Source organism: Ipomoea triloba, chromosome 5 (genome assembly GCF_003576645.1).
Source record: "Ipomoea triloba cultivar NCNSP0323 chromosome 5, ASM357664v1".
Taxonomy (NCBI): Eukaryota; Viridiplantae; Streptophyta; class Magnoliopsida; order Solanales; family Convolvulaceae; genus Ipomoea; species Ipomoea triloba.
In genome coordinates this window covers 18,393,911-18,465,999 of record NC_044920.1, presented here as the reverse complement: position 1 = coordinate 18,465,999, position 72,089 = coordinate 18,393,911, and the positions used below count along the sequence as shown (strand labels likewise).

Sequence of the window (72,089 nt, the reverse complement as noted above, 5' to 3'; positions counted from 1 at the left end):
TTGAATTTAGAAAGTGACAATGTACTTTAAAAAAAAATCTTTTTAAATTACATTAAAGCATGAATTATCCAACCAAAGAAATCAGACAAAAACTTGTGTGATCCTTATTTATAAGACGAGTCAGGTTGTAGACAACGGGTTGTGTAAGTATCACAATTCCAGTTATATGTATTACAACATTTATCATTAGTTATGATCAATTTAACCTAAATAGTATCACAATTTCACATATAAGTATTACAATTTCACTCATAAGTAACATTTCACATATAAGTAAACATCACAATTCCAGTTATATGTATTACAATATTTATATAGAATTGCACTTTGTATGTATCACAATTTTTGTTTTAAGTATTACGGAGTACAATATTTATTATAAGTAACAATCATTTTACCCTAAATAGTATCACAATTTCACATATAAATTTTACAATATCTATTATAAGTAACAATTTATTTATTTCAAATTGGTATTAAATTTTTTGTAATAAGTATTACGATTTCTATTATAATTAACAAACAACTATCCTAGATCTAAACTTTCACCGTACGGTGCTCTCCAAAGAGTAACTCTTCTCAAAATCTCACTCAAAAGGTGCTGAGTTGAAATCCCACTCTAACTAAGGATTCTTGTGGTTCCGAACAAGAGAACCAAGGACGGAGAGCTTTCCCCCTTCCACCCAACTCTTTGGTCTTAAGAACACTGGTTTTAAGAATGAGTGATTGCCCTTCTCCGACTCTTACTGCCCAACTTGAGAGCGGACAGCTAATGCGTTCCACTTATTGAACAGGGTTCTACAGTCAGTCCATGACCCCTGAATGCCAAAGACATCCTTGGGATGATCTCGTAGTTCCTACAGGGTGGAGATGATGGGGTCAGTCCATGGATTTTCCTTCTTTTTCTTTTGTCGCATTTCGCTCAAAGGGTTAAAGGGAGATAAATAGTGCGTCAAGCTGTTCGCAAGGGCCAACTTGATCCTCTTCTCCTGAGATCTCGGATGGTGGAATCTTAGGAGAGCCGCCAACCTACTACCGTCCATGTACGATCCATACTGGATTTGACCAACTGCCCAATGATTTATGAAAGTTCGATTGTCTTCATCTTACATTGTCCCAATATATAGCCTTCGAATGTAGCACCTTGTAAGTTCGCACATTCAAGCATGGCCGGCAGACAATTGCGGAAGACTGATTTGTGTCCAAAACTTATGAAAATAATCATGCAAATAAACAATTTAAACAGTCAGCATAAAAGATTAACAAATAACCAACCTATATACTTGAAAGAAACATTATAAAAATTGCCCTCAGATTTCATAGCTTCTAAAAATCACAGACAGATGGTGTAGTTCATCAAAAGCCTTTTTCAACACCGTAAAGAACAGCCAGAAAGTGTGTGTGTGTGAGAGAGAGAATATTAGATTTTCCATCATCATTCATCAGGCAGTGAAAAAAAAATCAAAAAGAAAACTACTAGAAAAAATATATAAATTGATGAAAAAAATTATGGCATTTGCACAGAGTCAAAAAATACACAAATTTCAGGCCGGGATGGGGAATTCACAACCTCTGTCATCACCTGATTACATCTGAGAACTATTAGCAATTGAGTAACAAATTAGAGTGGAGAAGTGTACCTGGATTCATGATGAAGATTTAGAAGATGCTTAGTTTGATGGGTTTAGTGATTTTTGAAAACCATATAGTTTCTGTGGATAAAATTTCAAAATTTAGCAATTAAATACACAGGATAAAACTTATACTTAAGCCTTAACTAAGCCTCCTTTGAGTAATCTGATTAGATGGAAAACTGTCCAAGTATGTGGGTCCAAAATGAACTAACATGGACTTAATGACTAATTAAGGACAGTAAATCAATATATATACATATGTGTATATCCGGCCATATATGCATACATATATATACACATTCAGCATCACTACCCATGTAATATTCAGGCATCAAATCATATATCAATTTGTTTAATAAAATTAATTCCCTTGTCAAGTACCTTGTGATTCGATGGCATCATATTGCTTTTCATACGGAAGGTTTCAGGTTCGAGTCCCATCCCAATAAGACCGACAACCCCATATAGTATCATGATTAGACTATCCATATTTGTAGTAATGAGTAATATGTATAGAAATCCTGTTGTCATAATAATACCATAACACCCAATTTTGCCCAACAAGCTTCATATATGTCTCAAAGGATTATTCAGAAAATCTTAACAGTCAAATCCAAGTATCTCTCCAGCTTTGTCCAGGAATTTTATGAACTCCCTTTTCTTTCATCAAATTCCAAACCAAAGCTGATCTTTCCCATTTCCCAGAAGTTGCATATATACTTGACAATTGTGCAAAAGCACTCGAATTCTCAGGATCAAGCTCTGTAATTCTCTTAGCCACTTGCTTTCCGAGGATTTCATTACCCTGAGCTACACATCCTCTCAAAATCGATGACCATATGCTTGCATCTGCTTCAAAAGGCATTGTCAGAGCGATATTCATCGCCTCCTCGAGGCACCCTGCTCGTACATAAAGATCTACCATGCATGAGTAGTGTTCAATGCCTGGATCTGTATGATAGTCATGTCTCATCGCATTAAACCACTTTTTTCCTTCTTCTAGTAGTCCACAGTGATTACAAGCGGACAAGACTCCTGTGAATGTGATATTTGTGGGCAACACACCAGCACATCTCATTTCACAGAATAAGTTCAATGCTTCTGTTCCATAGCCATTTGTAGCATAACCCATCAGCATAGAATTCCATGAAGCCTCATCAGGTTCAACTATTTGGTCAAATATCTTCCTAGCTTGTTTTATTAAGCCACTCTTGCAATAAAGATCGAGTATGGAGGTAGAAACAATTTGATCAAAATCAATCCCTATGATGATAGCTCTCGCAAAAACCTGTTCACCAAGATCGAGTGAGGAGATGCTGGCACATGCGCTAATCATGCTTGCACAACTAAACCTATCCATCCTTATATCCATCTTATTCATTCTGCAGAAAATATCCATGGCTTCTATTGGTAAGCCATTTTGACACAAACCAGCAATTATTGCATTCCAAGATATCAAGCTTTTATGTGGCATGGACTCAAAAATCCACTTGGCATCTTCTACTCTGCCACAGCTGCAATAAATGGTAATCATAGAATTCAATAAAATAGTATCATGCATTTTAAGCTCACCGAAAATTTTGCAAGCATCGCATGAATATCCACACTTTGCATATGTGTCAATTAAAGCACTAGCAACTATGAGATCGTCTACTAATCCGAGCTTGCAAGCAAAAGCATGTACTAGCTGACAATTCTCGACAATGTGTGCACTACTGCAGGCACTTAAAACACTAACCAAAGTTAAGGAGTCCCCTGTAATTCCTGCCTTATGCATCTCATCAAACATAAAAAATGCCTCTGAAGTATCACCATTTGACACATATCCTGTTATCATTGAATTCCACAATACAACACAAGGATCAGTTTTAACATCAAAAATTTGTCTCGCATCCTTCATTCTACCACAATTTGCATATGCTAAGATCATAGCTGACAAGGAAAAATCATCAGGAATCAGCATTCTACTCAGAATATGGTGAGCACTATCCAGATCGCCACATTTCCCATACATATTAACCAGTGAACTAGCCAATGTAGAATCAATTTCCACTTGATCAACTATAATGTGAGCATGAATCTGCTTCCCCAAACGGAGACTTCCTAAATTCGTACAAGCCTTAACAACCGTAGTCAAAACAAAGGGATCAACGCATGACTTCTCACCGAAACAAGAAAACTCCCTAAACAACCGCAAAGCAACACCAAGAAATCCAGTCCGTGCAAACCCATCGATCAAAGCATTCCAAGCGATAGCATTCTTCCTAGGCATCTCATATGAAAGGCGCCGAGCAGTGTCTAATTCCCCAGCATTTACGAGCCCCAAGATGGCCACATTCCAAGAAAAATCATTCTTTTGGGGCATACTAGAAAACAACCGCAGCGAGTCACTTATCATCCCGCATTTCATGTACCCTTCAAGTAGGGTGTTCCAAGTGAAGTAGTTTCTCTCGGGCATTTCATCGAACATCTTCCGGGCATCAGACATTTGCCCGCACCTTGCATACATCTGGATTAAGCGGTTAGCTATGGTGAGAGCAGAATTTAGAACGCCCCTTTTTAGGAAAAGAAGGTGGAACATCTTTCCATGTAAAAGGGAGTTGGGAGTGTTGATGCTTTTGACTGAACGAGCACAGGATTGCAAATCAATGTCCATTTTTGGTGAACTTTCATGCTCTTGGACGGTTTCTGCTAAGAAGCACTTGTTTAGAGTATTAACATGTAAATTACTCATTTTAGTTTTTTTTTTCTTTAAATACTAGTGATTTTTTGTAAGATAGTGTACTCTCTCAAACATTTTCAGTCCTAAAGTCCCAAAAATTGAAGTTACGCCTCATTTAGGTTGTAAATATATGCCAAGGACCTTGCAGTCCAGTGGAACAGATATGCATTGTAATAGAGATTCAAAAAAGGTTGTAAATATATGATAGATATTGAAAATTTAATAAAAACATGGAAAAAATGCAATTTTAGTCTAATTGTTCATTACTAGTGATTTTAATCCCCAACATTTTACCATGGTAATATATACCCTAACTCTTCAAAAAAATTAATCCCTAAAGCAACAAAACTATTAAACTCTATTAAAATTTTACTTAGTATATTTAAAATTTTATTATCTTTATTTTTATAACATTGTCAGTTTTGGTATTTCATCTGCAAAATAGAGATTTGGCATCTACCCAACTAAAAATCATATTAAAAGACTTATTTGCCATTTAACGGTTAGTGATTAGTGTTTAACGGATAGTAGATTATGTCATTAGTTTTGACCAGCAATTTGTAAAGAAATGTTTTATAAATTAATTGTTTACAATTGAAGATTAAAATGTAAAAAGACACATTTGTATAACAATAACAATAATAAAAATGACGACGACGACAACAATAATAATAATAATAATAATTGTTAGTTTATAATGCAAGGTAACGAGAAAAAACTGTTCGGAGTATCAACTCGGATAATTACTCCATGTACTACTTCAAATTAAACCAAGAAAATCATAATAATAAAAAATCATATATTGATATCGCAATTGGAGAACACTTTCTAATCTGCGGGCCACATCAATAAAATTTCACTTAAATGTTGATTTTGAAAGAAAATATCTTCTTAAGTTTCTACTCAAAAAATATTTTCCAAATCTCCTCTTGATACATACTCTCTTTGCGCTCTCTCTCTCTCCCTCTTTGACACTCAACGCTCTTGGACTCTTCTCAATTGCATTCCTCACTTTTCACCTGAGTTAATTAACCAAGTCCAAGTATGTAGTTATATTCTTTTTTCTTCTTTTCTTTTTTATTTCCAAATGTAGACTTTGTTGTATGTGATGTGTGTTTGGCAAGATAAGCCCAAAACTTCCAAGTTGCACTCAATGTTTTTATACAACATGATGGTTACACTGTCTTGAAAGGCAATAATCCATGAATTGTGAAATGCTTTTGTACAACATGATGGTTACACTGTCTTGAACCAAAAAATGACAATAACTTGAAGACCACATTAGGGCTAGAAAAAGTCGATCCCGCGTAAAATGTTGAGAAGTTTTATGCAAAATTGTTTGAGAAGAGTTGTGGATTGAAGCTAGTTGGGAAGTGGTTTGTGGCAACATACAGTCATGAAATAGGATTCATTGGGAAGATAATTTTATAAATAAAAAAATAAATAAATAAACACAAAAGCTAAGAATTTTCTCAGATTTCTCAAATTTAAAAATTAGAAGAAAAAAAATATGTGACAAAATATTATTGTTTAGTGAATGAATTTACAATGTTTAAATAGGAAATGGATGTATGAAACTTCTCTCCCCTCCCTAGTGAGTAATTGTGAAAATATGCGGCTAATTTTAACATACCAGAATTTATTTTTTTTTAATCTTTACTTGGGAGAAGTTTAAAGTTACAATGGTTTGGATGGAGGAAAATTAGACCTGATTCTAGTTTCTGATTCTTTATTATGCGTTTGGGAAGGCTAAAGCTCACTCTCTTGAAGCTTCATTGAGTGTTAATTTTCCCTTGATGTTATGGCCAACTCCTTCAGTTCAAGCCTAGGTTTGCAAGAGATTTAAATTCGAGAACCTATGGTTAAAAGAGAGTGATTGTAAGAAGATTGTGGAAAGCTACTGGGAAAACTCCAAAGTTTGAGCTCAACGACATGAGTAGATATTTGTGGTAGAGTGGTTTGGAACAACGAGGAGACTTTCTTAAGAACTTCTAGCCGATAATTGATTTTTGTAAACACCATATGGAGTGGTTAAAATTCATAATAGATCACCAAGGACTACTTGCATTTTTGAAGGCCCAGAGACATTGTCTTAATTTGTTGAACCAATAGGACGAGTATTGAAAGAAGCGTGTGAAAGTCTTTTGGTTAAAGGAACGAGATTCTAATATATTCTCAAAATTTTCACAATTTTTTGAAATGTAGAAGATGAAATAATATGATTCTCAGGTTAAAGAACTATAATGGTGTGTGGATGAATAGCTAGGGTTTAGGATTTGAAAAAGAATAAAGATGAGTGTTTTTTAGTCTAGCCCAAGGAATCTCAATCATATACTTGAGTGTGTGGATTAGAAAATTTATCCTAGTTCACAGAGTTTGTCATTAGGAAGTTAGGAATGTTATCTTTAGTATGTACCCTGAAAAGTCTCTTGGACCAGATAGTTTGAACCCATGGTTTTATCAATGTTATTCAAACATCTTGAGAGATTATTTGGTGAGGCTTTGCGATGACTTTATCACAAATGGACAACTTCCAAGGGAGTTAAATCGTACTTAGGTTGTTCTAGTTTTGAAGAAAACTAAACTGGTGGTTATAGGTGATCTCAAGCCCATTGCCTTATGCAATGTAGCCTATAAAATTGTGGCTAAGTGTAGGCGAATTGCTAAAAATCTCTGCTTGATGGGATTATCTCTGAAAATCGAAGTGTTTTTGTCCCTAGAAGATTAATTACCAGCAGTGTGATTATTGCCTTCGAAGTCCAACAATTTCTCAAGAGGAAATCACCGGAGAATTATGGTTTTGTTGCCTTAATGTTGGACATGAGCAAGACATGATAGTGTGGAGTGGACCTTGTTTTGGGCTATTATGTTGAAAGGGTTTCTATGACAGATAAGTGAGCTTTTATGTTAACTTGTGTTTCTATTGTTGAGTATAATATACTAAATGAAGGGGAGGAATTAGGTCATGTGTTACCTCAAAGAGGTCTCAAAAAGGGTAATCCATTATCTCCAAACTTATTTATCCTGGTGGTCAAAGGCTTAAGTGCAATGATTAAAGCCCATGAGATAAGAGGGAACATCCATGGCATTGCTATTTCGAAAGGAGCATCTAAGGTTTACATATGCTATTTGGTGATGATTGCATCTTATTCTTCATCTAGTGAATCTGATTAAGTTATCCATGATGAGTTATGTTGCGTCTAGACAAATTATAAAATTTAACAAATTAATTGCAGCTTGTAAATCGCATTTGTGGTTGTGGGTGTGTACAAGCTATGGAGAGCTCATATTCTTCCTTTAATTCGCCTTGCGAGAACTTCGTATTTAGTGAAAAACTTACAGTGGAACATTGTCATTGCGGAAGACAATTGAAGCTTCTCACTCCATGGATAAATGAAAACCCAGGTTGATGGTTTTGGCATTGCCTTGACAATACAGTAAGTGTTTTCCCAATTGTTCAAAAAAAAATTGGTTTGAAATTTATTTAAATTTTTTTGCTTATTTGGCATTCATCTTCACACTTCATGCAAAGGAGTGTTGTATGAAATTGCTATGTTGAAATCATGTGTTGAACTGTTAAATTGGATGTTAAGAATCAAGCACAAGCACATTGCTATAAGACCCAAGCAAACGGCTATTAAGAATAAAGGCCACTAATAAAAATAAAAAGTTGTGTTCCAAAAAGAGTTGTTCACATTAGTAATGTAACATTCACAATCACAACCATCAAAGTTTTACAAAAACATCAATCACAATCTAGTGGTCCTTCCAACCAATACTAACAAAAGTAAACATAATCATATATTCATATATCAATCAATATCAATTGGGTCGGGTGTTATGTTTCTTTGTCACTTGAAGTTACTTCTTCTTCTTGGGAGATATTGTAGATATAGGTTGACATGGTTATGGTTGGTAGTTTTATTTCATTGCATAAGTTTGCTTGGGGACAAGCAAAACCTTGAGTGTGGGGAAGTTTGATAAACTTAATTTCTAGACATTTTTAGAGTAATTTTAATAAGTGTTTTGCATAAATAAATTAAGTTTAGTGTTGGTCTTATTATAAATATTATATTTATTTATAAGTTACTAGTTTAGATTAGTTTTAATAAGTATTAGGCTAATGTTGCATTTTTATTAATATGTTTTAATAAGTATTAGGCTAATGTTGCATTTTTATTAATATAAATAAAGATGTATTAGGCTAATGTTGCATTTTTATTAATATAAATAAAGATTTAATTTTAACTTTAGGATTAAAGTTATTTGCTAGCTTTATACATTTAGTTTTTAATTAAGTGTTTTAATAATTAGGTTTAATTAAGTTGGGTCATTAGGTTATAATTATCTTTAATTTAATTTAATTTTATTTTATTTGTCTTCGATGGACTTGGCAGCACTCAACAAACAAAAGAGAAAAGAAGGAAAATTAATTTGGTTTCTGCGCAACAGACTAAGGAAAAAAGAAAGGGGAATTAATTAACTTTGAGGGCATCACTACAACAAACTAGAAAAAGAAAAGGGAATTAATTTGGGGGTTTGCATAAACAAAAAAATGACGAAGCAAAAAGCCCATCTTATTTGAGGTGTATACATTTTCGGCTCTGGCAGAAATAGAGAGGAGGAAGAGAAAGGACGGAAGGAGGAGCAGCAGCTTGGTATGGACGTAGGATCATCGGCGAGGAAATTCCAACGAAGAGGAGAAGAGATTCGAGACCTCACCGCAGGAGATTTCTGAGCTTAGGACGCGGCTCTCGTTCCTTTAGGCTTGAATTTCTTTCTTCTGTCTCTACTTTTACTCTTGCTTTTTGTTAGATTAAATTTTCAGATTAATATTTTCTTTTGATATGCTAAATTTCTTGAACAGTTTATGCATTTAATTATGATTAGTGGCTAAAGTTTTAATTAGGGATTTGGATTAACCTAGGATTCGATTAATTGACTATCCTTCATGTGTTGATTCTTCTAATTTCAATTAAATAGTTGAATTGTGATTATATTTATCTTATGTTTTTTAGTTGTGGGAATTGTGATTATATTTATCTTATGTTTTTTAGTTGTGGTTTGTGCGATTGGCCATTGCATATTTCCCTTTTTAGGGTTTATAAGAAGAACTGACAGGTGAATTATGAACCTGGACCTCGTAAGATAAACACACTTGACCTAAACTAGACATAGCTTTAGGTATTTGTGGTGAGTTTTGGTTGTTGTTTAATGGGTTCAATTAATGTTGGTGAGATATCGACGGATGATCACAATTAATTGAATACAACCTAGTAGCTCGACGGAGTATTAGGATATAAATGGAGCAATCATCACTATAATCACACGAATCAGTACTTAGGATGGTTAGTTAATTATATAATAGGTGAACCCAAATCCCTAGTCTTTTCTCAATTAGAAGTTTTCTTAATTTTTAAACTCATAAATATTCTTTTTATTACGTGAATTTCTGTTATTAGTGTCTTGCTCTTATAAACAAAATTGGTTATTCAAAACAACAGTTAATTGTGTTCTTCGTGGGATCGACCCTGGAATACTCCAGGAATTTATACTGTGATTGACTCTGTGCGCTTGCAGAAAATAGCAACCAATCCCTTTTGCTTATAACTAATGAAGGTGTATTCATGCTCTAAATCTTCAATAATCCCCCAAATCTAATTTCAATAATCTTAGGAACCAACACCATGACTCTTTTTTCTCTCATTCAACAATTGCATAAGTTAGTGGGAAGATACAATCATTTACATATATGCCAATAGCTATGAGTAACAATCCACCAAGTGTTGGCAACTCTGTTATACATTGGGGCGGCCTCTACCTCTGGTGGGGTAGAGTAAGCTCTCTTGGTTCCCCTACTAGTTCCTGCCATCCTAACGGGAGCACCTCCACATCTGAAGGGCAACAGAGCTTGCCTAGCTGCATTTCGTATATCCTAATTGACCTTGCGAGGTGAATTCACACTTTGCAACTCGACCATGTTAGCGTACTCAAGCTTACGAGAACACATAGAGACTAGGAACATATGCTTTTTACAACGTTCCCCACAGATATCGCCAATAATGGTTTTATCGTGACCGAATCCACCATAAACCGAGTATAACAATATAAAATGGAATAGGAAAGTAACGCTTTGCGTAAGGCCCAGTAGAAATACGTACAAGGCACAAGCCGAATGACCAACAAATAAATAAATCAATTAATCAATAAAGAGTTGAGGATTAGTAAGCAAATGGAATAGAATAACTTAACTAAGTTACCACATGGATTTAAACCCAAGCACACCAGCAGGGAGGAGAAAACCTAGACCACTGAGCTATCACGTGGCAGATCGTGTCTTGAGGGATGCCTTACATGGACCAGACCCCCTCCTTTTATACTACTGGCAGATCTCCCTGCATCCTCCACGTGTACGGCATCAGGATGCTGTCAACTCCGACCAGACACGCGTCCCACGTCGTCCTATCGTGCAACCGCCCTAACCTTCTATCCACCCACCAAGCGCCACGTACCCAGGACCCTCTAGCAACTCCCCGAAGTACACAGCGAAACAGACACGAACCCGAGCCATGCCATCCATACACCTAGTTGCCCCGGGTGGCAACGCGACAAGCCGCCACCCAAAGAGACCGGCCACGCCGCCGGGGCACGAGGGGGCATAACGGGGGGCTCGACCCTGGGCGGCCAACGCCTCGGGTGGACCCATTCTGCCTCCTAGCTTGCACCCCTCCTCCACTGGGTATGTCTTGTACTACCTTATTCTTGTCTTGTACTCTTCATTCTTTGGGCTTAGCCCCAACCAAAGAAATAAAATTAAACCCAACTCCAATAACCCCATCAAGTACATTTAATGTTTTAATGTAATTTCTATATATATAAATTTTATTTATGTACTAATACCAAATTTGATATTATGAAATTTTAAATTATTATAAATAATTTTAATTAAGTCTCGTTAACTTAACCAAACACGTAAAATGGATGGATGGATTAATATTTATAAAATTGACATGTACATATGGAGTAATATTTATAAAATTGATCATACATCTTTTCCACTTATTTCAAAAACACCCAAATATTGGTCTATTCAAATAGATAAATGAAATCAATCATCACTTTTTACTATGCTATAAAAATATTGGTCTATTCAAATATTTAATTGCAGAATTACAGCCAAAGGAGATGTTGAGGTTTGTCTTTTATGAGTAACTAGTCCACAACGTCATCAGCCAGATGGAAAAAATTGACTTAATTCTAAGGTTAAGATTTTATCTCTACAATTCTACTTATAATTCTATCATCAGAATGAAAAGAATCGACTTAATCTCTACAATTCTACTTATAATTCTATGCAATCTCTAATATCTACTTATAATTCTATGCAATCTCTAATACTTTAGAATTCTATTAATTCTAACTTTAGGAATTTATTAAAGCCATAAGATTTTGACCTGCATTTTCCCACCACTTAAAGTGAGGCCGTTTTGGCAAAAATAGTTTTAGTTTACACTTTGATTTTATTAGACTTTCATCAGCGTTTTGGTTTCCCCAAGTTATTCAGAGCTATTGTTAATGTATACAGCAAATACATGCAATACAAATACCTATTCAAATTCAAATACAAATTAAGGATTAAAGATTAAACATACAGTCAAATCATATTGGACGCAATTCTTTCTATCTTTTTTTTTTTTTCAATACCTCGAAAGACCTTTTGAATACTGAAATCCAAACTTGATTGGATATTAAAGTGAAATTTGATCAAAATTTCTTTATACTTGTTGTTGAAGTAGAAAACGATCCATTTGGTTTCCTCGGTAAATATCTTTGTAGAAGATATGATTTATTCGAACCGAGGTTTATTAGTTTTTAAGTCGCATCCCTAGCGACCTCTTTACTCCAATATACATATTAGGGAAAGATATCTCCCCACAATCATACAAAAAAACTATTCGGTTAAGATTAGTTCAAACCTACATTCTACCGGAAGGCAGAAACAAAAATTCGCATAACTCAAATTATGTACTGCCATATTAATGTTCTCTCTATTTTTTTATAAGGCACCTATGTCCATGCCAATATTCCCAAAAACTATGTCGATCAATTTACCAAACTGTTAAAGGAAGGTAAGGTATATGCTATAAATTTTTTTTTGGTGATTTCTAACTATTACCAATACAAAACCACATAGCATAGATACATGCTCAAGTTTAATCATGAAACTTACCTTGATAGACATAGGAGAAAAGGTTTTCCAAACCTTATGTTTCGTGTTAAGCCTTTTGAGGACTTCATCTTTAGAAAAGATCAAGATAAGGTGTTGATTGGCAACTATTCTTCTTTATATATTATATTTTTTTCCCTTATTTCTCACTCTCGTAATGTATCGATCGGTCATCCGTTAACTCTCGCATCCGTTTAGCTTAGCCCATCCCGCTTATCTGTCATCTCGGTTCATAGAAAACGTTCTTCATGGCCTATTTGCTAAATCGCGAGTTTACGGGGTCACAACTGGAATTCTATAAATAGAGCACGCAAAGAAGGACCTATATGAAAGGAAGATAAAGGCTAGCACATAGGGACATCGCTTTAAGCTCCCTCAATGGGTAGCTCATCTCATTGGCTAGCTAGCTCATATGGAATAGGTGTAATTAGTAAAGTAGTGAAGCTTTACTCTCCAAAGGATAAGATTATAGCAAATATAGTAAAAAAATATAGCATACTAAATTATTGTAAAAACTGTTTTAATCCCTAATTTATTCCTACTTAAAGAAAATCTTATAAAATGCACTCTATGGGATGAATATATACCTGCTGTTATGCCTTTTTTTTAATAACCATGTGGATGAGATCTTATAAAACTATCAAAATGTCATCCACATGGTTATTAGAAAAAGCATAACAAAAAATACATATTCATCCCATATTATACTATTTTCTCTAAGTAGAAATAAGTTGGGGATGAAAATAATTTTTACAATTCAATATGCCATGTTCTCTACTATATTTGGCTTATGGCCTCTTCTATCAAGAAATCCACCAAGGATAACCAACTATAATCTTATATTTTGGAGAGAAACTCCACTACTCTACCAATACAATGATATTTATTTTTATAAATATAATCTATAGGGAAATAGAGAAAAAAAATATAAAATATAAAGTAAGAAAGATTATCAATCAACTCTTTATCTTGAACTTTGAAATTAAGTCCTCAAAAGGCTTAACAGGTTTGGAAAACTTTTTCTCCTATGTTATGTGGTTTTATATTGGTAATAAGAGAACTAATAAAAACAAGAAAAACTGTGTATAGCAATTCTAATTAGTGTTATATGTGAACATTTGAGCCTGTTTGGTTCACTAAAAAATTTTTCCAAAAAACAAATTTTCTTAAAAATTATTTTAAAAATTAAAACTCTTGCAAAAATATTTTTTTCTTAAAATCCTTAATTCAACATTAGTGAAATTAGGAACACCTCTAATATGTATAAAAATTTTATTATATTATTATAATAAAATATACAATTATAATATTATAATTTATAAATTATAATATTTTAATTTATAAATCACTATTACTTATTATTATGGCTCCGTATTATTATTACTACTACTACTATTATTATTGTGTTGGGCATATTAATCACTATACTCATTATTCTATACAATTCTAAAACCAACCATAGAATAAATATCCTTGATAATTTCAATTTTTAATTCCATTCCTCAAATATTTTATTTTTCTAGAACCATGCATACCAGGGTAGTTCCACCGAGAGGGAGAGCCAAAAAGGTTAGAGCATTGACACTGGTAAAATTTTATCAAACTTGGCTTCAAAATTGTTGATATAGTCTGAAGATGCGAAACAAAAAGAAAGGTATGCCACCCAATATAATGTTTAAATGCACTTATTCAATTCCTTTGGTTGCACTTGTCTTTACGTATAATTTTCCTTTTCTAAAATCAATTATTCTTGAAAAAAAATATTTGCACCATGAGACGAGTCGGGTCGAGTCAAGATGCAAATGTAACACTTATATGCACAAATGTCATACTTATATGCTCAAATTAATCAGGAATAAAATTTTTGTTACTTATTAGGGTAAATGTAATACTTTTAAAGGAAAATACAATACTTTTACACTTCGATTTAAAAGTATTACATTTTTCCTCAAAAGTATTATATTTGCCCTTATAAGTGAGAGGCACTTGTTAACATTACTTATTATGAAAAATGTATTACTTTTTCTCTTATAAGTAACAAAAATTGTATTTTTGATTAGTGTTATATTTGAGCATATAAGTGTGAGATTTGCACATATAAGTATAACATTTGCATGGTGCTTTGACCCGACCCGACCCGTCTCACGAATAAGGATCCTTGAGACGAACTCACACAAGTGTGACCCAATAAACATTAAAAAGAAACCATTTTCCAGATATTCTAGGAAATGTATACTACTTAGCCCCTCAAACACTCAAGGACTTTCAGTGTAGTAGACACCCAATCAATTTGTGAAAGAAAGGAAAACATTGATACACACCAAGAGGTTTTGGTATAATATATTGTACTTTCGACAATTCAAACAATTCTAGCATTAACCTTGGAACACGGTGAGGTAAATTTCTTTGCAATGAACTCCATTTTAAAATTCATCAAAAAATTCTTTTTTAAGGCAATTAAGAATTTCCTAACTTAGTGGTTCGTGTGACTTAATAGATCATAAAGGCAAATGTGAGTGTATAGAAAAAAAGATCATAAAGGCAAATATGAGTGTATAGAAAAAAGGCCTAAAAGATGATGAAAAGTATGAATTTGATCCATTGTGCACACATGAAGATTAAGAAACCAGACACAACTCACAATTTACCTCAATGAAAGCAAATGATTAATCCGACAAATCTGTGCTGAACTAAGCTCTAAAAAAATATACCCAGGATGGATCTGATCCATTGTATAAAATGTCACCAAAGCATAAATCAAACGGTGCAGATAATGGTAAGTTGGAATTCTATCATAACCTAGACCAACTCACAAATGAAAAAGATCTTTTAACATAATACTTTTTTTAAAATTTTAAGTTCTTTTTCCTCTTCAACAAAGGAAACCCAACTGTGAATTAAAATAACATATCAAAGCATAATTAAAACCATTTAGATATGAAAATCACCTTTCAAAAATCAAAACATAATTGAAATCATATTTCAATACATTATATGCATACCACAGAAGGATCAATTCCAAACACACAAAAAAAAAATCAAAACATTCAAAAATAATTCCTCAAATAAAAACCTAACAGTCGGAACAAAAAATTTAAAAACAATCAACCCAAATACTAGAAAAAAACCAAAGATTAAAAAAAGCCCTCAGATCTCATAGCTTTTACAAATCACAGACGGCTGAAATACTGGTGCCGTTCATCAAAAGCCTTTTTCAACACTGTAAAAAGCAGCCAGGGTGAAGTGTGTGCAAATGTGCGTGGATAGATGAAAAGAGAGGGAGAAGAAAAGGAATGATGGTACTGGCAACCGCTTACAGTGATGCCGAAGGGCAAATGATGAACACAAAGACACCAGGCCGCTCAATTGATATAGATTTCCATCATCGGGCAATTCGATAATCGGGGAAGGAAATTACCAGAAATATACACAAATTAATGAAGAAAATAACACAGAATAATAAGCATTCTCATATACAGATAAATATACGCTAGGCAATAACTCACAGAGGCGAAGTTGCAAGAACAAGTTGCCTATCGTGCGGCTATATATATAGGATATGCGTAATTTGGCACCTGAGTTTGAGGCCTAGGGTTTGTTGATACTGAGATAATGTCATCCATATATATCGTAACTGAATCCGAACTTAGTTATTGATTGGGCTTGGGCTGTTAGGCTCCTCCACGCTCAGCCCAAAGTGATCCATTTATGATTAAATCACTCTCTCAAATGTGAGCAATGTCTTCCCGTAAACAGTGAACATTAATCACAGTGTTCGTTATGTTTCATTAATGATTGAAAATTTTAGTAAAAGTAAAATTACGTGGTTATTAATTTTATAAGAGTTAATATCACAAATGGTCCTCTGACTATTGACTAGTATTCCTTTTAGTCCTCAACTTTCAACTCGACCACAAATGGTCCTCTGACTTTCATTTTTTACCACAAATAATCCTCCGTTAAAAGTTCTGTTAAATAGGTGTTAAATCTAGAGATAATATCGTCAAATTGATTAATATTATTATGATTACTTCTTTTTGATAATTATATGACTAACATAATTAATATCAAACATTAATAAACATTAACTTAATAAATATAAAAACAAAATGGACGAGACAAATCACATAAATGAACAAATTACATAAAAACTCATGATTAATGTTCGTAATTTGTACTTGATTAATTATATTAATTCAACGGTGGCAGCCTTCAGTTATGTCCCAAACAAAATGTTTGATCGATTAATGAAAAGTGAAAACTATTAATCAAACATGTATGAACAACCATGAAAATGATGGAAACAAGATTTTCGAAAAAATGTTGTTCCATATTAATCTGTTTGTTAAATTAAAAACAGATAGCTCTAATATTAAATCTTCATTTTGTACGCATAATTACGAGAATAAGGTGTATTTTCTTTTTATTTAGGAGTATTTATATTTATTAATTGTTTCAATTATGTTTGTTGGTGAAAAATTCTAAACATTTTTATTTTATGATCATTATATATATCAATTTGACGATAATACATATAGATTTAACACCTATTTAACAAAATTTTTAATGGAGGACTATTTATAGTCAAAAATAAAAGTCAGGGGACCATTTGTGGTCGAATTGAAAACTAAGGACTAAAAGGAGTACTAGCCCAATAGTCAGAGGACCATTTGTGGTATTAACTCATTTTATAATTTTTTTATTAGTTTGGAAGGGGGGCACCCAGATTACAACGATACTAGTTCGAACTTATAATGTGCCATACAGAGAATTCTGCTTTGTCATCTTCTAGTGTTGTTACTACACCCTCCAGTAGGTGTATCAACTCATGCCAGCCGTAAGGGTAGGTTCTTGCCCTGCCTGCGAGATGGTCGGCCACTGTTTTTACCTCACGTGCCACTGCAGAGATTTTCCAAGCCTCCAGTTTGTGGAGTTCTTGTCTGCAGCAATGTTTAAGAGTGCGTCCAAATGCCTTTGAAGCGGCACCCTGACAATATTACAACCTTTCAAATTTACAATATTTATGAAATTGACTCTACTTATTTCTCCCTTATTTTTCAACAACATTCAACCATTGATCTACCCAAATCAATTAATATGTCCTTACTTTTTACATTCTCACATGAACCATCAACTATGTATGGCTTTTCCCGCCTATCATTGGAAAAAAAAAACTTTTTGTTTTGAAATTTCAAATTATTCCTTTTTTTTTATGATTAAATGATAATGCATGTCATATATGATAATTTAATTTATATCTATACTTCTATACTATTAATAAAAACAAAATCTTTCATTTTAACTTCCCGTTCAAAACAGACCTATACTATTGTAAAATATATTGTAAAATAGTGTAATAGAATCCCTAATATAATATATTGTTTCCTACTTTCCTATTCGTACTACAATTCTACATTAAAATTCCTATTCGTAATACAATACAACAATATTAAAATTCATATTCCTATTCAACAATATTATTCTATCACTACTCCAATTCGTATTAAAAACGCAAATCAAAACCTCCCTATATAATACTTGCGAATCTGCAAATTATAAATCACAATACTTAGGGGGTGTATTCAATCATGACTTTCATAGACTTTTAAAGACTTTTATTAACTTTAAAAGTTTTGTGATATTCAATTTAGACTTTTAGGGGTTGTTTACTAAAATGGAAAAATTGAGAATTTTCAGGAAAAATGGAGAATTGAAGAAGTGGAAGAATGAAAAATGGAAAAGTTGTTTACTAAAATAATCTCTCCAATGTGCTATCTCTTATCCATTTTCCATCTTCTAGTATAAATTTGGAGAATCCCATTTTAGATTTCTCCAAAATGGAAGAATGGAGAAAATGCAGTGAACAATACTCCTAGTGTTGGAGGTCAATTGTTCAAATCCTACTAGGCACACTGTTCTGCTGACTTTTTAATTATTATTATTATTCTTGCTATTAGTAAGTAAACATGTGTGTGTTGGAGGTCAATTGTTCAAATCCTACTAGGCACACTGTTCTGCTGACTTTTTAATTATTATTATTATTATTATTATTCTTGCTATTAGTAAGTAAACATGTGTGTGAGACAGGTCTCACGGTCTCAGAGACGAGTTGGATTTTTGGTTAATAATGAATTACCCTTTTCCCTTTTAATTACTATTATTTACTTATTATTATTTTTTGAAAACCTAATAATAATAATAATAATAATAATAATAATAATAATTATTATTATTATTATTATTATTATTATTATTATTATTATTAGGTAAACATGTGTGTGAAACGGTCTCACGAGTCTCAATCCATGGTTGGATCTTTGATTAATGAATCGAATATTTGATCATATTAATCAAAGATCCGATCCGTCTAACAAATTGAGACCTGTGAGATGGTCTCACACAAATTTTTGCCTTATTATTATTATTATTAATTATTAATTATTATTATTATTATTAATATGATTATTATTATATACCTTTATCGTTTTTTCCTTTAATTACTATTATTTCCTTATTATTATTATTATTATTATTATTATTATTATTATTATTATTATTATTATTATTATTTATGTACTCAAACTATGTACTAAAATGATTGAAATAGTTGTAATTTATTTTGTAATATGTTTTATCGAATTTTGTTACCTTTTGTGCATTTAGTATTAGTGTACTAAAATTTTTATTTAAAAATTAAATTGGTAAAATGAAATTAGAAAATTGGAGAAATGAAAAACTGGAGAAATGGAGAAGGAAAACTAGAGAAATGGAGAAATTGAAAACTGGAAAGAGAAAAACAGAGAAATTAAGTAAACGACTCCTTAAAGACTCTTTAAAAGTCTACCGGTATTGGATAAGACTTTTCAAAACTCTTTAAAAATATACTAGTATTCGATTCTGACTTTTATAGAGTCTGTAAAAGTCTACTAGCATTCAAAAAGTTATTAACTTTTGTAGACTCTGTCATAATAGAATTTGTGTAGATTTTTTCTTCATTAATATAAATAGATGAAATCCGACCCTCCAACCCCAAAATTTTCAACATTCTCTACAAAATTTTTTCTTTATCTAAACTATAAGAACTTTTCATCAATTTTACGGTACGTTTCAAAACTTTCATAAATACTCATATATTTTGCTACGAAAAATTATTATTGTTGATATTTAGAAAAAAAAATTGTTGCGATCGCAACAAAAAGAATTGCTGCAAATCGCAGCAAATTTTTGCTGCGGACAGCAGCAACAATATAAATATTTTAATTTTTTTTATGAAAATACATAAATATTCTATTTGGAAATATAATTTATATTTTATACTTTTTATTTAATTAATATAATTTTATATAATTGTATGTTAATTAATTATTAATATATGTATTTTTGTTGAAGTTGAATTTTTTTGAGAGATTAATATACTCTATTTTTGTGACAATGAATATTTATTTTTTATTTTTTTACAATTCATTAATTTATTTATGATTTATAAAATTATACTTTTGTAAGAAAATTATAAATAATATATTAATAGAAGTTATGGAATGTTTGTGAGGGTGTATTCAATTTAGAGTTTTAATGACTTTTTAATATGAAAAAGTTTTTAAAAGTCTATAAATGTTAGTCCTACGAATATTTATAAACTCTTATAAAGTTGATAAGAGTTTAAAAGATTATAGGAAAGTTTACAAAAACTCTAGAAAAACCTTGTGGTCTGGTGGCACCCGGTGTCCCGGTTAATACTCCCACATGGATGATGGGATTGACTCTTTGTGCTTCAGTAGGTTGAGAAAGTAGCTATGAACAGATACTACATTGTAATAGAGTCAGTAGTACTCGAAAAAAATAAACATTTATTAAGTGTATAAATAAATAAACATAAGATACAAGTTAATAAATTTAAAGGTGTTAGTAACTTAAAAGGAAAAAAAAATGAAGGGTATAATTATAAATATTTTGTAAGTGTACAATAAAAAATCACAATGTACGAATTACCACTACAACATGTTACACTAACACACTTCTTGTGTATAATAAGACCTACCGACATTAGTATTTAATTATTTATATATTTAAGTAGAAATATTAATTGTCTATTTTTGTATTAAAGTGTAAGGAGCAAATTGAGGCCATGAATAATATAACGAGTATCATAATGATTGTAAATTTGTAACTTATTGTTGGAAAATTTTCGGGTAAGAGGAGAAAACAGGAGAGGAAATGAGATCTTCAGGCGTGATATCACTTTCCTATAATCTTTTAATTTTTCCTCTATGAAAACAACGAAGTATCAAGATTAAATCTTATGGGATACAAGAAGATGAAAACAAAGTTTTTAGGTTACTTTGATAAGAACTTACTGGAGAGTTATTGTACTGTGATATATCAAGATATCATGCAAAATAATTGCGTGTTTGATCAGATGACACTCCTAGAATTTATAGAAATAAATTCTAACTGTTAGGAGCAGTTACTGGAAGTTTTTACCAGTTTAAAACTTTCAAAAATATATATAAAATATATTCTTTTGGATTTCACCATTCTGGTTCAGGCAGTTACGTACACACATGTGGAATATAATTTTAAATTATATTCACATGTTAATATCTCCAAAGATATTAATATAACTGACTTGGGATTTATTATTTACGTAGCATTCTGAGCCTTATGCATGGAATATAATTCAAACAATTATATCCACAACTTAAATATTTCAAATAAATGTGTACATGTAATTAGGAAATAATAAGTCCATAGCCACACGCATAATAACTGAACTGACCAACCTCATTCGAGAGGTAAAACTCTACCTAAACACTGCAACATTGCATGAAAAGTAATTCAATTACTTAACATCAAGTGTATGCTTACATGCAAAACATTTAGTATTTTAATATCTCAAATGCCAGCTAACATGCTGAACATGAAATATCAAATATGGACACTTGTGTGCAAAGCAATTAATTATTACCAACAAAGATTCATGCCTTCGAGAGATAAATGATGTCTTCGAGAGATAAATGCATATTTATATCCAAGTTCGATACATGCCAGTCGTTAAAACAACAGGCCCATATATGTGTACGAGACATTGCTGCCAATGCACATAATGGAAAATCCATGCTGTGTTTAAACACCAAGAGCTCCCGCGATACTTAACTCGCACAGCTCTTTGGACGGAACTCTCGTACCTCTCGCAGAACCTCTCGCGCATCTCTCGAGATCTCTCGAACATCCCATAACCATTTCTACCAAACTAAATAATATTTATTACTCCACAACTCCAAAATATTATTTAAGCTTTTCATGGTAGATATCTGAACCATTAATCTCATTACTATATAAATATCCAACACTTATTTGAGTTGTAAAAATAATAATATTATGCAAATGTCTAACGATAAAATTAGGGATGCCAATGTGCCCCGTCCCCGTTTGAAACGGGGGCGGGGACGGGGAAAATTTTCGGGAATCGGGGACAAGGATGGGGAATTTTTCAATTCCCCGCCGGGGACGGGGATACCCCTCCCGCCCTGCCCCGAATAATATATATAATTAAGAATTATATATATAATATAAAATATATATAATTAATATATATATATATATATATATATATATATATATATATATATAAACAGTGGCAGTGGCATTGTTTTTATATACAGTGATAGACTGTACTGCCACTGTTTATATATATATATATATATATATATAAACTTTTTAAAATTAAAATAATAATTTTTAAAATTGAAATTACACTAATTTAAGAGTTGACCAAGAATTTCCCGTCCCCGCCTAATTCTCAGCGGGGACGGGGATGGGGACTACTTTCTATTCCCCGCCGGGGACGGGGACGGGGACGGGGAGTATACTCCCTGCCCCCGCCCCGCCCCCGTTGCCATCCCTACATAAAACAAATTAATTAAAAATAAGAGTAGTTACAATATTTTAAAATGATATCTATAGTAATAACTATGCTCAAAATACCTGAAAATAGCTAAAATTATACTAATGAGTTGACTCAAAATAATGGTAATGATTAGTAAAACTTGTAGAATAACCTTTACATTTTATTATATACAACTGTTGATTTATTTGTTATTTTAAATTATTAATTTACTCCAATTAATGTGTTAATTTTTTATGTACTTGATTTTATTATTTCTAAAAAATGTTGCACTGGTTAGCAAATCAAATAATATATATGCAATTAATATATAAGATTTAATATTACAAATAGGAGATGCATTTGTAGTTGTGTATTTAAAGTACGAATCATTCTATGAGAATTGTCTAAATACTGTTCCTTTTTAAATTATTTTTTTAGAAAATGAGTCGGTATTGCAAAGGACTATTAGTTCTCTAGCATTTAATCCAATTCATCTAAGATTTAATGATGAGAAAAATTATTTTTCTAATAGCCTATGCGCCTATTTACTTTTGTATAAAATGCAATCATAATTTTTTTCCTCAATATAAATAATTGTAGTAGCTAGTAATGAACTATTATTTGGTACATTTACGGTTTGCTCTCCATCGACACCTATTAATATACCATGCAAAGGTACTACTATTCAAAAATATAATATAACATAATAGGTTAAATTATATGCAAATTTTGATTTATTTGTTCGGTTAACTTGTTGCAGTTAATGCTCGTCAAAGTCCATTCAAAGAGAATAATGTGAACACTAGAGTAACATCATTAAGTGCAATCACAAATGGTATATGTTATATTCAAATTATCATATTTCTCATCTCGACTAAACTCACTAAAGTAATATTTAATCTTATTTTATATATTCAGTAATTGTTTTATATGTACATATCAGTATTATTTTTTTCTTTATTTGATGCAATTATTTATTTTGCAAAAAATTGCAGTTGCTAGCAACCCAAGTTTATTATCGTCACAGATGGTAAGAATTTTCTCTATTTGTTTACTACCTATTTCTTCATTTGTTGTATATGATAAATGTGTTGTTATATATGCTTGAATAAAAACAAATTCTATAGATCAATGTGATGTTATATATGTTTGAATAAAACAAATTGCAATTGATATGCATAACATGTTTTCACTGTCCAACGAACGTTCATTGAATATGCCAAATATGTTAGTTTCAATGTCTTCATTACGTCAACCATTAGCTGATGTTACGAACGGTAATTTATACTTAACTATTCATGAATTTTAATTTGCATTTTGGTATTCCCAGTGTGTGTTTACAACTTTTTTCATTACTAAAATAACAATTTTAACAATTCATTGTATTTTATTAAAGTGGAAAAAATCGCATCGTCGAAGTAATCGTGTTTCGTGGTCAATTGTAAGAAATTTCAGTAGGTCATTGTTACGAACAAATGGGATGGATTTCAAATAGGTCGAGTCTCAACATAATGGATATGATCAGTTTTCTTTCCTTTAAATACAAAAGTTTGTTATGCTCATTTTTTTTCACAATATAAATAATGTGTGTTAATTGTAAGATGTTTGCGTTACCACATTGTTATTTTGACCTTGGAGATACCGCTCATTTGTGTAATTATTGTGGGACTTTGTGGCATGAGCGTTCAAATCAAAATGTGACACATTCATTGCCAAAATACACATAGTGTTGCTATGGGGCAAAGTCCAATTACCTCGCATGAAGGATCCTCCTCATGCGATCAAAAGTCTATACTTTGGTGATACTGAATGAAGCAGACACTTCCTCAGTAATATTCGAAGGTATAACAACATGTTCTGCTTCATGTCTCTGGGCGGTAGAGTCGATAGGTCACACAACACTGGAAACGCTCTTCCGATGTTTAAGATTAGTGGTAATGCGCATATCTTGCTATTTACGAAAAGAATGAATATAGCAAATTCAGCAAACGGAATTGACGCCCTGATCTTAGCTTAAATATCATACCTAGATGTTGATGCTGAATACCATGAAACAGTCAACGAATTCATGTTACACAGACCCTGCGGAGAACTCCGAAAGAATTCACCGTGCATGGTAGATGGTAAATATTCAAAGTATTTAAAAAAAAAACAAGTTACTCATACAATTTTGGATAAAGATGGTTACCCAATCTACAGAATGCATGACAATGGGCGCACAATCAGTAAGCTAAGAATGGAATCAAACTTGATAACAGTTACATCGTCGCGCATAATAAACATCTGCTCCTAAAATATCGCACACATATTATCTGCTATTAAATATTTATTCAAATATGTGAATAAAGGAAATGATAAGGTCACGACAGAATTTGTTAATAGTTCAGCGAATGCTCTCAATGGTGATGTGGTTGATGAGATTAACATGTATTACGATTGTTGCTATATATCAATATGTGAAGCCACGTGGAGACCATTTGGATGGATACTTGATACATTATCGAACCCCACCTGTAGAGACTAGAGAGGTTAAATTTCCACTTAGAGCACTAGAAGAATGTTGTATATGGTGAAAATCATCCCTTGGATAAGATTGTGGATAACCAAACGATTAAACAGAGTTAGTTCAAAGCTTAGTTTTAGGCAAACAAAAAATATGAAGAAGCCTGGTCACTCACTTATGCTGAGTTCCCTAGTAAGTTTGTTTGGAGATAAGATCTGTGTGAATGACTTTCGAGGAAAAAAGGTTACTCCACATGACGATTGTTCTATGTTCTGCTAGGGTGTGGAGAATTATACTATCTTAGATGTCTTTTAAATTTGGTACGTGGACCTTTTAGCCATGAGAATATTCGCACTGTTGCAGGGGTCATTCATAATTCGTTTAGGGATGCGTGTTATGAATATGGATTATTATATGATGACAAATAGTACATTGACGACATTACTAATTCGAGTTATTGGCATCCACATATGCTTTGCGAAGGTTATTTGCTATGTTTCTCACTTTAAGTTCACTAAGTAAGCCAAAAGTAGTTTGGAATGCCGTTTGAGAATTTCTTGCCGAGGATGCACAGGTTTAGTGTCGACATGTCATGCAGAATCTAGGTATATCGAGCTCCAATCTATTTATTCGACTTTGTTACTTGCTTTTCATTATTTATAAATAAACTAATTTGTTTTTTTTTCTTTTGGCCTTTTAAGAGTTGATGTTATCGGATTCAGATAAAAAACAGTTTTCTTTGGTGGAGTTGGAGAAGTTGTTATCTTTGTGGGGGAAGAGCCTGAATGACTTTCCTAAAATGCCAATTCTAGAAGAAATTAGCATGTGTTTGAGTGAAAACATGTTGATAGTCGAAAAGTTGGCGTATGACAAGGAACACAATTGACCGACAAGTAAAAGAATGTTTATGACTCTGTGATGAATGACATTGATTCCAATGGAGGTGAATTGGTTTTTGTGTATGGTTACGGAGGAACAGGCAAGACGCTCGTGTGGAGAACATTATCGTCAAAGATAAGGAGTCGCGGTGATATTGTTCTGAATGTTGCTTCCATTGGAATAGCATCTTTGCTATTGCTAGGAGGCAGGACAACGCATTCTTGATTTGTTATACCACTCTCTTTGAATAGATTCCACGTGCAATATATCTCAAGGCAGTGACCTTGTTGAGCTTATAATAAGGAGCGAATTGATAATATGGCATAAAGCGTCGATGACGCACAAACACTGTTTTGAGGCTTTAGACACAACTATGAGAGATCAATTGAGGTTCGCCATACCGGGTAGTGCTAAAAAGACTTTTGGTGGAAAAATAGTAGTTTTGGGCAGCAATTTTAGACAAATCCTACCTGTTATTCCGAAAGCAACAAGACCAGTAGTTGTCGGAGCAACTATTAATTCTTCATACATGTGGACAAATTGCAAGGTATTAATGCTCACTAAGAACTTGAGACTACGGACCTTAGCTTTAGAGGAAGATAGACATACAGTTGATTGGTTTTCAAAATGGATTGCAAACATCAGAGATAGGATTGTAGGGGTTGTAAACGACGGTTCATTTGAGATCGATATTCTGGCACGGTTTTTGTTGAAGTGTGGACACGATCCCATAGCAACTATAGTGGAAAGCACCTTCCCAAGCTTGAGATATGACATGCTTGATGAGTCGCAGCTAGAAGGCCGAGCGATCCTCTCGTCGACTTTAGATGTCGTTGATCAAATTAGTACATGTGCGACGATGAAAATCTATCAGAAGTACACACTCCTGAATTCTTAAATAGTTTGAGATTGTCAAGTATTCTTAATCATTTATTGACACCAAAGGTTGGTGTACCTGTTATGTTAATGCAGAACATTAATTGAGTGATACTTTTGGCACTAATTTTATAATCAAATAAATGTACATGTTCAATATTATAATTTTTTTTATTTATAACTAGTATTTTCACCCGTGCGATGCACGGAATGGATTTGTTATAATATATTAAGAATATTTGGATCGATATATAATTATATAAATTATAACATCAAATATTATATAGTGCAATTGAAGATATGTTTTGGATTGATTATGTTTTCTGATGTTATCCTTGTTTGAATTCCAGCAAATAATTGCTTAATTAATAGCTAATGTGTAGATGTACACATGCGATGCTGGAACTTTAGAGATTTTATATATTGTTTAGGATTTTTATAAATTGGACAAATATGCTCGTTTTCTAGTAACTCAGTTATAGGAATCAATTGTTATTCTAATTCATATGTATGGAAGATATAATTTTTTGTAGATATATAGCAATTTTTCCATCTTGGAAAAAAATATAATATCACCGGTTGTATTTACACATTATTAAAAAACTTCTTTGTAGACAACATTGGTAGTAGCAACACAATCTTGTCCATCCCATCTAGAACTAATTAACACTTAACTGTGATAAAATCATGTACAATTGACCGTGATTAAAAATTGGATTTTTCAGCAATAACCCAACGTGAGTTAATGTTCGGCCCTGCCTTTTGTTTATAGTCATGGCAAATGCAAGCATCAATGAGAATTATTTATGCTGGAACTTGAAGGGCAATCTTGTATCAGAAAGAGTGAGAGACATTCGAGGGATAAGAACTTTGGTTCCTTCATGTGTCCCATTAACTATTCTTGCTTCAACAATGTGATCTGCCAATCTTGTGATGATGAGTCGCGTACCGTTATAATGACCAAGAGAATGGTCTATCTTCCGCAATAACATAACAGGTGCACCGACCATTAATTAATGTCAATGAATGATTAAGAAAATCATATACAATCTCAAACTATTTAAGAATTTAGGAATATGTACTTCTAAAATATTTTCACCGTCTGGTTCTGCCTTACACAAAGAGTTACAACTTAAATATGTTCGTCCTTTTGCAATATTCATGTCGCACATGTACTGATTAATTTGATCAACGACATTTAAAGTCGGCAAACGGATCACTGACCTACCAGCTGCGACTCATCAAACGTGTCATATCTTGAGTTTAAAATTATAAAAAATCACTTTTAATGTAATCAAAGCATTGAGTCATAACAATATTGACACTAAAATTTTAATTTTATAATCTACATGTATATATTCTATTTTTTTTCCATAAAATTAGTTTTGATAGTCAAACTGTAAAACATATTAATTTTACCAATCACTAAATTTCAAAATGTTTCAGATTCCCAGGTATATATAAGTAAAACTCACATCTAAAGTCTAATTTTTTTGTCAATATTTCATACATATAAAGCAAGTCTCTGACTATTGTGAGAAGTTAGTAACCTTGAGTCTAACATACAACATAAAGCATTGTGTGATAGTGGGTAGTAACTTTGAGGTAAGACCATTCAAGCATATAAGCATGTTTCTAGCTTGTTTCTATGCTCTCAAAATTCAAATTATCATACTGGCATCAGACAATAAATAAAAATATATCAGAATGTATGAATCATATATCTAAACTGTTTATCCAAACTTCACTTCAGATTACCAAATGGAGTGTATGGCTTTTTGGAATGATGCTCATCCAAACTGTTGAAATGCGATGTACATAACCCCGTTAATTGGCAGACTACTCATGCTTCATATTTCATCAAAGTATCAATTTCTTATGATATTATGATTTATACCATATAAGAATAGACAAATAAACTATAGAATGAGTATTCCTTGCATGCAGCAAATATCACAAAAATTCAGTGTTCTAAAATAAGTGTATAAATGTAATATGTAGATAATTTGCAATGCATTATGTATCATTAATTTAATTACTTGTCGGTTAGTTATTGCAAGACCTTGAGGTACACTTATATTTTGATATTCAGTAAGTATAACTATATTAGAGAAAAAAATCACATGGGAGTAATGTGATAATCAGTTGAGTGATTGTTGGTTGACCGTAGAGCATTGATATTCTCTCGACAAATAACTATTGAAAAAAATAGCATAAAATGACATTTTAGTGGCTATATTGTGGTACAAATATATGTTGGGTCCACTTTCAATTTAAGTAGAGTCAAAGTTGATTCAGGTTCTTTGTAGTTAGATGAAAAGATTGATATATTGTACGCTGAAAGCGGATAATGGGTGAATAAGAAATTGGTTCTCAAAGTTGACCCATTTGAGTTACAAAAATGGAGAGAAAAAGCTTTCAAGTACCTTTTGTCCCACATTGGGTTGGGAAGTGGTTTGCACCACTACTTATACAAGAGTCCCAAAATGAACTTGAAAATACTTGACTCGTGTGCGCCGACACCTGCATGCACGAATGTCGTTCAAAAAATTGGCTAGCCTTGTGAGTTGAGTTATGCCAAATTTTCGTAACATCAACCATTTTTGTATTGTAGTAGGAATTGTATTATCATACTTTACAACATTACACAAACCTTAATAGTATAGGGGTGTTTTGGGCGGAAAGTTAAAATTGAGAATTTTGTTTTTATTAATAGTATAGATTGCATTGCAGTGAAATATATGTACTGTATTATTAGGATTAGTAATTTTAAATTTTAATTTAGAATTGTATTACGAATAGAAATTCTATTACCATATTTTACAATATTACGCAAACCTTAATAATATATGAGTGTTTTGGGCGGGAAGTTAAAATTGAGGATTTTTTTTATTAATAATATAGATATAGATAGTATAGATTGCATTGCAGTGGAATATATGTACTGTATTATTAGGATTAGTAATTTTAAATTTTAATCTAGAATTGTATTACGAATAGGAACGTAGGAAAGAAAATATACTTTATTAGGAATTGTATTACCATATTTTAATATACAATTGTATTACGAATAGGAACTCTATTACCATATTTTATAATATTAAGCAAACCTTAATAGTATAGGAGTGTTTTGGGCGGGAACTCCGGGAAGTTAAAATTGAGGATTTTGTTTTTACTAATAGTATAGATTTCATCTTTATTTTGATTATCTAAATAAGAAAATTACCAAAATGGTCCCTCGACTATGTCGATTTCACCAATTTGGTCTTACTCATTTTGACTTGGCTAATTCCATCCTTCGACTATCAAAATTTTAACTGTTTTAGTCCTCCGGTCACTTAGACGGCTTATTTTGAGGGATATTATTGGAACTTCACTCAGCACTAACTGGCTTTCCTCTGGTAATGCTTGGATTTCGGTTGTTTTCCAATTTTTATGCTTTATTTAATTAGTGAGTTTTTGTTGCTTTGAATCAATATGATTTACGAGACTACAAGTTTATCTCTTTTGGCCTTCTCAAATAATAAACAAAGATGGCTCTTTCCATGCTTCTAGACGGTGACGACACGGCGGATGGATGCAATTCTATGTCTCCGGTAAATATAATCTGCGTCCTATAGTAATAGCTTGGGACGCAGATAGTTATGGTTTTTCATACCCTCAAATTGCTTCGCAGCCAAAAATTGAGTCGAATCACAGTAGCCCCTTCTTTGTTCTCGCTCTCTACGTCTTTCATTCCCTCAAATTTCTTCCATTCTCCAGCAAATCTACCGCCATTATTCCTCTCCTCATCCACTTCAAGGTCGCCATTCACACTCCCCTCCGTCCTTCGCCATCTTCTCTCTTCGGTCGCCACCGTCGCATAGCCCCGCGCACAAGGTCACCGTCGCATAGCCTCGCGACAAGGTCTACAGTCGCCGTTCGCACAAGCCGGCCGCTCTTCACCGTCGTGTCTTCGGTCGTCGTCGCACACCTCCCTTGCCAATTGTCGTTCGCACATGTACTGTCGATGGTCTGTGTTGGTCCCGATAGGGTCGGGAAAAGTCTAGAGGGGGGGGGGTGAATAGACTTTTCTAACTTTTCAAAATATTATAACACTTTAACAGAGGGAATCCAAGTGAATAAATTCAACTTGAATTACACAGCAGAAATAATAATACGGTAAAGTGTTATAAACAAAGTTACGTAAAAATGAAGAGTTTCATGACATGCAACACGTTAGAAACAACTCAAATAATAAGCATGTAAAGTTTGGTTCGCATGCGGACGTGGGAACTATCAAACCCAGATCAAATAGTAAGAGCAGTGAATAGTTGGGTTCGTAGCATAACAACTAATAAGCTTGATGAGGATGAGGTTGAGTAGGAAATAAAACTTGTGCATGCAAATATGATGTCACGTGAACCAATAAAGCTCTAGGATAATTAATGTGACAAAATGTATTGCATGTGATGATTAGATATGTATGCACGCAGATATGTAAGCATAAAGTAAATGGACACAGGAATTTATAGTGGTTCAGAGGTGATGTAATACTCCTACTCCACTTTCTCCTTCCTCCAAGGAGAGATTCCACTATCTTCAATCACCCAGATACAATAGTGAATCAGTGCTCTTCTAACACTTCTGCTACTCTGAATGCTCTTTGCCTACAACCACACTCAAACTCGAACTTCTTGCACCCAGCTACGTTCACGAGCATCTTGCACCCAGCTACGTTCCTCAACCAAGTGTTTTGCACCCAGCTACACTTAGTCTCTACGAGTGTTCTGCACAAAGCTGCACTCCTCCAAGTAATTTGCATAAAGCTATTCAACCAAGTGTTTTGCACCCAGCTACACTTAGTTTCCCCGAGTGTTTTGCACAAAGCTACACTCCTACAATTTCTTTCAAGAAATAAAGTATTTCTTCTCAAGACTTGATTTTCTCTCGTGTTTTGCTTAATACGTAGCACTTGCTTAATTTGATCTCACTTGTTGTGTATTCAGTGCTAATGTTGTATCCTCATCCGTGTCTATTCACCTGCTCCATTGGTCTTCAAGTCTTCTTGGATTTATATAGCTAGATTAGCTATTTGCCCGTTATGATTGTTCAGAGCATTAAATGCCTTTAGATGGTCTTTGTCAACTTTGATGGCTCTGTCAGATGAATTTGAATATTTGCTTATGATAATCCTCCAACGTTCTTCTTCAATCACTGACATAATTTTCCTTGTAACTTGTAGCCATCCATCATTGACTTTGGTAGTGTGAACACTTGACTTTGTTCATAATCCATAAGTCAGGTTGCTCACAGATATATCTATTTGGTGACTCTTGCTTGAGCATAATTAATGCCACCGAAAAGTACACTGACTTTTCTCATAATGATCTTCAGCTCCATGTAGCAAGAATATTTGAAATCACCTTTTATAGTCATCCTCATGCCTTATTTAGGAAAAAATAATATTTCCCTTCTTAGAAGTGTTGTAGGCAGTGTTGGACTCCTTTTGAAATAAATAATAGGTCATCCTATTTTTATCCTTGATCACGCCATACTTAGCCTAAAAAAAGAATTTGTTTCTTCCCCCTATAATTTGGATGTCACGTGAGTCATCCTCTTACATGGAATAGTAGGTTGACCTTCATTTAGAATAAATGAGGTGTAGGTCATCCTCATCCTCATTTTTAACTCCCAAAAATAAGATTGCCTTTTTCTCCTTCAAAAATGCACACGGTCAGCCTCATCTCTATTTTCTTCAATAGCAAGTCATCCTCATCACCAATTAATTAAAGGGCAAAGTCATCCTCATATTAACTTGTGACCAAATCATCCTCATCCTTAATTTTAATTCTCAAAGGCTAAGTCATCCTCTTCTTTAAAAGATTGCTAATCATCCTCATCACCAAAAAGGTAAAATCTTCATTTCCTCTTTTTAATCTTTGCAAGTCGTCCTCAACACCAAATAAATCAAGGCAAGTCATCCTCCACTTGATTTTTCAACACGGTCAACTTGTTCAAGGTTGGCCACTCCATTTTGCTCCAAGAGGTCATCCTCAGCTCCAAAAATAATTCCTTTGCATGAGTTAGCCTCTAAAATATTTGTGAGAGAACCCATTTGAGTTTGACTTCAATTTTGACTTTTAATTGCAACATCCTCATTTTGAATTAATTAATTCTTCCAAAGAATTAATAATTCGAACCATGTTGCCACGTTCCGGGATATCCATTGGCTTGATCAATCTCCAAGTTCTTCAATTTATAAAGTGGAAGCGAACGACTTACAAGTATAAATTAAAAATTTATACTATTGTAATTTCCACTTAATCGACTAGGCTTGTACTCGGCGTAATCCTATACTAGACTCAAAATAAAATTGGGGGTCTAATGTTACATTTTTGGTTCATCAAAACAGTTACAATATATTTCTAACAATTTCCCCCCCTTTTTATGATACCAAAACCTATACCCGAACATTTTGGCTTAGTCCAATCAAAAATTGATTTTTCATTTTTCTAATTTTATTTTGACTAGCCAATTTGACGAGGTTACAATTAAATTGGACTTACATGCTTTATAATTTAGACACGTACTAAAAGTTGCAATGTTTGAGGTTTTGATTTCAATTTTAACCTTTTTCAATAATTCTTTTTGTCCCTCAACATGCATGTTACACAATTAAAAAACTTGTGTCCAAAATTATTAAAGCAATAATCAACAAAAACATAACCACTAAAGTAACAAAAATAATTCGTACCATATAATATAGAGTATCAAAAGTGACAAGCCATAGTATTAAAACGTACTAGTGGTACGTACATAACGAACTAGAACTAGAAATCAATAAAGCCCAATCATATCATTAATTCTAGCTCTAAGCTTCATGAAGTTACCTTTACAATCATCGTGTAGGAACTTCTTCTTGACTCTTCCTTCCATGTAGTGCTCGATGACTTCCTTTGGATCACTAGTAAGGAACACTCCTCTAGTGTACCATTGAGCACACTCCTTCAAGGTCCTTCCTTCGGTGAGTATTGCTCTTTCGGGTAGGTGATTCTTGAATATTTTGATCACTCTATCTTCATCAATGCACACGGGTGTACCTGAAAAATCAATATCAAATTGAAACGTAGGTGGTACCCCTTCTTCTTCCCCCTGTGAAGATGATCCACCAAAATGAGAGGGTGTCCTTTCTTCCCCCTTTTTTGTAGCATTAAAAATCTTCCTGAACATCACCATATCACCCTTTTGTTGCAATCTCATCTCCTTGATAAGAATTGAGTCGGCCTTGTGTCTTGCGTCCATCTCCTCAATCTTCTTTTCTAATCCTTGTACGGTGTTGATTAGAGTATGTAGGCATCATTGCAAGACATCAAAACTTGCTTCATGTGACAAGTTGCTCCTTGAAGTCACATTTTTCAAATTTTCAACTTGTGCCATAATATGCCTTAGCTTGCCATTCATTACACAGTCATTCGTGTCAATTGTATCCTTTTGAGCAGTTACCACTTCACTAATTGCTTTCCTTTCTTTCTCCAACATGATCATCATTTTGGCAATGAAACCATTTAATTCCTCCTTGATCTCTGGATTCAATCTGTTCACGCCCCGTTCCATGCCTTCAATTTGTTCAAATAATTTCAAGAAATTGGTATACAGTGTATTGTCAGTACTGCTTACCGCTTCCTTGAATTCTTTAAGTGCTGCAATGAGTTCTTCATTCGAATTTTCCCTTGATAAATTCGAAATTGTCCTAGTTTGTTGCATTCGGCCTTCAATATTTATTGACACAGGTCTAGGTATAGATGTACTAGCCTGTCTAACATCCACAGCAATATCATCATCACTTTCACTTGAATTAATTTCAACTCCTTTTCCTTGATTTCTTTTGGCCTTATCTAAATACTAGTTTTTTTCTAAATACTAGTTTTTTCACGCGCGTTGCATGAATAGGATAATGACCAATATTTATTTTTAAATAAGTATTTCAAAGTATATCAATACAAGATTATATAGGAGATGTTCATGCATATGTAATTGAATGTTGAATTTGTTTATTTAAATCGGTAATTCAAAGTATATGAATGATTATAAAATAAATGTTTGCAATTTTGTAAAAACGATAGTCAAAATACTTAGTCTAAAAACGATAGTATAAATAAATACTACTTTTGGTAATAAAAAATTATACATTTTAAATCATATTAATAAAGAAATACGATTTACTTTTAAAGTGAACAGCTGTGATGTAGTCCAAAAAATATTACGGGTAGTTTTTCGCTTCAATTTATTGAGTTATCTGAATGTCTTCTTTGTCAACAAATCCTCCATAGGTAGTTAATATGATTCATTTTAAATTATTATTTTTAAAAATTTTTTCTATGTTATTAATAGAATACTTGGTAAAATAAATATATAACACTATGTTTTATTATAACATTGATACAGAATATTTAATTACAAGATAGTGTAAAACGAAAACAATGAATAATGTAGTGAATATAATTAAGAAATAAAATAATATAATAGATGGTAAAGAAGGAAAATCATAAAAAATTACTAAAACCAAAATAATATGAACCATTCGTTTAAATAAATAATTACACCAACATTTTTTCTTCCCATTAGAACCCTAACATTATTGGCTCTTATTAAGATTGTATATGGAGAAATTTCCTCTTTTGGTCCCACTACTTTGGGATCATTTCCACTTTTGGTCCCTGACTATTAAAATTTTCACATTTGGTCCCACGACTTTTAAATCCTTACTACATTTGGTCATTCTGATCAAATTCCAGTCACCGACAATTATTTTCTGGCGAATGAATTCAGTTAAGGACAATTTTGTCTTTTCATTTTTTAAATAAAAAAAAAAGAAGCAGCAGCGTGGTCTTCTTCGTTCGGCGCTGGCGAAGAAGAAGAATGCTTGGCTGAGAATCTCAGACCACCACCTCTGGTCTTCTTCTTCTTCTTTGCCGGCAGCGAACGAAGAAGAAGAGCACGCTGCTGCTTCTCTGTCTTTTTCTTTATTTTTTTTTTAAATTTAAAAAATAAAATAACAAAAATAACCTTAACTGAACACATTTGTCGGAAAATAATTGTCGGTGACCGGAATGTGGCCGAAATTTGATCGGAAGGACCAAATGTGGTAGAGATTTAAAAGTCGTGGGACCAAATGTGGAAATTTTAATAGTCAGGGACCAAAAATGGAAATGGTCCCAAAGTCGTGGGACCAAAATGGAAATTTCTCATTGTATATGTATAGATGGTAGACGTAGATATAATAAAAAGTTTATCCATGCATTGCACGGGTGATTGGACAATTATTTACTCTAATTCAAGCCAGAAAAACATAAGGAATTGAAACATAATCGATCCAACCAATTTAATCAATTGCGCTATATATTATTCGATGATATAATTTATATAATTGTATATCGATCTAAATATTCTTTAAATATTATAACAAATACATTTTGTGTAACGCACATGTGAAAATAATAATTAATTATTGATAAAACTAATTTAAATGAAACTATATATATAAAAAAAACTATATAGAAATTTGACTCTATAGATCCTAGGGCAACAATCAACATTAGTGTTTTGAAGATGCAATTGAATTGAGGAGATAACTAGCTATTGTCCCGTGCAATGCACGGGCAATTTTGTGAAAATATATAAGTTATTTGTTATAGTAAAATATTATAATAATTAAAGTTAAATTTATATAGTATTATTTATAAATTATAAAAAAAAAGATTTTTAGTATACAAAGGTAGAAAATTTAAAATGTATGTTTAATTACATTAAATTTTAAAATTTTAAATGCGTAAATAATAAACGTAATAATGTTTTTTAATAGTTGAATAAAAGGAAATGAATATTATAAATTATTTAAAACTTCTTTGTAAATCACATTAGTGGTTGAAGTACATATCTTTTCTAATTCTTTACAAATTAAAATAATTACATTTGTGCTTCATTAGGTTGAGAAAGTAGCTATGAACAGATACTACATTGTAACAGAGTCAATAGTATTAAAAAAAATAATTACATTTAGAAATGAACAAAATTAGAATTTTAATTTGTATGATTAATATAGTGTATAAGTATATGCATGTATTTAAGAAATATTTTAAATATTTATGAACACACATTTAAAAACAATATTATGGAACTGGAAACAAATGCATAAAAAATTAAAATAAGGGAAAAAGTTTTTTTTTTTAAGAAATGGAAATATTTTAAATGTTTTGTTGAAATTATTAAATTGATTATGGAATATATATTTAAATTTAAAAGATGCATAATTGGTATTTATGTTTGAATTAGGTTTATTTTCCGGTTAATAAATTTTATTCTATATGTGAACCTTTCGGATTTACAATTTGTAACACTACCAAGTCTAAAAATGAAAAATAATTTCAAACTAAAAATTTTTAACATGTTCTACCATTAATGGTATTGAAAATTTAATTTTACCAATTATATGATAATATCGGCTTATAGTTATTTGAATATATATACACACACAAACACATATATAGTTTACTTTTTATAAATGTATATCATATAAAATGTTGTTATCATCATAAAGATATTACAATCTTATAAAATTACTAATCATACAAATAAAGGAACATTAAAAGTTAAATCTTCTCCAAATAATATAACAATTTAGGAGTATACATATACACTAATATATATATATATATATATATATATATATATATATATATATATATATATATATATATTATGACATCTGGAGTGCAAACCCTAATCTCCCCTTTATTTTTCTCAGTCTCACACTCTAAGGCTAAGCTCATCCCTGCCAATTTGATATTGGCAAGGTGAGTTGGAAATGCAAACTATATTTTTTCTTTTCTTTTAACATCCACGTGACTTGCAAATTTGCTAAAGTTAGCAAATTTGCAAGCCATAAATGCTTGGCAACTTTTGCTGCCAAAATGGCAGCAAAGCTACCAGCAACATACTTTTTCCTTTTTTTATTTTCTTTTATTATTATTTTATTATTATAATGATGTGGAAGTTTTGCAAATTAAGGGACTTCAGGAATAATGCTATCTTAATTCAGGAATTTCTCTCACTTTTTAAAATGGGTTCCACTTTTACATCATCAAATTTGTAAATTCTTTACTATTTGAAATTTGCATATTATATTATAAATATAATAACTAAATAATATAATAGGAAATAAAAAAGATAAAAAGTACACAAATCAAATTTATCATGCTTTTTCTCTCACTTTTTCATCATCTCTCTCCTTTTGCTAATTTAGTAATTTCTCTCTCCTATTGCAACACACATGGCATTAAATAATAATAAATAAAAAAACTCTCTCTTTACCACATAGATTAGAAAGGGGTTGAGGACAACCTAAGGTCAGTCTAACGCCCTCTGTTTTTTTTTTTCTTTTTTTCTTTTTTTCTCTTCACTCCCTCACGCCCTCATTCCCTCACGCCCTCACTCCCTCAGATCTGCAGTCTATCTGTCCATCTGCGTCTCAGTCCCTTACCTCACCGGAGTCACTGCCGTCCCTCGCCACACCGCCTTCACCGCCCTCACGCTAAAGCTTCAAGCCGCCGTCACGTAGTCCGAGATCCATCGTCGCCGCGTCCCACCGGTCTAGCCACGGCCTCCCCTCACCACTGTGTAAATATGCATCTTTGATTTCAATTTTCTCAATTTTTTTCATGTATTCAATTTTTTGCCTCTCCTCACCTTTAGCTTCCTTTGTATTTATCTGATGTCAGATTCCTCTTGCATGTTGTTCTATTGTTGATTTTGTGATTTATCTATGTTATGCATGTTGTTCTATTGTTGATTTTGTGATTTATCTATGTTATTCTGTTTGTTCTATTGTTGATTTTGTGATTTATCTATGTTATTCTGTAGTAATTATTGTTGATTTTGTGATTTATCTATGTTATTCTGTAGTAATTAAGGGTTTAAATTGTATTTATCTATGTTATTCTGTAGTAATTAAGGGTTTAAATTGTATTTATCTATGTTATTCTGTAGTAATTAAGGGTTTAAATTGTATAGTTAAGTTCGTATTTGAATTTGAATTCCTCAAAAATATTGATCAATTTTTTTTGGTGCAAAAATCTATGTTTTCTTAGGCTATTTGTAATATTTCCTTCATCTATTTTGAATCCCAACCTAGATAAGTATTTTCCTAAATTTTTTCAACTCATAACATTGTTAGCTGTTCCATAATTTGTAATCTAAAAGTTCTACTGCTTCTTATTTGTTTTTGCTACGAATTCATGTACTATCCAGGATTTTGCTATGGTTGTTGCATATTTGCTATGAAAAGCCAGTCACATTCACTTAGACCTAAACTGCTGTCATATATATTACTCTGATTTTGCTATGGATCTTGCTATGGCTGTCGTATTTGTTTAACAATTTTATTACCTCTGGACCCTGTATGAGTACCCAGCTAAGTATTTGGACATGATAAGTTAATTGGGTAGTTGATTCCTAATAGTCTCTAACTGCTTTAAAAGGACTGTTAATCTAAACTAATTGAGATGATATTAGAAACAATGATCCTCTAAAAATTAGATGAGACAATGCTCATCTGAATGAAATTGAATAATCTCGAAACTGAAAGCAATAATTATAAGATGAGATATATGAGCGAGCGAGCAGTGATTGTTCTTCCCCTTAGTAATTTGAATTGGTAATCTGTATATTCAATTACTTAAATTTTGCACTTGAGCAACCGTACTATGCGCTATCTTTAGAGATTAACCTTTAAAGGTTTCCTATCATTGGAAGACTATTGCTTTTATGTTCTCTTAGATTGGTCTCAAAATCAAGTTATACACAGCTCTTTGGTTATGTGTGTTTGGACAAATATTCTTAATTTCCAGCAAACACCAAATTTCAAACTACTTGTAGGTTTACTTATGTATTACCTTTTTCAGATTTAACTGTAATTATCCTTTTTCCATTTAAATTACTTGTCCACTTTACTTTTACATATTATTTGGTTCTTGCTGTCTGTAAGAAGTTCACATAAACTGAGTTCAAGTTTCAAACAATGACACTGTTTTTAAATTACAGCTCTAGTATTGTGCATAGGTAATTTATTATCCAATAGCTTACCTTCCAAATTTAAGTCTGATATGACCCTTAGCTTGATATCTGACATTAGTTGAATTATTTTGTTGAGTTCTTTCTCTCATGGGGAGATCTTGTTTTTCAAATTTATTTTTAATAGTTTTTTTTATTTATAATTTAAACAGAGTGTTTATTGAACTTAGCACATTTCACAAAACTGTTTGTTGCTTTCTCTAAAATACTCTATTTTTAATTTGCAAATAAAATTTTGCAAATTCTATTTCATTTTCTCATTTTCTCTGCATATTATACTTTTTTTTTCCTTTTATTAGAAATTTCTATTATTAGAAAGAAAAAAAAAGCACCAATGTTAAAAGTCATTTTACTTATTTGTTTAAATTATAGCAATCCAAAACATAAGATTAAAATGAAATCTTGTTCACTTTTATGTTATTCTCAATAATGTTATAGGAATAAGATTTAATTTAGTATTTGTTCTTTGGTTTTTGATTACCATTTCCAGAACTGAATTCTCTAATACTTTATTTTCCTGATTACATAGCTGCAAATCAGGTTTCTGGAGTGTTGACAAACATATGTAGATTCTTCATAGCATATCCATAATTAGGAACTGTAAGTTTGTTCATAATAGATTAAGAACATATTTGGCAATAAATACCTAAAACACCCATATATCGTATTATATTTTCTATTTATACATTATTATTGTTGCATAATGCACTACTTCTATACAACATCTCTCATTTCTGCTAACCTCAATGCTTTTGATCTGCTTACAAAGTATTGTACTACACCTCTTATGTTTAATGATGATATACATGTAATATTTGAAATGATGCAAGAGCTTTCTTGTTGAAGCATTTCCTTCAGTTGAATGGGCCTCCTTTGAAAGATCAAATTGAACAGATTCTGAAAAGTGGCATTCTTCCACAGAAAAGGTATCATTCAACTGTCTTCCTTTTTTTTTTTTTCCATAAATGAGTAACTGTTTTCATAATCTTAACAAACTAATGTACTTAAAGCTTTGTTAGAAACAATTAGATTTTATATACATTTTTCACATTTAAAACAAAATCAAATCCAAGCAGATTGGTAAATCCGAAATTTTTTTCCAGATTTTTTTAACTTATTCAGTTTATATATGCATATTTGGTGGCTACTTTGTTCATACCTATTTTTTAAATTTTAAATCATGGGGATGGAATTGGAAGGCAGCCCCTCCCAAAAAAATAAAATAAAAAATTAAGGCCATGGATATTACCGGGATCTCCCTTTGCTTTGCTTCAAAATAAATAGGACCTGAGATAAAAAAATCAACAGAAATCGTTTTAAAAACACCAAAAAATAAATAGGACCTGAGATAAAAAAATCAACAGAAATCGTTTTAAAAACACCAAGAATTGCAAATTAAAGTGTATACCTTTTAAGTAGCAAGGATGCATCACATGTTTGCTAATTTGTTGCTGAGCAAGGCCTTTCTGCATTCATCATCTTTTTGTTAGAAGCTAGCAATGCTTCCAGGCAGGCTTATCAGCTGCATTGAAACTCTTGAACTTCAAGGGTCTTGAATCTGATTTAATAAATTTTTTTACATTGGGCTTGAATCTTACTATACTATTTTCTATTCAAATTGTTATGTGATCATCAACATGTTTCTCTATTTGGTATGATTCATATCTTTTCAAAAAAAAAGTATATACCTTTCCATCATCTCCAAGTACACAGCAGCTCTATTAGTAAGGAACGAAGTATCCTCATCATCAAGGACCATGGCTTTTGCGTGTGTATGCCTTTCCCTTGGCAGCCTATGATTTTGCTGGGTGTTTCCTCTCTGGTTGAGCTTCTGGCATCTCTACATCTAATTCAGAAATAAAGTTAGTAGTATTCGTTGTGATATGAGATCTATTTATACTGTTGATTTAGATGTAAATTGTGATTTTGAATTTTAAATTTATCTGTAAGTTATTTGCATTTCAAAAAATTGTAGTTATTGGAATTTGTAAGCATGCTTTGTTTGTTGCAGTAAATGTGAACACAATAAATGCATTCATACTGTTAATCTGATTTGTACTAATAATTTTACAAATTCATCAAAACTACGTAGTTTTGATTGGGCGGGAAAACGAATGTTTTTTTATTTTCCAGAATCTTGTGGCTTTTATATATATATAGATATAGATATATAGATATAGATAGATATAGATAGATACAGATTTTCATATTATGAATTGGGAGGAAATATTTTTGATTGTCTGATTTGTCTCTCACTTTTAGCCCTCAACAATTTTGAAAGGGAAGATAAACATCCTACTCGTTCTGTTCAAATCTGGGTCGATTAATTGCTCAGCCTTTATTTTGAAATGAAATTGAAGTTGCAACAGTTTGCGTAGATTGGTTGTTGGTCGGAAAATGGTGAAGGAACTCGGCCCCGGAGCTCACAACCTGCCGGCGAATGTTACTCAGTTGATTGACCAACTAGAGCGCCACTGCTTAGCTCCCGATGNTTGTGTGTTTTTTATATATATATATATATATATATATATATATATATATATATATATATATATATATATATATATATATAGAATATAGATATAGATTTTCATATTGTGAATTGGGGGAAAATATTTTTGATTGTCTGATTTGTCTCTCACTTTTAGCCCTCAACAATTTTGAAAGGGAAGATAAACATCCTACTCGTTCTGTTCAAATCTGGGTTGATTAATCGCTCAGCCTTTATTTTGAAATGAAATTGAAGTTGCAACAGTTTGCGTAGATTGGTTGTTGGTTGGAAAATGGTGAAGGAACTCGGCGCCGGAGCTCACAACCTGCCGGCGGATGTTACTCAGTTGATTGACCAACTAGAGCGCCACTACTTAGCTCCCGATGGTTCTCTCATTTCCAAATCCACCTACTATGATCTCCAACTCGTACTCTCTCCATCTCTAGAATTCCCACATTCTCTTAAAAAATTGAATGATCTATGTATTTTTATTGACGTGCTCAGTTACGATGGTGCAGGCGAGGGAGGAGATGACGAAAGAGCGACATCACTATTTGGAAGCGTTGGTAGTAGATCCGCTATTTTCAGAAAATTTTGATAATTTATTATGTTTAGGGGAAATTAAGGCTGTGATTTGTGGTTAATTTTTAGTTTTATTTATTTATTTATTTCTGGTTTGCTTATTTATGCACAATTTGTTCCTTTTATCGATCAATAATGCAGGCAGTTTACATAGAAGCAGTTGGGATGGTGGAAGAATATCAGCAAGCTCTTTCTGTGGCAAATCTTGGTGGTATTCGAGACGTTCAGGGCCACTACCCTCAGATTGGTTTGAAAAACCCTCCTCAGGTTCCTCATTTTTGCACTGTTACTAACTATATTGCGAGAAAAATGCTGGTGAATCATTCAAAAGTAGACTAAATTGCATTTGGAAAACAAATTGGGAGTATGAAGAATGTGTGATGTTAATAATCTTGTTTGTCTCATCTGTTTTATGAAGCACTTGCATGTAAAAAGATATTAAGATTTGAATTTCACTCAAAGCATAACCTTGATAAACCAAAATGTTCATATTTAGAGGAGAATGGATATGCTTAATAAAATGGATCAAGATTTGTTTTGTGATAGTGACACAATACATGAATATATTTTAGGTTTATGAAGCTCTTGAGCATCGGATGGTAGTTGCAGAAGCTGCTCAAAGGTTGAGGCTACCTATGATTTCCAAAGATGGTGAGGTTCAAGATGATGAAATTGAGAAATGGAGTATACTCTCAAGAAGTTCCCTTGACAGTTCAGTCACCAGTGTTACAGTGAGCTCCAGCTCAATTTCAACTAATTTCACTACTCTGTCTGCAAGTGGCACTGCTGTTGCTGGAATTAGTGCTCCATCTAGTAGTGCTAGTGATGCTTCAGAACCTTCTATTGGAGGTGTTCCTAATCGGTACCTTGGAATAACACCTACTTATTTATGGCAAACTCAACTCCTGCAGTCACCACTATCCATGGTATTACTCTTGATTTGTTGGATTTGTAGGACATGATTGTGGGATTGCTAAGCAACATCTATTGAGTTGTGAAGTGTCTGAGTTGTACTTTTAAGCTCCGTCTAAATGTTGTATTGCTAAACCAATTACTTTCTTGAACTGAGTAATTCTTATGGAATAGTTTACACTTTTATTCTTCTGATGATGTAGGACATGGCAGAATATCAGATATTGCTTTCACGTGAGGTCGGGAGTCGGTTAGATGCTAAATGTGATAAGTTAGCAGACGTTGTTGCTATAGATGACATCGGTCAGTCTGCATTGCTAACTTCCTCCATTTATTAATGTTATTGCATCTACACAAGTTACTAGCATTATGATTTTATCCATTTTGAAATTTTGATTGTTCGGTTGAATCTTCATATGCTAGTAACTCGTGTAGTAGATGCATGGTCACCTATTCCACACAAGACTATCTTGCTATCTACTAGACTACTATTGTCCACTGTTTGAGTGTAAAATAAAATATCTAAAGCTATGCGCCTTTAGATATTGGTCAATGTTTGAGATACATGCTATTGCAAATCATACTGATTTTGGCCTGTTTTACCAATCTTGAGCATGTAGAGTTTGCATCTGTTCTGTAACCCAACTTTGATTCCACAGATCCATCAGCTAGTAATCAAATACCAACTGCTCGTCTTCCCGAAAGGTTTTTCCCTCTCTCCCCAAATTATATTCTTGTTATGAAGTTCTTTTCATGAATGACTCCCATGTACACTGAGTTTAACATTGAGATACTATGTTGGTTTTGGTCTACATGGAAAATTTGGATTATTAATTATTAGCGAATGATTTAAGTGGACCCATTCTTGTATTTTATCCTTAAAAAACTCAAATATACATTAAACATATCTATCAGCCTAACAAATTGGAAAAAAAAAAAAACTACTCTGTATTTTGTAGTGGTGGGGGAAATTTTTTCTATTTTAGGTGTACTAGCAAATATCTAGTACGGAGTACTATTTAAAAGTTTCATATCATGCAAATAGAAATACATGTTCAGTTTCTCTATTGACTATACAATATATGAAAAATATGGATTTAATTTGGAAAAGAATGTTTACATAGTGTCATTTTTTCTTAACCTAACATATAAATTAATCATAAAAAGTATATCTTCAATACTATGTTGTCTATTGCTTGACATCTTGTAAAATATAAGCACTTGTTTGGTTACAAATATTTTAAAACATTGCAAACAATCTCATAAAAAGTTTTTTAGATCTCTATTTTATACATTTCTTTTAACCAAGTTTGGCATTTGGTGGTGCTGTGGTGGCCATCCCAAGAGAACCAAACATGGCCTGAAAGTAAAAGCATTTGGATGTAGAAAATGTTGTCATTATTATCTCTTATAATTATGATTTTATATATATATATATATATATATATATATAGAAAATGTTGTCATTATTATCTCTTATAATTATGATTTTATATATATATATATATATATATATATATATATATATATATATATATTCTAATCTAGTAAATAAGATTTCAATAAAAATATGAAATATATATCAATTGAACTCTCAAAAAGAATTTTTACCATGTATATATAATGTTTCCTCACCATATTTTGAATTTCTTTTTTGAAATTTAAATTTATTCATGGATGTCTAAAACATAATTTGGTAGAATATCTTAAATGATATCTATGCCAAGGCCTAATAATATCATTTTAATCAATTTAATAATATTAAAAAGTATAACTACACTAAAATAATGATGAACAGTTGAACACTTCACCTCAGTGTCAATGTTTGTAGCTGCTATACAAAATTTTCCTTACTCAAGATTTAGAAAGAAAAATCAACTGTGAAAATGTCAATATCATTAAAAAAAAATTGTGAAAGCAACTTCTAAATGTGGTCCTTTTTTTTTGTTCTAATACCAAGAACACATTTGAAATACCCATACCTATGCAGTGTCCATTTGGTAAGGTTTACATCTAGAAATAATTATTATGGTTTTATAATTATAGACTCTGAACTATAATCTACTCCAATTTATGGATTATTGACTTAAATAAGCTAATAGTGTTGTTCCATCCATTTCATAATCGTTAAATTTAGCTTCAAGTATTTTAGCATGTACTTCAAAGTTGTTACTCTAACCTCTAGCATTTAACCTTTTATATTTTGTTTTATTAAAGAGTTTTTATGAAGTTCTTAACTGTTTGATAGCTCTAACTTATCATCTGAACAGGGTAAAGTTGATAATTGAGGAGATTGAGAGAGAAGAAGCAACCTTGCGTGAAGATTTGTATTCATCAGACAGAAAATTTGCAGAATATTACAACGTTAGAACTTTCCCATATCCAGGATTCCAGGCTGCATTTTATCTTCTCACTCCTCTTCTTGATCTCTGGATCCAACTATGCCTTCTACTATGGTTAAAAGATCTTCGTTCATGGCATACAAACTGACTTATAATCTATCTTTCAATTCAAGGTTTTGGAGCAGATACTAGGAGTGCTTATCAAGCTTGTCAAAGATATAAAGTTGAAACATCAGCATAAATATGTGAGTTTAGTACTGTATTTTGTTTTCATTAGAACGTATTTTAAGTTATGTGCATGAACATTGTCTTGAAGGTATATATTGAGTGTGGTTCCTGGTCTTTTACCCTTTTCTAGCAGACATTTAATTCTTTTTTATGTATTTACTAATAGGATGAGTTGCAAAAGACTTGGCTGAGCAAAAGATGTGATACCATGAGTGCAAAATTGAGGTATGACTTACCCATTGCTAATTCTTGTTGCTTTTAAAATTATTTTGTCACTGTTTGGTAAATAGTTGTTAGTTGATAGCTGTTAGCTGATTGAGTTAGAGGGTATAACTAGTTGATAATATTAGCTGATTGTATAGAAGTGTTTGGTAAATTAGCTGTTAGCTGATAGCTGTTTGATATAATTTCTCTTTTCAAAAAGCTAATTGAAAAAGTTGTTTTGAGTAGCCTTTTGAATTTTAGCATTTTGGAGTTACAAAAAGTTGATTCACCAAACACATTGATTTTTTATCCAAATCAAATAGCTAATAGTGGTCAAATAAACCAAAATTGGCTGATAGACTAATTATTTTACCAAACAGGGCCTTTATGTACTTTTATTCTTAAACATGGAGAAATTGACACGACTATTTACATGCTTATAATATGGAACTGCTGAAGGATGTATTCATGAATCACCTGTTCACACTTAGCTATCATTCTTGACATCACTGATGCAAGGACCAATACCTTTTTGAACCACTGATCATCAAGCTAAGGTTAATAGGTCGTGGTATTTCTTGTTGTTCTTCAGGGTTTTAGAGCACATTCTCCTGCTTGAGACTTATACACCAGACACAATTCCTGCACTCCATAAAATAAGGTAGAGAAACGAGACTTGACTTGTTCCATTATTAGAATATACTTCTGAGAGTAGAAACTGTGCTAAGTTGATCAATCTCCCAGGAAATATTTGGTTGAATCTACAGAAGAAGCTTCACTTGCATATAATAAAGCGGTATATTTCTCTAACTCTGGTGTTCTTAAGTTGAACACTGCATGTGTCCACATGAAAACTGACCCACATTTAATATTTGATTTGAAATAGGCCACCCGCCTCCGTGAGTATCAGGGTGTTGATCCGCACTTTGACATGATTGCCAGACAATACCATGACATAGTCAAGGTAAAGTAGTGTATATTCTGAGCATTAGTTCCTCTGTCTATTCCTTTACCCTTCTGAAATAAGCTCATATACGATTTCAATTAATTCTCGCAGAAATTGGAAAATATGCGTTGGACTATCCAGCAAGTTGAAATGGACCTGAAGCGTTTGCCCGCTCATCCTGGAGCCTGAGTATTTTGATTCTGTCTTTCCACTCCAGGAGATCAATGCATTAGAGGATTTAAGTTACAAGAGCCCATTGTTGTGTGTATTGCATTTTTATCAAGTTGTCTAATTTACACATCCTGTTGCCAATGTTGCAACTTGCAACAAGAGCATTTAGAGTTGCAACACTAATTAAATACCATGTCAAATAGTAAAATATTTTATTAAAAATTTGGTCTTAAATAGCATTTTTTTTTCTCAATGTATAGTTTTTTTTCTAAAAAGTTGAGTCCCCAACTCTAAGGGCACTACACGCTCTGACTCGATAGGGCATTTGGGGTGATGTAATTCAATGTATAGTTCTGTAGCATTCTTTGGAGTATTTAATCTAGTGGCCAATTTAACAAGTGGATTATGGTTCCTTCTTTTCTAAAGATACCTCAATAGGACCCTTTTTTTAAGAATGAAAATAGAATTATACTCCGTATTATTATGAAAAGAAAAAGTATATAGTATTTAATCACCACAGATGACATACTGTTAGGTCATCTTCAATAGTTTTGATTTTTTCTCAAATTTTGTGTGTGCTCAACATCCACTTCATCATCCACTATTTCACTCAATCACTATATTTTTATTATTTATTTATCTATCATTATTATAAAAATTATAATTACAATTATTATTTTTATTATATTTAAATTAAATATATCAAAATTTGAATAATTTTATAATTATAAATATTTTAACATATCTACATTTAATTGAAATGATAATTATAAAATTAAAATTAAACTACTAATAAATATAATATATAAATTAATTTTATACACTACATGCCACAAAAGATAAAAGAAAAAATAAAGGGTAAAAGATTTAGAGTGCGGTCAGTCCCGCAACGCCCTCAGCGGACGCGTGTGTTACATGTGCCCGCTGGTTGGTCAGTGAGATGCGGTTGTGTTCCACTTTATTTAATTTTTTTAAATTTTTTTTATAATTTGACAAATATGGGGTGTTGCAGGAGAAAAATTTCTCTAAAAATTAACATCTCCATTTGATTTTTTGGTTTCAAAAACTGTGCCAAAAATCTCTATTGGAGAAGGGCTAATTTTGAAAGGGGGACAAACTCCATGACCACAATATAAACAATGTCTAACCCAAAAGTCTAAGACCAATGTATATAAGAGTGTAAAAGGCTTGGCATATGCCCATACAATCATTATATAACTGTGTGGACTAATGTCTAAAAAGTAGTGAAATATAAAAAGTATATTATTTTAACTCATAAAATAAATTATTTTAACACATAAAGTATATTATTTTATCTTGTAAAATACATTATCTTACTCTATAAATTTCATTATTCTAACGCATAAAGTACATTATACGTTATTCTAAGTCATAAAATAGATTATTCTAACAAACAAAATACATTATTCTAACACATAAAATACATTATCATACCCTAAAAGTTTTATTATTATAACACATAAAATACATTATTCTAACACATAAAGTACGTTATTCTAGCTCATAAAATACAATATCTCAACCCTAAAAATTTCATTATTCTAACACATAAAGTACACTATTCTAACACATAGAGTACATTATTCTAACTCATAAATTATTATACAAACCTTTTTGATTTGTGTAATATTCTATATTTTTTTTAAAGAAAACCCAGATAAAAGAATACCAGAAAAAATAATTTTTTAAAAAAATTATCATTTTCAGAACTTATTTTTCAAAATTTTAAACGTACCTTAAAAAATATCTTTGGGAATATTTACAAATTTTATTTTCATTCAGTATTTAATTAATTTTTAAACTCTAATAAAAATTTATATGACATTCACCTCTATTTCTTTTCATCTTCAAATTTGCTATGGCAGAACAACATTTCAAACCTTTTTTAAATCATCGTAGAAACTAGAAAACATCAAGAGACTTCCATCACGTGACTAAGAGCATATTTGATAATACAGAATTTGGATTTTGTTGGTGTATTTTAAGAAATATTTTGCATTAGAAATTTGATTTTTAAAAATATAAGGATATAAGTGAGATGATTTTGAAGTCACAGGGTGTCAATTTTGACACAATTAAATTGCTAATCTTCTTTTGAGAAATTAAAGCAGTAAGATTTGTTGCACCATTATTATAATTCTGATTTAATTATTATTTATTGTTGATTTATTTTTTTAATTAGTCAAGATCCTACTTTATTAGGATCCTATTTTCGAATTGTTTTATCCTATTTTCTAGTCTTCAGACACCTATATAAATGATCTAGGACAAACTTTGTAATAGGATAAGACAACACAAGACAAGACGTGGCATTATCATATGCAATATTATCCTTCTGTTATTTTCTTTTTGTCTCACATTTGCTGTCAGGGTTGTTACAACACCAATTTTAACATACCTCTGTTCTTGTGATGAATCTCATGATGTGTCAAATAAGGAACAAATGGCTATTTTCTTCGCTACGTGAATAAAAAAGGGTTGTGTTATTGAGCTCCTTTTGGGTATAGTGCATGTTTTTGATACAATTGCTTTGTCACTAAAAACAACAATTGAGTCATTATTTTCCAAGCATGGACTAAGTTTGTCTAGATTACGTGGACAAGGTTATGACATGACTAGCAATATTCGAGGTGAATTTAATGGTTTTAAAAGTTTAATCTTGAAGGAAAATTACTGTGCATTTTATGTTCATTGCTTTGCTCATCAACTTCAATTAACACTTGTTGCGGTGGCAAGAAATGAAGATTGTGCTGCTTCACTTTTTCAAAACATTGGTACTTTGCTAAATGTTGTTGGAGCTTCTTGTAAATGCTATGATATTCTTATGACATGTTTGGTTGGCAGGAAGTGCTTTTCTTCATTATTCTTCTCTCCGTCTCGTAATTTTCTTCTTTGTTCTTGCAATCTCTCCTCTATTCTTTCTTCGTTCTTCTCACCATTTTGTTCCTCCTCTATCAATATTCAACATCACAGCTCAGACACTACTCATAAAGAAACAAGTAAAAACCTAAATATTTCAATATTTGAGACTTTTCACAACAGCGTGTTCATCTTCATCCCAAAACTCACAGATTTTTATTAACAAAAAAAGGTTAATTTACAATGTGTTTATCTTCATCCCAAATCACACAACAAACCTAAATTTTTTAATTCACAAATTAAGGAGAGAAAAAGAAATAACAATGAAAAAAAACTAACCTGAGTCAAACACGAGTTATCATCTCTGACCAGTGACCACCATCTCTTCGATTCTCCCATTTTCTTCTCCTTTCTACTCGTCACTCACCAGCCTCTTCAATTTCTTTGATTTTTTTGCAAGTTTGCAACAGTGGGTAGGGTTATATCTATGGATTTGGGTTGGTGGGTTAGAAATGGCCAATGGGCCATGATCGCAAATTGGCAGGCTTAGGTGCTTAACATTAATAATAATAATAATCTATATTATATATAAAAGCATTATCCTCCTCTAGAATTTTTCCTCCCAAATGTAGGGGTATTTTAGTAATTAATATGGTAATTATAATTATAATAATAATAATATTATTATTAAATATTAATAATATTAATTATTATTATTGAATAATATTAATGATAGAATAATATTAATTATAATTGGTTATAATAGGTTATTAGTAATTATGGTAATTATTATGAGAATAATATTAATGAGATAAAAATGTGATTTTGATTGTTAAAATATTTTATAATATTTATCTAAATGTACTCATATTCTGGTTGAGATACAAAAATTATGAATGTCAATATTATATATGCTAATAATATCTAATAATTGTAATTGGCAAGTCCCATGTAAAATTAAATCAAATATTTATTATATTTTATTTTCAAATCATTTCCAACCAATTCTCAAATGGTAATAACCTACTAACACGAATTGTTTGCTTACATAATATTATTTTATTAAATTAATTTGTTCATTAAATCGTAACAAATACTAACATATTAATATAATGTCACTTATACACGGTAATGTATGTGCAATAAAATTGGTAATATTTATATATACACAAAAATTGTCTTCAAAAAAAAATATATACACGAAGATCACGTCCATAAAGTCATCATTTATTAGTAGAAAATTAAATCAAGAATATGATATATTATTGGAATTGAAAATTAAATCAAGAATACAACATATTATTGGAATTGAAAATTACAAAATAATATCTATTAATTATAAATTAATTTGTTCATTAAATCGTAACAAATATTTTCAATCATATTATATTATATATANAACAACAATTGAGTCATTATTTTCCAAGCATGGACTAAGTTTGTCTAGATTACGTGGACAAGGTTATGACATGACTAGCAATATTCGAGGTGAATTTAATGGTTTTAAAAGTTTAATCTTGAAGGAAAATTACTGTGCATTTTATGTTCATTGCTTTGCTCATCAACTTCAATTAACACTTGTTGCGGTGGCAAGAAATGAAGATTGTGCTGCTTCACTTTTTCAAAACATTGGTACTTTGCTAAATGTTGTTGGAGCTTCTTGTAAATGCTATGATATTCTTATGACATGTTTGGTTGGCAGGAAGTGCTTTTCTTCATTATTCTTCTCTCCGTCTCGTAATTTTCTTCTTTGTTCTTGCAATCTCTCCTCTATTCTTTCTTCGTTCTTCTCACCATTTTGTTCCTCCTCTATCAATATTCAACATCACAGCTCAGACACTACTCATAAAGAAACAAGTAAAAACCTAAATATTTCAATATTTGAGACTTTTCACAACAGCGTGTTCATCTTCATCCCAAAACTCACAGATTTTTATTAACAAAAAAAGGTTAATTTACAATGTGTTTATCTTCATCCCAAATCACACAACAAACCTAAATTTTTTAATTCACAAATTAAGGAGAGAAAAAGAAATAACAATGAAAAAAAACTAACCTGAGTCAAACACGAGTTATCATCTCTGACCAGTGACCACCATCTCTTCGATTCTCCCATTTTCTTCTCCTTTCTACTCGTCACTCACCAGCCTCTTCAATTTCTTTGATTTTTTTGCAAGTTTGCAACAGTGGGTAGGGTTATATCTATGGATTTGGGTTGGTGGGTTAGAAATGGCCAATGGGCCATGATCGCAAATTGGCAGGCTTAGGTGCTTAACATTAATAATAATAATAATCTATATTATATATAAAAGCATTATCCTCCTCTAGAATTTTTCCTCCCAAATGTAGGGGTATTTTAGTAATTAATATGGTAATTATAATTATAATAATAATAATATTATTATTAAATATTAATAATATTAATTATTATTATTGAATAATATTAATGATAGAATAATATTAATTATAATTGGTTATAATAGGTTATTAGTAATTATGGTAATTATTATGAGAATAATATTAATGAGATAAAAATGTGATTTTGATTGTTAAAATATTTTATAATATTTATCTAAATGTACTCATATTCTGGTTGAGATACAAAAATTATGAATGTCAATCATATTTATTATATTATATATGCTAATAATATCTAATAATTGTAATTGGCAAGTCCCATGTAAAATTAAATCAAATATTTATTATATTTTATTTTCAAATCATTTCCAACCAATTCTCAAATGGTAATAACCTACTAACACGAATTGTTTGCTTACATAATATTATTTTATTAAATTAATTTGTTCATTAAATCGTAACAAATATTTTCAATCATATTATATTATATATATGCTATAAAAAAATACACGAATTACGAATTCTGCCTGATATACAAAAATTATGAATGTCAATCATATTATATTATATATATGCTAATATATTACGAATGTCAATCATATTATATATAATAATAATAATGATGATGATGTATATTTGTTCCTTAATTGGCACCTAATTGATAGAAAATGAAAAAGGAAATGAAAATCACTAATTGACTATAAAAAAAAAAGATCCCTAATTGATTGAAAATGAAAAAGAAAACAGAAATTAATCGTTAATACTAGAAAATGAAAATTGAAAAAGGGAATGAGAATTACTAATTGCCTGCAAATAAAAAGAAAAAGGATCCCTACGCCATGCCTATAAAATGATAAGATCAAACTTGGGTTTGCCTTCCCCCTGTGCACTACTCAAGAGATTCAAGAATTGGATCCTCTCTCTAAGGTTTTTCCAAGAATGGTGGTTGCCATCATTCTCGGTCTTGATCGTCGTCGCCATTAACATTTCCATTGGTCTGTATTCTCTCTCGGTTTTCTTCCTAATTTCTAAGTTTTCCACATGTATGCATNAGAAACATGTATGCATATGTTTAAAGATGGGTCCTTTTTTGTTTTTAAGTGTAATTGACTAATAATAATTGTCTAATAATTATTATGGTAATTAAGCTAAACATTGGTCCTATTAGATAATATAATATAATTAAATTATTTTCTATTTTTCTCATATTTATTTTAGTAATAATATAATTACATAAGTCATATTACATATCGATATTTTATGATAATTGTAAATAAACAAGTCATATATTATTCAATTAATTGTGTAATACTTTTGCACTAACCTTATAATCAAATAAATGTATAAGTTCAATATTAGAATTTTTTATAATTTCATCTTTATTTTTAATATCTAAATATATAATAAAAAATAAATTGCGCTATATAATATTCGATGTCATCGCACGGATAATTGGACAATTATTTGCTCTAATTCAAGCTAGGAAAACATCAGAAAACATAATCAATCCAACCAATTTCATTAATTGCGCTATATAATATTCGATGTTACAATTTATATAATTGTATATCGATCCAAATATTCTTAAAATATTATAAAAAATCCATTCCGTGAAACGCACGGGCGAAAATACTAGTAATAATAATAATAATAATAATAATAGGGACATATAAGTCTTTATACACAATATTCCTTACCATTCCAAACCCAACCAAACACTGGAATTCATATTCCCAGTAATTTCTTTTCCACAAACCAAACAATGGAATTTGTTTTCCTCATAATTTGTTTTCCATGGAATTTGAATTCCGTTTCTTTTCAATATTTTCCAGCGAACCAAACGGGCTGTTAGAGAAAGTCAAGCTACTAAAGTTGGCAGATTATTGTGTGGACCATACAGCTATGTGGATCATAATAAAATGTACATTTTTAATTTACTAAATGTACATTATTTTTGTACTGAATGTACATTATTTTTATACTATAAAAAATAATGTACATTTAGTACACAAATAATGTATATTCCCTGAATACAATGTACATTATTTTTATATTGAATGTACATTATTTGATAGTATGGTCCACACAGCTGTGTGGACCATGGTCCATGCAATAATGATTGACTAAAGTTGTTGAAGTATTAAACCGTTGTGAACTTATTATTGGTGGAGGACTTAACCAAGAAATGGGCCTCAAACAAGCGGGTGATACTCGATCCGATGTGGTTCTCATTACGGTGCGTGCCTCAACATTATCTTATTGTTTTCATCCATTCTTGATGTGCTTCAAAATGTGGTTGAACATGGTTTGAATTCTAAGCAAAGGGTTGAAAGTCAAAAGTTATTGCAATTGATTCGATCTTTTGATTTTGTTTTCACTCTACACTTGATAAGAAGTGTGTTGGAAATTACTAATGAATTGTCAAAAATTTTGAAAATAAAAATAAATAAAAAAAAGAGAGAGAGAGAAAAGGTACAAATTAGCCATCGAACTATTTGGAATTAGCATTAAGCTATCGAACTCGGATAAACTCCAAATAGGTCACTAAACTTAGAAAAACAAAGCAATTACGCCACTAAATCGGAAAAATAACAATTAACATTTTTAACATGTCCTTTGCCTATTCCGGTTACCGACGACGACTTTTTCGGCGACCGGCGATGACGGAATCGTCGCCAGAGAAGACAACCAGAGGTCGCCTTCTTAATTGCTAATTTGTTTTTGATTTAATGGCTTTATTGTTTTATTTTTCTGAGTTTAGTGGCTTATTTGAGTTCGATAGCTNAGAAACATGTATGCATATGTTTAAAGATGGGTCCTTTTTTGTTTTTAAGTGTAATTGACTAATAATAATTGTCTAATAATTATTATGGTAATTAAGCTAAACATTGGTCCTATTAGATAATATAATATAATTAAATTATTTTCTATTTTTCTCATATTTATTTTAGTAATAATATAATTACATAAGTCATATTACATATCGATATTTTATGATAATTGTAAATAAACAAGTCATATATTATTCAATTAATTGTGTAATACTTTTGCACTAACCTTATAATCAAATAAATGTATAAGTTCAATATTAGAATTTTTTATAATTTCATCTTTATTTTTAATATCTAAATATATAATAAAAAATAAATTGCGCTATATAATATTCGATGTCATCGCACGGATAATTGGACAATTATTTGCTCTAATTCAAGCTAGGAAAACATCAGAAAACATAATCAATCCAACCAATTTCATTAATTGCGCTATATAATATTCGATGTTACAATTTATATAATTGTATATCGATCCAAATATTCTTAAAATATTATAAAAAATCCATTCCGTGAAACGCACGGGCGAAAATACTAGTAATAATAATAATAATAATAATAATAGGGACATATAAGTCTTTATACACAATATTCCTTACCATTCCAAACCCAACCAAACACTGGAATTCATATTCCCAGTAATTTCTTTTCCACAAACCAAACAATGGAATTTGTTTTCCTCATAATTTGTTTTCCATGGAATTTGAATTCCGTTTCTTTTCAATATTTTCCAGCGAACCAAACGGGCTGTTAGAGAAAGTCAAGCTACTAAAGTTGGCAGATTATTGTGTGGACCATACAGCTATGTGGATCATAATAAAATGTACATTTTTAATTTACTAAATGTACATTATTTTTGTACTGAATGTACATTATTTTTATACTATAAAAAATAATGTACATTTAGTACACAAATAATGTATATTCCCTGAATACAATGTACATTATTTTTATATTGAATGTACATTATTTGATAGTATGGTCCACACAGCTGTGTGGACCATGGTCCATGCAATAATGATTGACTAAAGTTGTTGAAGTATTAAACCGTTGTGAACTTATTATTGGTGGAGGACTTAACCAAGAAATGGGCCTCAAACAAGCGGGTGATACTCGATCCGATGTGGTTCTCATTACGGTGCGTGCCTCAACATTATCTTATTGTTTTCATCCATTCTTGATGTGCTTCAAAATGTGGTTGAACATGGTTTGAATTCTAAGCAAAGGGTTGAAAGTCAAAAGTTATTGCAATTGATTCGATCTTTTGATTTTGTTTTCACTCTACACTTGATAAGAAGTGTGTTGGAAATTACTAATGAATTGTCAAAAATTTTGAAAATAAAAATAAATAAAAAAAAGAGAGAGAGAGAAAAGGTACAAATTAGCCATCGAACTATTTGGAATTAGCATTAAGCTATCGAACTCGGATAAACTCCAAATAGGTCACTAAACTTAGAAAAACAAAGCAATTACGCCACTAAATCGGAAAAATAACAATTAACATTTTTAACATGTCCTTTGCCTATTCCGGTTACCGACGACGACTTTTTCGGCGACCGGCGATGACGGAATCGTCGCCAGAGAAGACAACCAGAGGTCGCCTTCTTAATTGCTAATTTGTTTTTGATTTAATGGCTTTATTGTTTTATTTTTCTGAGTTTAGTGGCTTATTTGAGTTCGATAGCTTAATTGCAAATTCCCAAATAGTTCGATAGCTAATTTGTATCTTTTCCCAAAAAAAAAAAGAAGATCAAGATATAGTTAATGCTATGGAATTGGTTAAAATAGCCAAACAAGCGCTACAAAAGTTGAGAGATGATGGATGTATTCATTTCTTGTTGAAGTTGCATTATTTTGCAAAAAACATGACATTTTAGTGTCTAGTATGGATGATATCTACATTGCTCAAGGAAGATCAAGACGTAAAGCAACAAAAGTTTCAAATTTGCATCATTTTCAAGTTGGCAAGACATAAAGCAACAAAAGTTTGAAGTTTACATCATTTTCAAGTTGGTGTGTTCTATGTTGTGATTGATAAACAACTTCAATATTAAATAATCACTGAACACTAAATTGCTTCTTTGTGTAACATGTCTCAATCCAATGGACTCATTTGCAGCTTTTGATAAGGAAAGGTTAGTTTGTATGACTCAATTATTTATCCTTTTTGAATTTTCCACTACAAATCCGTCACTAAAAGGGTTTAGCGATGGAATCTGTCCGTCACAAAAACCCTCATCGCTAGAATTTAGCGACAAAATTTTATCCGTCGCTAAGTAAAATAAACCCGTCGCTAAATTTCTTACGGCGACGAATTTGATGATGAAATTTGTGAGAGAATAACGACGACAAAATCTGACGCTAAATCTAACAACGGAAAATCCGTCGCTAAATCAAGAAAAATCCGTCACTAATTTCCTAGTTTGAAGATTTGGTGACAAATTTGAAAGGAAATAGCAATGGATATTTTCGTCGCTAATTATATATATTTTTAAAAAATATTTTATTTATTTTAATTAAAACCCCTATTTATTTTAATTTACCTATTAAAGCTTAAAATCCATATCAACACACTATATCTATCACTATTATCAGCAACACTACCTACCACTATCAAATTACCATCAAACATTATAACATCATAAAATTAAATTATTATAAAACTTTATACTAACACAATACTTTAAATCACTTTAATACAATAATATATATCAACAAAACACAATACTATAAAATCAAAACTGCAATTACATAACAAAAATCTGGAAGTAGCATTTTTCGTTGATTTTGGAAGTCTAGCAAAATCAAAGTCTTGAAACCATCAACATGGTTTCCTCTACCCCTGACTCGGTTACAATGTAGTATTTGTTAAGCACAATGAGTGCTCTACCCCTGACTCGGTTATTCATAGCTACTTTCTCGACCTACTGAAGCACAATGATCGGTTACAATGTAGTATCTGTTCATAGCTACTTTCTACACAATACTATAAAATCAAAACTGCAATTACATAACAAAAAACACAATACTATAAAATCAAAACTGCAATTACATAACAAAAATCTGGAAGTAGCATAATCAAAACTGCAATTACATAACAAAAATCTGGAAGTAGCATTTTTCGTTGATTTTGGAAGTCTAGCAAAATCAAAGTCTTGAAACCATCAACATGGGTTCCTCTACCCCTGACTCGGTTATTCATAGCTACTTTCTCGACCTACTGAAACACAATGAGTCAACAGTTGATTCTACTGAGGCTCGAACCCACTCTCATCATCCATGTGAGAGTATTAATCGGGACACTGGATGCCACTAGACCACAAGGTCATTGGCATTATCATTAGCATTTTAATCATCACATAATTTACAATTAATTCCATAACTTCAATTAATAAACCATAATCCATAATCACTAGTTAATCAAGATCCATAGTCATCATTAACTCATAATTAATACTCCCGCTGTCCCATTTTACCTGTCCCTACTGAAGCACAATGATCGGTTACAATGTAGTATCATGTTTTATTATTTTTAAATTTAATTTTTTGTGTTTAATACTACTTTTAATGTAGTTTCTAAATATATAAATTTTATATATTAATGCTAAACTTAATATTATTAAAAATTGGATTAAAAAATAACTTCAGTCAAGCCTCGTTAAACTAATCAGACAACCATTTTGAGACGGAGGTGTACTATACAAGTCATTTTTCTCAGAGTACTAGAACACTTAAATGCAGAGAATCTTAACATTTCTTAGTATAATAATAGAACAATAGTGGATTCACTAATACAGAGACCAAAAAAACAGCAAAGTTGATTTTTTTTTGTACCATAGCATCCTATCATATTATCTCCCATATTGCAACAAAGAAATTTTGCAGTAGGTAGATCTCAATATCAGGTGCATGCTTAATAGTATAAATAATATAAGCTCATCCCATTAAGAATGCTATCCAATGATTTTTCCATTAATCATCACAAAAAACCATAAATCTCATCATTGTCCTCATTCAATAATCATCAAGGTCTTAATAACATCACAGTATATATCATTATTAATACTAGTCACACTAATCACCATAATTAACAATAGACTACTATTTTCAAAAAAAAAAAAAAACAATAGACTACTAATGATCTTAATAATTCATAAATAACCTCTAATCACCATTGTTAAAAATTTAACCACCATTAATCAAAGTCCTTAGTCAATCATCATCAATAAATCATAGATATAGTCCAACACACCTTCAAATACAATTCAATTAAAGCTAAGTGTAATGCACAAACCTCTTTAGCTTTGACAAATATAAACAATCCCATACATATATATATATATATATATATATATATATATATATATATGTATGTATAGAAATGTATTCAGGTGAGGACTAACATATTATAGAGGATTATGAGGGTTATTTGTGTACGTTGGATTATAATATTGAATGGTTTAAGATTGATGTTAATTTTAGTTGTATTTTGGATGGTGCGTGCAAATACTAAGCTGGGAGGTTATTTTTGTCTTTTAATGTACTACTACGTATTTTATTTTGGGATTATTTAGATTACCGTGTTTTTAGGTAGGTTTTAAATTGCACAAGTTCTGTAGTTGCCTAGTGGGAGGCGATTTATCTTCCGTTCGACGTTCTCCGCAGTCATTTTCGCACGGCATTTCGTTTGTCTGCCTTGGTTTGTCGTTGACGGTTCTCTTCTCATCGTCGGAGGGATTGTTGCTGTGCATTTGAGTTCTCCTTCAGTTGGCGGGCGGGGGCGATTTGTTTGGTTGGTGCCGGCGGGGAGTGGTGCATGTGTCCGGGTTTATCGTATCTGCATTCGTAGGGTGTAACAATGGCGGATGTCGGCGGTTCCTATCGTCGATATAGGCGCTCCGGTCAAGAGTCGGTGCCGGCGAGTATAGGTAGGCGTTTCCATCTTCTTTTTTGTTTTTTGTTTTTTTTTTGTTTTGTTTTGTTTTTTTGTTGTTTCTTATCTTGTAATTCTTCTTGTCGGGATTGGCGGATGTTGATGGGGTTTTCCGGTGGATTTATTGGTTCTTATGAGCGCCGGTGGTAGGCTTGGGGTATTCGGGAGGCGAAGTAGGGTTGCCTGCTATGGTTTTTTTTTTCTTTTCCTATTGTATAATTATTTTTTGTAAACCACAATTAGTTTTGTTCTTTTGGTTGGCTTTATTATGACAAATTTTACACAAAAATGGGTAAAGGAGTTGCTACTTACCTATACTTGAATAATGACTGCTTTTTGGCTTAGCAAAAGTAACTTCAGTGAAAAAAAGATTTAGTTGCATTAAAAATCAATACATGAGGAAGCACACTTAATGCTGAACTAACAAAAATGAGGATATATACTTAGGGAGGAATAATCCTTTATTTTGGAGTAGGGTTTTGCTCTGTTATTATTTTTTGGTTTTTTAGTTTTTTTTGCAAAATGTTTAGACTGAATTATGCAAAGTAAGTAAGCTACAAATTACTGCTTTTTTATTTATTAATTTTCGTATGCATGGTTTTTGTATGTCTGGTTGAATATGAAGTGTGCACCATCGTACTGTGCCGAGTTATTATATGGCACTCATTTTTTTTTCCTGTATATATTGTGTGGCATTCTAGTATATATTGTGTCCCATAATAGGCGGGGTTGTTATCAAAATATCTATACAAAATATCACTGGTATGTTTTATTTGGAAATTGTTTAAATTATGCGTGCTTGTTATAACCGAATATAAATGGTAGTTGTTATTACTATTTTTTTTTTAATAAAGTCATATGCCCATGCACAAGTTTTTAAATTATGAATATAAGGTTGTATGTGTGTGTATATATGCTTTGATATATTGTGTGTCACGCTTGAATATGTTGTGTGCACCATCGTATTGTGCACCATTAGTTTCTCCTTTTGATGTTATTTGTTTTTGTTGGTGGTAGCAAAAAAGGCTAGGGAATCGCCTTCGGTGGAGTGCTCGTCCCAACTACCAAATGATGATGAAAATTGTGTTGAAGGTTTGGCTCCTTTCCTAGAAAGGATGCGGCGAGACCTCTATGGGATGCTCCAGATACCTATTTAACCCCGGAGGAGTGAGCTCGATTTTTTACTGTTAGAGTTAGGGTGCCGCCTACACTGTTGGTCCCCTAATTTTGATCAGTGTTAGCTTATTTTTGTGATCATTGTTGTCTTAGCATATTTTATGTGTCCGTTTTTACGTACAGTTGTACGCCCTTCATTCGCGATTGCGTGTCTGTTTTTTGCTCTCTCAAAATCAATGCATAGTTCTCGGCTTTTATTTAATATGAAAGTGTTGCCAGTTTTAATTTCATGCACACGATTTTATCTTGTGTGGCACACGTTATAGACGAGTACGGCACACACCCCTACTAACATAATCATTTTTGGCCATGCAATTTGCCTTGTGTGCCCTCTTAGGTATGGTGTGTGCCTAGTTTTTGGTTTATGTTTAATATCTAAACTCTAGTCGTAAATCATGTTAATAATTTGAATAGCATTTCGCTATATAATTAACACAAGAATACGTCAGAATTTACATATTTTTACAAAATTAAATTATTAATCATTATATTCAAAATCAATTTTTTTTGAAATACGATTAATTTACTCATTGATTGTAAAAAAGAAATTATCACTTTTAATTCTTCTAGACCATCAAAAGTGACATTTTTAATAATTCATTAAAACTAAATCTAATCAATTTTAAACTTAAAAATAAAAAGTAAAAAAAAATACATTAGGAAAGAGACCAAAATAAATGGTTAATGGTTTGCGTTTAAAGTTATATGGTGTGTGCCTTTTTAGCGGTGCCTGTGTGCCACGTTAATGGTTAGCGTTTAAATGTTAAACTCGATTTGTATGTCATGAAACCATTTTTTTAAACATTGAAATGTTGTTATTTATTAATATATATAGTAAATCGACACACAATATATAGTAAATTGGCACACACCGATATGTATCAACTTCTCTAACCATTGTCCACTAACTGTATCAATAAGTATGTTCTAAACCACCACCCATGTTTTTCCCAAACCTCCTTCGCATTCTTATTCCACTTTCTCTTTTAAAGAAGCTAGACATGCTAAGTGTATTTTAATAAATGCACAATGACATAACTATGAGGATTAGCGCAAACATCAACGCAGTCAAATATTTATAACTTTTAACATGAACTATCGAAAACACCTTTGTTGGCCACTCAAAATATGACTTTGAATCACAAGCATTTTTTTTTAGAGGGCAACGTCAAGTAGGTTAGTAATTTGAGTAAAATGATAGGAAAACATGAAGAATCTGTGCTAATTTTTCAATGTTTGTTGTACAAATAAACTAGCTAAGTGCTAACTGCTGATCATCCTAAACAAAAATACCTTTCCAGTTTCAAGAACAAGTACATATACATTAACTCGTTCATTAACTCGTTCTACTATACTACAATCGAGGCACACAACTCATACATTATAGGCACATAATATATAGTAAATCGGCACACATACACTATCATGTATCAACTTCTCTAACCATTCCCCATCCATTAACTGTATCAAAACGTATGTTCTAACCACCACCCATGTTTTTCCCAAACCTCACTCCCAGACATTTATTTTTCAAACATATATTAAGGGTTGAATTCGCGTTCTTGGCCTTTTTTTTTTTTACAGTGTTCATTAACTAGTCATAATATAATACAGCTGAGGCACGCAACTCAAACATTATAGGCACACGATATACAATAAATGGGCACACAATATATAGTAAATCAGCACACACCGGTATGTATCAACTTCTCTAACCATTCCCCCATCAATAAGTATATTCTAAACCACCACCCATATTTTCCCGAAACCTCCTTAGCATTCTTATTCATTTATCAAACATATATTAAGGGTTGAAATTGCGTTACTTAATGTAGTTTATTGCGATCTCTATGTTCTGTTTGTACACTATTCGTCCATCTTCATCCATGGCATCATCTTCAACCTGCTGTCTCCTTTGCCTTCATTATTTGCAGTTTCCGTATGTTCTATACACTCTACAGGAGTAAACGATTATATTCTCTGCCAATTACTACATATATGTTAATTACAAACTTACCTTAATTACAATTCTTATCAAATATCCTATTTTCCCTTAATATAAATATAGTGCGTGAATCCCAAGCTTAATTATCCTTAATCTCAGCCCTTTAATGTAATGGTATGGATGGTTATGATTTGCCCTCATAGTCCTCTATCAATTAGTGTCCTCATGTGGATAAGGGTCATATATATATATATATATATCCAAATAAATCATATATATACTCAAACACACATTCAAACCAACTTTCAAGTCACTAACAATGATGTGGGATCAACAGTAGTTGGAAATTTCAGCTTGGCGTAGTCTGTAAGATTGATACGGTAAAAATACTTTTCAAACTCATTTTTACTTGAAATATTTATGGTAGAACCTAAACTTATAGTACTTGATATCCACTACTACAAAAATACCTTTCAACGTCGGTTATTTTGGACATACGACGTCGGTTTTTTTCCGACGTAGTTCCAGCAGACGTTATAAATAAATTATACGACGTCGATTTTAAAAAATCGACGTCGTATATTAATTTAAAATTTTTAAATAACTACATACGACGCCGATTTTTTTACAAAACCGACGCCATATGCCGTTTTTATTTAAATTGAGATACGGCGTCGGTTACCGACGCCGTAACTCGTTTTATTTTTTAAAAAATAGAGATACAGCGTCGGTTATTTCAAATAACCGACGCCTTATCTCCATTCAATCAAAAGGATTGTAAAAATTGCAGCGGATTGTATCTGATATTTAAAGACGTTCAGGTTAGAGCAATCAACAGTTTCAGAAAAGGAAAAACAAGAAGAATAAACAAAAAAAAACTGCAGTTTCAACTATAGTGAACTTCAACAACAGAAAATGTAGTTTCAATTATAGTGAACTTCAACAACAGAAAATGTGCATCAACGACACCAAAATGGAATTGAGTGGAATTGTGTATATTTGGTTTTTTGTTTCAGTGTTTTCTAGGTCATAGAATTGAGTTAGAATGTATCTCTCCTTTTGACTTTAGTCATTTCCATCAATGTCCTAGAATTGCTTGGGAGTGTGTCTTTCTTCTTGATTTTAGTCTTTTGTAGACCCAAATCTATCTTTTAATGAGGGGGAAGTAAAAATCTCATTGCTTATCCCTAGAGCATCTTCATCAGTTTTTGTAAGGTTTCTTCCTCTCTCGACCAAATTAAAAGATTGAATCCCTATTCTTAAAGGTCCATATTCTGGTCAGATAGAGTATTTAAAAGGATGCAAATTATGGTGATCTGACTCAATGGTTCAGCAGACATTTCTAAATGTCAGTGCGCACAGTGTCCAATTTGAACATAATCTCCACACGATCGCTATCAAAGTCCGAATCTTTGTCTCTTCTCCTAAATACTTACTAAAACAATTGAGTTAAGCCTATGCAATGCTAGACTTTGTTAGATTTCTTCTTGCCACATAGGGAGGACGGAGAAAGATGAAAATAGAGAAAAAGGGAAAAAAAATCAGTTTTACAAGCCTAGTGGGCACATGCCTAGTGGGCACAGGCAGTGCACACGTTTCATGCACCAAGAAAGATGATTTTTTCCACGGAAACCCAAAAAAAACAAATCTCTCCTGCAATTTTCTTTTTTTTTTTTTTTAAATCTTTTTTCTCTTTTCTCTCACCTCCAAATTAACATCTCTCTCATCCATCATCAATCATAAAAACCCAAAAAATTGATGACGGTGTTGCTTTAAATGTCTACTCCCATTGTCAGGTTTATTTTATTTTATTGTTTCCACATAAGAGAGATGAGGAGTAAGGAAAAAAAAAGAGAGAAAAATGAAAACAAGTAAAAATATTTTTTAAAAAAAGCACCCAGTCAGCGACTCACCTAAGCGGATCTCTCTTTTTTTTTTTTTTTTTTTGCAGACCCACAAAAAATCTATTCTCTTTTTGTGTTTGTTTCTCTCCCCTCCACTTCACACTCTCTCCCCTCCACATAACTACTAAAAAAATCCATAGAGAAAACACTGCTGGAAATGCTCAATAACAAACAAATAAAAGCACAGTAATTTAAAAGAGAAAAAATCACTAGCAACAGAACACACAGGGTTGAGTTCTACTTTCTGATACATAACTGTACATACAACACGTTTCCTACTTAATATCTATCAAAGGAGGAGGAGGCCAGGCCTGCCTGCTCCATCAAAGTTGATCAATTGCTTGCCAGTAAAGAAGATAGATATATATAATGGGTGTCCCATCATATATATATATATACATAATCACTTATGTTGTGTAGATAGTGCACTCCATTGTGGATCCCTCTTTTGGCTCTAATTGTTGCAGCTGTTTTGCTTCCATGTTTTTCCCCAACAAGAAGCCATTCAGGCCCCCTATCAGCAGTAATCCGCCACACAAGCTTCAAAGCACATCAAAACCAACTTCACCTCAGCTATCTATGTATAGCCTTTATGTCAAATCCCTTAGAACTATTAATTATTGAGACAGTTAATACCCGATTTAGCTTCTCGATTATTAAGACTTCACCACTTTAGTCATCGAGTTTCAAACTTGCTCAATTCCGTCCCAACTATGCAATTATAATATTACCTTAGGTTCCACGAGTACGTATTAGCAAAATGACAGTTTTGATTCTCATGTTTAATTCTCACCAATTTTCATTAATGATTATTGTTTTACTACCAAAGTTCATCATGCCGGTCACCCTTCCGTTTAGGACATGCCGGAATATGAAATATTAAGGGTATTTTCATCCTTTCATAATTAAGATCCCATTTTGAACATGCATAAAGGGATTTAATTAAGTCCTAAAACCCCAATTCGCCTTCTCCTCCTCATCCTTCTTCTCCTCCTTGTTCATTTAAAATGATGACGAGGAGAACAGAAAATTGAGATATTAACTAGGGCTTAATTAAATCCCTTTATTATTGTTCGAATTGGGCTTAATTATGAAAGGACGAAAATACCCTTATAATTTCATATTTCAACATGTCCTAAATGGAGGAGTGACCAGCATTATGAATTTTGACACTAAAATAATAGTTGTGTATAAAAATTGATAAAAATTAAACTTATCAACAAAAACTATCTTCATTGGTCAAACCAATTATTTTTTGTTTGTTTAATTTATTTTCTTTAGTATTTTTTACTTATTTTTAAATTTGATTTTATTTTTTGTTTGTTTAATTTATTTTTTTAGTATTTTTTACTTATTTTTAAATTTGATTTTTTGTATTTAATAATACATTAATACTTTTTTTGTTGACTCCACTGGAGCTCAAACCCACTCCACATCATCCATGTGAGAGTGTTAATCAGGACACCGGGTGCCACTTGACCACAAGGTCTTTAGCATTAATAGTGTACTAAACTTAATATTATGAAAAATTAGATTAAAAAATCACTCCAGTCACTCATTAATCAAAACAGACATATAAAATGAGACTGAGAGAGTATTTGCTAATAAACTGTGTGTCATACGCAAATGAGGTCGGGGTACCGTAGAACCAATTTAGCGTACCCAATTAATTAAGTAATTTCCGATTGGTAATAAAAATGAATCCACAATCAAGGATATGCATTACAGTAAATTAAGTACCTTCCCAAATAAAGTTTTTCCTTCCACAAAAATGCAGAAACTACTGCAGTTATAACGAGTGCTAGTGGAGTAAACATAGCCACGAAGACTGGCCCTTTTTTATCCACTGTAAAAAGTTGTAACCAATATGTAATGCCCGTCACAACTATGCCCTGCACCAAAATATCTAGTCAGTCAAGGGAAAAGAAACAACGCAAAGATGGATATATGCTTTCAATTCAGTTATAAATTATTGATTATATGTGAGAATCAGAATGAATAAATATAGTCGAGATGAAAACATACACAATAGGCAACTGAGAGGAGATTAATATCCCAGTGAAGCTTCCATGATGAAGTATCCCTTACCATTGCCATGGCCCAAACCGAAGACTGCACGCAGCTAAACAAACACTGCAGAGTTGTGAGGCGTACCTTTGCCGGATACTGTTTCATCACATGTGCCTGCACTGCACTGTATTAGGACCAAACGCTTATCACCACGCCAAAAACTATATAGCTCACAGTAAAAACGTAACTTCTTCTTCTTCTTCTTTTTTTTTTTTTTTTAAATGTAACTTTATTTTCTTATATCTTGCCACATTTTCTTCTCTCAACCTTAAAGTCTCCCACGTCTCGACAACAGGCAGGGTCAAATGCCAGCACAAGAGAAATGTCCACTTCAGGGCTGATTTTTTTAAGTTGCGTGAAAATAAGTGGAGCCCTATCAAAGTATAAATAAGCTGCGAATTGAAAAAAAATTGCGAAGAGAAAAATTGCTAAAAACTTAATTTTGGGCCAATATAATCACAAATACATATACTAACTATTAGGACAGGGCTGAACTAGGACCCCAAAAATTTTGAGGCTTTGTGCTGTTACCCGTCTTGCACGCCCTAAAATCCCGCCCGGGCCCACTTTAGACATAATTCCACATTGCTGTTGCCAAATTTTGATCTTTTCTCTTAAATACTACCTATTGAACCATTGAGTTAACTTTATCCTGTCACATTTTCGAGGGGTGGGGAGTTTAGCTTCCTCTTACCAGCCTCTCCCCAACACATTGCATGGCATATATGGAGAAGGAGAAGGAGAAATATTGACATGTATAGATACATATATACATACCTGCATTAAGTACCACATTGACCATAGTGCATTGGCCGACAGCATCACCAAAGTCCCCTTTACCATCTCACACTTGAAACTAAACTTCACTACCCTGCTTGATGCCTCTTCTTGACTTCCAGTTGACCCCAAGTCCAACAACTTTATATGTGGCCCTTTAACAAAAGCAAACACCAACGCTCCACAAAAGCTAACCAAACACCCCAACACTTTTACCATCCCATGTGACCGCTTAATTGACAGCTTCTCCACCCTGTACGTACGTTCACCATTTATGTATAATATAATAAATATATGCATGCATGAGGTAATCATAGTCCAGATGATTGAGAATACAAACTTGTAACTACTAGGTCACAAGTTTGAATCTCAGTCATTTTGGTTTGATTGAGCTGGTCAACTATGAACAATTTAGACTGGTTTCCCGTCGCCACCTATATATATATATATATATATATATATATATATATATATATATATATATATATATATGCATGAATGGGGTAAGCCTAGGTCACGAGTTTGAAGCCCAATCCTTTTGGTTTGAGCAGACTAGTTATGAGCAACTTAGGTTGATTTTCCTGTCACCCAAAAAAAATATATGCATGTATGGGGTGCATGAGGTAATCATAGTTCAGATGGCTGAAGATACAAACTTGTAACTACTAGGTCACGAGTTTGAATCTCAGTCATTTTGAGTCATTTTGATTTGATTGAGCTGGTCAGCTATGAACAATTTAGACTGGTTTCCCGTCACCCCTATATATATATATATGCATGCATGAATGAATGGGGTAAGCCTAGGTCACGAGTTTGAAGCTCAATCCTTTTGGTTTGAGCTGACTAGTTATGAGTAACTTAGGTTGGTTTTCCTGTCACCCCAAAAAAAATATATGCATGTATGGGGTAAGTCTAGCCTAAATGGTTAAAGATACAAACTTGTAACCACTAGGTCAAAAGTTTGAATCCCAATCCTTTTAGTTTAAACCTATTAATTATGAGCAACTTAGACTAGTTTCTCTGGCCACCCTAAAAAACATTAGTATGGCAGGCGGCTTAGCTTTCTGTTTTTGTTTTAACTAACATATATACCTTGATATAACTGCCATCGTAAAGGTTAGAGCAGGGATTATGTTAGTGGTGGCTGCTGCTAAGGTTGCTGAAGTGTACTTCAATGCAAAATAGTAGAGATTTAAACACAGAGTAATCCTGAAATATATCACAACAATATAATAATATTATTTGCATGTACTCAAAAAATATAATAATATTATTGAAAGGGTGTTTTAATTTAGACAATTGGCGTATTAATTATATTCTATGAACAACATTAAAACAAACTCAACTAATATTAATTAAATAAACGTTGTTTGTCGGATGGAGTGTACCCTATGAAAGAAACCAAGAAGATCTTCCACAGTACGCTATATGACAAGGGAGCACTGATCTTTCTGCCAAAACCCAAAAACAGAAAGTTAAGAGGTCTGTATAGTATTATATATTTTTAGAAAAACAAAACTAAACAAAACAAAATCCATTTTAGAAAAACAAAACAAAACAAAACAAAAACAAAACAAAACAAAACAAAAACAAAACAAAACAAAATCCAACAAGATCAGATCAGATCAGAGAAAAGAGCAATGGAGAAACTACTATACCTGTCGAGGAAGAAAGCAAATGGAGCTAAGAAAATGGTGGCAAATGCTTGACGATAAGCAACAAAAACATAAGTATTCATCCCTTCATCTATGGCGGCTTTGGATAATAAAGCCATGCCTGCATAGATCAACTGAATGATGAGCACAGCAATGTATGGCTTTCTTGTCTCCATATATGTTTCTTTGAATATTGTTCGTTCGTGTGGATCAACAACATGGACTCTCCAACTATTTTATAGACAGCTCGGAAGACAAAAATCTAGATGAAAAGGATATGTTGATTGCTGTTAAATTAAACTGTGTATTATGAAGTTATTTTACAGTAGTAGGGGTCAAGTTCTATCACTTAGCCTTCTTTATAGTAGTAGACTAATTAAATAAAAGTGGAAATAGCAGTAAAGAGATAAATCATGGTGCCTCAATTGACCAACAGAGGTAATGGGAATATACTCCAGGTATACCACCCCTCATAACGTACTCCTGGTCGGTTTATGTCCGGGTGGCCACAAGGAACTAATACCGACCTTAATCGACCATAACCTCAAGCTACCTGACCTTAGGCTACACCCGAGCAAAAAGGATATACAATGGTTTGCAGCAGGGGTGCTGATCCCGACTAGTTAAGGTCGGGACGCGCATCCCGGTCAAGATCACTTTAGAAGTGACATAGAACTGCACTATAATTGCCTTTTTAGTGAGTGCTCAAGAATCTTGATACACATGGCTGTCGAGGCGCCAATCTTAACCTCCCCAGTGTATGCTCAACGCATGTCTGTCATACCGGTTCCTGGCGTGTGTCTCCTCCCTATCTCTATAATTACCGTGCATTTATGGCAAGAGGCCAGGAGATTTTTGGCATTCTTACCTACCACATAAGCTCAAATTGTTTGACCTCCATTTAGTTCTTGAGCTTTTTACTTAAACCAACAAACATAAGGATCACATGCTTTTCAAAAAAAAAAAAAAAAAAGAAGATCACATGCCATCCGACCTCCATACCTATACGTATTCGTAGGAACCAGTGCATTTACCACATCAAGAGGCTAGACTTTTGTTCACTGCACACAAAGAGCCGCCCTCATTTTGAGAGGCTGTTCTCACACTACCGCTTGTGAGACTTGGCATTTTTCATATTCTTGATATGATAAAGTGGCATTTTTAGTACTTAATTAAATTGGTTTTTGGAGTGAAATTAGAGTACATTGATGATACGAGATTAATGACTATAGAAATAATATAACGTTTAATTTGGACTCAAATGATATTCTAAACTATAAGTATTTTAGTGTGCTTCATTCTTTGGTACATGAGAACAAAAGCACCATTTTGATGTCAATTAATCTAAAATGGAAAATAAAGTGTCAGCAATTGAAGGAGAAAATTTACTAGAAGTGTCATTTTATAACCATAAAGTAACCCCACCCACCATACCCCAACTTATCTTATCCCACCCCACCTAGCCCAACCTACTTGTCAATTCACCCATTTCTTTATGGACAAATATGAAAGTGGAGAAATTTATGTTTCTTAATTTTTATTTATTTTTTGGTGAACCATATCAAAGAATGCTCTTTTTATATATATATATATATATATTTAAAATTAATGCTAGTTTCTTGTACATTTCACCAAATTATATCTTGAACCTCATCAACCCATCCCAAGACTCATGAAAAGATAACTCAAGCTAATTTAATTTTGAGATTCTGCATTAAATTGTACACTTTTGTGCACAAAAAACCCAACTCAAGCTCAAGCTCAAACTCTCAATGTTCATAGTAGTTCCGCACAAGGATTTTCTTGTTCTCAAAACCAAAAATATTAACAAAGCCCAAACACTATGA

General features: G+C 32.1%; 4 protein-coding genes across 7 annotated transcripts; 2 read left to right on the top strand and 2 right to left on the bottom strand.

Moving 5' to 3' along the window:
• Positions 1 to 445: 445 nt before the first annotated feature.
• LOC116019392 (putative pentatricopeptide repeat-containing protein At1g77010, mitochondrial) lies at positions 446 to 4,310 on the bottom strand. Of its 3 annotated transcripts, XM_031259573.1 has the most exons (3): positions 2,016 to 4,310; positions 1,641 to 1,712; positions 446 to 1,208 (listed from the first exon to the last, which is right to left on the bottom strand). In XM_031259573.1, the coding sequence occupies exon 1, from the start codon at positions 4,288 to 4,290 to the stop codon at positions 2,242 to 2,244; it is 2,049 nt and encodes a 682-aa protein (XP_031115433.1). In that variant the 5' UTR covers positions 4,291 to 4,310; the 3' UTR covers positions 446 to 1,208; positions 1,641 to 1,712; positions 2,016 to 2,241. The 3 variants fall into 3 exon arrangements, with proteins under 3 accessions (XP_031115433.1, XP_031115431.1, XP_031115434.1); XM_031259571.1 differs by having other exon boundaries at positions 446 to 1,712; XM_031259574.1 differs by lacking the exon at positions 1,641 to 1,712.
• A 21,875-nt stretch (positions 4,311 to 26,185) lies between these two features.
• LOC116020335 lies at positions 26,186 to 26,749 on the top strand. The gene has a single exon (XM_031260815.1). The coding sequence runs from the start codon at positions 26,186 to 26,188 to the stop codon at positions 26,747 to 26,749; it is 564 nt and encodes a 187-aa protein (XP_031116675.1).
• A 15,688-nt stretch (positions 26,750 to 42,437) lies between these two features.
• On the top strand, positions 42,438 to 47,952 carry LOC116019057 (AUGMIN subunit 4-like). The gene is made up of 13 exons (XM_031259131.1): positions 42,438 to 42,755; positions 42,847 to 42,894; positions 43,052 to 43,177; positions 43,483 to 43,836; positions 44,026 to 44,125; positions 44,482 to 44,527; positions 46,093 to 46,186; positions 46,338 to 46,409; positions 46,559 to 46,617; positions 47,189 to 47,257; positions 47,341 to 47,392; positions 47,483 to 47,560; positions 47,654 to 47,952. Exons 1-13 carry the CDS (start codon positions 42,621 to 42,623, stop codon positions 47,729 to 47,731), a joined length of 1,311 nt encoding a protein of 436 aa, XP_031114991.1. The 5' UTR covers positions 42,438 to 42,620; the 3' UTR covers positions 47,732 to 47,952.
• An 18,018-nt stretch (positions 47,953 to 65,970) lies between these two features.
• Positions 65,971 to 70,429, bottom strand: LOC116021161 (WAT1-related protein At1g43650-like). 2 transcript variants are annotated; one of them, XM_031261772.1, is made up of 7 exons: positions 70,246 to 70,429; positions 69,976 to 70,038; positions 69,680 to 69,796; positions 68,588 to 68,840; positions 67,766 to 67,924; positions 67,481 to 67,632; positions 65,971 to 66,280 (listed from the first exon to the last, which is right to left on the bottom strand). In XM_031261772.1, exons 1-7 carry the CDS (start codon positions 70,416 to 70,418, stop codon positions 66,148 to 66,150), a joined length of 1,050 nt encoding a protein of 349 aa, XP_031117632.1. In that variant the 5' UTR covers positions 70,419 to 70,429; the 3' UTR covers positions 65,971 to 66,147. The 2 variants fall into 2 exon arrangements, with proteins under 2 accessions (XP_031117632.1, XP_031117633.1); XM_031261773.1 differs by having other exon boundaries at positions 67,829 to 67,924.
• Positions 70,430 to 72,089: the final 1,660 nt, after the last annotated feature.

What these genes read in the sequence shown, in the direction of transcription:
- LOC116019057 (XM_031259131.1), top strand. Translation starts at nt 42,621, where the DNA reads ATGGTGAAGGAACTCGGCGCCGGAGCTCACAACCTGCCGGCGGATGTT. An exon ending in GTTTGAAAAACCCTCCTCAG is followed by an intron (nt 43,178 to 43,482) that starts GTTCCTCATTTT and finishes AATATATTTTAG; the next exon opens with GTTTATGAAGCTCTTGAGCA. An exon ending in ACTGCTCGTCTTCCCGAAAG is followed by an intron (nt 44,528 to 46,092) that starts GTTTTTCCCTCT and finishes TCATCTGAACAG; the next exon opens with GGTAAAGTTGATAATTGAGG.
- LOC116020335 (XM_031260815.1), top strand. Translation starts at nt 26,186, where the DNA reads ATGACGCACAAACACTGTTTTGAGGCTTTAGACACAACTATGAGAGAT.
- LOC116021161 (XM_031261772.1), bottom strand. Translation starts at nt 70,418, where the DNA reads ATGGAGACAAGAAAGCCATACATTGCTGTGCTCATCATTCAGTTGATC. An exon ending in TTTGCTTTCTTCCTCGACAG is followed by an intron (nt 70,039 to 70,245) that starts GTATAGTAGTTT and finishes GGGTTTTGGCAG; the next exon opens with AAAGATCAGTGCTCCCTTGT. An exon ending in GAAAAACTTTATTTGGGAAG is followed by an intron (nt 66,281 to 67,480) that starts GTACTTAATTTA and finishes TGTGCTTTGAAG; the next exon opens with CTTGTGTGGCGGATTACTGC.
- LOC116019392 (XM_031259571.1), bottom strand. Translation starts at nt 4,290, where the DNA reads ATGGACATTGATTTGCAATCCTGTGCTCGTTCAGTCAAAAGCATCAAC.